Source organism: Hetaerina americana, unplaced genomic scaffold (genome assembly GCF_022747635.1).
Source record: "Hetaerina americana unplaced genomic scaffold, ioHetAmer1.1.p SCAF_2, whole genome shotgun sequence".
Taxonomy (NCBI): domain Eukaryota; kingdom Metazoa; phylum Arthropoda; class Insecta; order Odonata; family Calopterygidae; genus Hetaerina; species Hetaerina americana.
This window is the reverse complement of record NW_027286763.1, coordinates 28,233,117-28,305,205: the sequence shown is the minus strand read 5'-3', so window position 1 is coordinate 28,305,205 and position 72,089 is coordinate 28,233,117. Positions and strand designations below refer to the sequence as shown.

Genomic DNA, 72,089 nt, shown 5'->3' with positions numbered 1-72,089 from the left:
ATAATGCGAAATTCGGAAGGAATGCAGTCGCGATATAAACTACGCGAGTAGTTGGAAAAAAAGCTTTATTTTCCGGGACACACACTCGAATTACTTTTAATTGGCCATAGTTTGCTGAAGATACGTACAATGGATGCCTTGAAGGGAAATGCACGTTAAAATAACCACGTTGCATTCGCGTGTTTTGGCTACGCAAAACATAATTTATCGGGAAGTGGAGAAAGTACAACTAATGAATGTATCTTAATAATAATGTGTTTATGTGGACAATGTTTCGCGAAGGGCTGCTAAAATTATGAAAAACCTGAAAATTCAAATAAATTAGCGTTAGACAACATTAATTATTAAAAATGACAACATTCTCACATTTTTGTATTGATCTCCTTGACTTGCCCATTGACTGTTATGTCACACCAAAATAAAACTGTACGTAATCGTTTGTTTTGTAGCATACGAATTTAAACTTCATGATGTGAATTTGTGGAAATGCAATCTTAGTCAAGGCGAATGATTTTTACATTCTGAAATTGTTCCATTGCAGTCACTGCTATTCATTGATCATTGATAGAATTTAATAAAAATACCACTCTGATAACTGTCACCGTATTGCTAATCACCGGAAACATCCATAAATGGGAGACAATTTTTTTAAATCAAATATATGCAGTAATCCTGTTAAATCAAGTTTTACTGGTATCAGAAAATCACATTTCTCAGACATCATGTATTAGCTACCGCGATGCTGTATCCAAACGGAAATAAAATGTTAGCTTTCCTTTCCCAGCCATTTCCACGCTTTTGGATAAATGAAGAAGGACCAATATATCAACAAATTACATCAGAAAAGACTTGAGAACAAATTTTTAAAATAGTTTACTTAAAATCTAGGTGGAGAAAAATCAACCGAAATCAACATGTGCATGTAAACATCGGTGTTAAAATGGAAAAAAAAGATTTCAAGGCGACCAGGGGAAAAGATAATATTCCGCACATTGTACAAATTCCACAAATATAAAATTATGAATCATAAAAAGGATACTTCTACATTGTAATGCGGGAGTAAAAGAGCTCTGTTATTTTACATTAGCTAGGTGCCATCTAGAGTACGCTGAGTGTGTATGGAATCCTCAAGGGGTTGGCTTAGTTTTGGAACTAGATCGAATGCAACGTAGAGCAGCTAGGTTTGCGTAAGGTTAGTACGAACAAGGTAGCGGTATCTTGATACTATTCGAAGAACTGGGGTGGAACCACTAGTGCCCACTGGTTGAAATACAGTCTCAATTTACTGCGTACATTTGATGCAAGTCACTTATCCGAGGATGTTAACGACATATTACGGGCTCCGACTTGCTATGGTAGATAGAATCACGTACGTTAAATCAGGGAAATAGTAGCACGGGTAGATTTAAAATGCAAATTTTTCTCGTGCGATTAGAGATCAAAATAGATATAATCGCCTGCGCGAAGGGGATAATCACTCGCAGGATTACATTTTGCTTATCTTTTGTCGATATCCTGCATGTATTTCAAATAGACCGATTTTTATAACTTGGTTTTAATATATCCTTTTTTTAATTATCCTGTTATTGGATATTTTCACAGATAATTGGCTTCTTTTGCGTTAATACCTTTGTTCCAGTGCACTATTGAACTGATGTCCATGTAGTGATTGTGCATGTAAGGCTGGTCACCTAATACACACGCCCTTGCGGGTTATTAATAAATATAGATTATTAGATATCTAGGGTGGATGCTAAAAAAGAATTTCGAAAAACAGTAAGCGAATTCAAAATGAAAAATTACATGAATATTTGAACGAGAATCTAAAAGCATTTTGGCACATGTCAGAGAGGTTCAGGGAAATAAGTCCATTCAATCAAAAACGATAAAGGTGAAAGAGTAATCAGAAGTTCGGAAAAGGTTAACATTTTAATGTCTTCCGCTAAGTGTTTTCAACAAATTCTCACGCAATATCTCCGATAGCTTACAAAATCATTTCCACCAACCGATACCGGAAATTGAGATTGCATATAGTGGAAAAGATGTTTTGCTGGAAAAAATTGACACAAACAAATCCTCCAGGCACGATCAAATAACAGCTTGCGTGTCTGCATCAAGACATAATATAAGAAGTCTCTGATATGTCAAAAGTTCCCCCGTGACTGAAAAACGGCTGATGTAATGCACACGTACATGTTATGAGAAGTCATGGAACATATAATTATCAGTTCGATAATGAGGCATCTCGATAGAAGTTATAGATGAAAAACCAGGAAGGTTTCCGAAATGGTAAAACCTGCGAGATGCAAATTTCTCAGTTCGTTCATGATATTTTAGATCGGGAGAAAATACTGTTCCAGAATACTCGGCTCTTCTAGACTTTTCTTAAATTTGTAGTTGTCGACAAAATATCATAACATAGCGTGTAACTCACAAAGCAAGAAACTTACGGCAAAGCTAAAAATATATGCACCAGGCTTGATAAAAGACTTTTTGAACGCCCGCTTACCATAGATGATGTTGGCTCTAACGAGGTATAAGTCACCTCAGGTGTTCCCCAGAGAGTGTTATTGAACCCCTTTTCTTCCTTCTCTACGTAAACGACATCAACTCCGTGATTATTAATAAAATATACCGACGACGCAGTGGTTTACGGAAGTGTATGTAGTTCTGTTGGTAAATTAGGGTTAGCAGATAATCCTAATGCAATACAGCGTTAGGGCTATTCCCAACTTTTCCTCATCACCATCCCTTACCTTTCCCTCTTCTCCTTATAAAGCCCCTCTTTCCCAATATTACTAGAGGACGGCCTGAATTAATTTTTCCCCTTTCCGAAGCAACTATAGTTCCACGCGACCTCAATTCTAAGCATAACTCATAGGGTTTCGCCACTAAAAATGTTGAAGGTCGTACCCTATGCAGATTTGTTATAAACAACGACATCGATATCATCTCTCCTTCGGAGCCAACTCATGTCCTCACAAAAACACGCTATATCTTAGATATCGCATTGGAGAGTGACAAGACCAGTCTTGGAAACACACAAGTCCTTCGCGGAGGGCCGCATGATGACTTCCCTTTTCTTGACTGTGGCCCAATATATATCGAGTGTACTAGGCTGCCGTTCCTATAACAGAAAAATGTCTCCGAGATTCTCTTCACCATCTCTTCCTCCATACACCATTACTTAGACCTCAATTCTAACATAATAGAATCGGTGACAGAATTAATCAACATACTTCTAATTAACTCACAAAATGGACCGCCAGATCACTATCAATCTGATTGATTTTTCAACTCTTTTCCCAAGCATTTACCCTGTGCTACTCTCTGACAATTTATACCAGATTTCAGAGTGGCATTAGAGATGCGAATAAGAATTGAATGTCATAAGATGTACAGCACTGAAGTTTTGGAATAAAAGATTAGATAAACAAGACGTAAATTATGAAATAGAAGGGATCGAGATGAGCATCTTAGGACAACTCATATGTATTGGGGTGCACACACACACACTATAAAAATTTTCAGGACAGCCTTGAAGAAGCAAGTTTCATCAGGCGAGTTGTAGGCAGGAAAATGTTAAGAAAAAGTGCTACTTCGCCTTACTTAGGCCACATTTGGAATATTTGGCTAATGTCTGAAATCCATGGGAGAAAAGTTAATAAAGACATGGGATAAGGGCCGGGGAAAATTCGCAAAGTTCGATAAAATCCTCTATGAGAAGAGAGCGTGAAGGGTATGTTGGAGGCTTTAGGCTGAGAGACTCCTGATTCTCGAAGAGAGCAGGCAAGACAAACTTTTAAGAAAGGTAGATTGCAAATGAGTTTTCTTACGACAAGCAGGGAATCATTATGACACCAAATTACAACGGTGGAATCAACCACCGAAATAAAATATGAGAAATAGACGTCATATATAGATACAAGAATTCGTTCTGCCATTGCATGATACGCAATCATAAAGTCGAACGCAAGCGCCAAAATATATTTGGTAAAAGACTAAAAATTAAACTAAATTTAGAAATTGAGGATATGTTCCGGGAATAGAGTTGTAGTAATAAAACTGACTAGAAATTTCTCTTCGTAAAACAATTCGTCAAAGAGAAACGCTGATTTTTTTCGGTCAATCCCCATATGACTGACAAGCTACCCGAAGCAGACCTCCTGGGGCAGTTCGAAATTATGATAAGCGTGAAGAACAGTGCATTCTCAGTGAACGGTGTTGTTCGTGCATACCACACTCCCTCCCTCAACATCGGCCAGGATGTCTAATCCCCATCCCCGCCACGGGACACTCAGACATTCCCACCCACCTATCTCCAAAATGGTCATTACAATGTTTGCCCCTTGCAATTTCCTTTAACCCATTAATCCTTCCTTCAGCCCATCTGCCGCTCCTCACACCCTAACTCCCTCCTCCTACAGTATAAAGTTTGTAAAAATTCTGTTGTGCAACTAAATTTATCGCAAAGAAGCATAGACAATCGGGTCGTTTAGAATAAATGTTGTGAGCATCACAAACTTGTCTTTTATCATGAGTGACCAACAAACTGATGTCATTGATTTGGTTTTCTTAAATTCAGACCCCCTATCGGATCTGAAGGTCACGGCCAAAAGAAATGTGAAACATAAGGAAAAGATTTGTCCAAATTCTCCTTCAGCCAAGGTAACATACCATTTAAAGCAATCAAAAATTGCCTTCTAATGCCATTACATCATCTCTTGACCTTTTTCACCCTTACCTCGTGACCGCGAAAATAATCTTGCTTTCTCAACCAACAAAAATCTTACCAATCCTAAGAACTAGCGTCCCATAACATGTTTCCCCTCTTAATTATTTGGAGAAGTCATAATAACGTGCATTAAGTCCAAGTTCTCTTCCCTCCAAATCCTAGAGCAATTAGGTTCCAGTTCTAAAAAATCAACTACTCACCAGGAAGCGTACACAATAGTTGTAGAATATGAAGTATTCTGCATTGTCGGGTTTCGCCGCGTCGTTGTTTGATTCAGACAACAGTTTCGCCGAAGTTTCATTCGGCGTCTTCAGATCGAAGATGAGGGACTCGGTTTTTAGTTTTATAGGTCTTTATTTCCGTATAGAGACAGCGTACAAGAAATGCATAAAATATATGATTGAAACATAACATAACAATACGGAAACCCAGCTTTAGGATAAACTCCTCTTCGGGGGAGGGACTCGGTTCAGTTTTCAGTTTTAAAGGTTTTTATTTCCGTATTTTAAGAGTACAGAGTTCAAGATATATATAAACAATATGTAAACATAACAAAAACAACACGGAAACCCCGTTATAGGATAAAAGAGTTTTGCCACCCTTATATAGGTGGTCCCGCCTAGTGGCTGCTCGCTGATTGGTCCGTTCCCGGAGAACTCTCTTCCACGCGTAGTGGAGATGGTAGCCTTCATCTCTGTTAATGTTCTCCGGGTTTTTTACGATCTCAATTGCTTCCCTAATTAACCGTGGGTAGTATCTACTCTCCTTGGCTATTATGTTTGCTTTTTGGAATAAGATCTCGTGACCGGGTTCACTCCATTGGTGTTCTGAAATGGCCGACAGGTGAAACTGCTCTTTTATTGTTGCCCGGAGGTGTTCCTTCATCCGAACTTTCAATGAGCGGCATGTTTCCCCGATGTAGGCTTTCCCACATGAACAGGGTACTTGGTAGACCCCTTCGTATAGGTCTTTCGGAATTTGGTCCTTCGGTCCGGTCAAAAAGCAAACATAATAGCCAAGGAGAGTAGATACTACCCACGGTTAATTAGGGAAGTAATTGAGATCGTAAAAAACCCGGAGAACATTAACAGAGATGAAGGGTACCATCTCCACAACGCGTGGAAGAGAGTTGCCGAATGCAACTCCGGGAACGGACCAATCAGCGAGCAGCCACTAGACGGGACCACCTATATAAGGGTGGCAAAATTCCGAGTCCCTCATCTTCGACCTGTAGACGCCGAATGCAACTTCGGCGAAACTGTTGTCTGAATGAAACAACGACGCGGTGAAACCCGACAATGCAGAATACTTCAAACCACCGCCGCGAAAACCTACGCAGCCATAGGTGTAGAATATGTACATCCCTCATGACCCTTTAACGGTTGTCGCCACTTTGCTTGACGATACGATACGGTACGGTACGATAGTCGGATTTTCAAACTTTTCTCTATCAACAAACCACTATACATAAGAAATAATTTCTTTAATAATAACAAATAATTTCTTCTCTCAATTTAAATTTTTGAGGTGATAGAAAATCCTCGCTCCCAATCCATTCTGGTATTCCACAGGGGGCCATGTTATCGCCGACACTAAAAATCATCATATTGAACGATAGTCCCAAAACCGAGTCCACTTAAGTTATCCATTTCGCTGATGATACAACTTTAACTTCCTCTCATATCTGCCTCAAACTGGCCAGACCAAACCTACATAAATACCTTGGTCATTCGCCGAATCGGCAAGCAGGAAGAAAATTAAAAGCCTACCGCACATAATGTAAATAAATCACATTTTTGCACGTAACGCAGAAGTCACAAACTGTGAAGGTTTACCCCTAACCCTTGACAACAATCCTATTCCAGCAGTCCGGTACGTAACGTTTTCAGACGTGAACTCGGATAACGAGCTAAAATTCACCCGTCACTTCAGTATTTTAACCAGTAAATTCAAAGTGGCAAGGAGAGCTCTTGCTGCTTCGGTATGCACGAAAAGCACACAATTACTGAACTTTAAAAACAAAACTTACTCGCCCATCGTCCGTTCTACTGTATTTAGGCCATTCCAACTTCGTCTTCCTTCATTCGACCCTCTTACCGCCCCAATTTCAACCGCCAACAAATCCTAGCCCTCCGTTCCATTAAAAGTGCCATGTGGTTTAACAAAAATAACTCCATGAAACTACAAGAGTTCGTATTTCGCTCATTTTCGTTCGTCGCCTCCCGGAAGGTCTTAGTGTTTTTACTTCTATGATACAACTCAAATCCTATCATCAATGCTTAATGTACACGTCACATTGACGACAAACCTAATCCACCAAGTCACGCTCATTATTTATATATATATATATATATATATATATACATATATATACTACCTTGATCAAAAAGTTCCCGGAATAACCACTGTGTGGCGCTCCCATCGTTCCGATTTGAGTTCTGTTTTTTTTGTTAAATTGGTACATCTGTTGTTGATATTCCCTTTAAATCTTAGTGTCATAACTTGACATTTGCAAAAGTTACGTAGCCAAGAGTACATCTATCTCTGTGTGTGTTGGCGATTTTTTACAATTGCAGAAATGGATTTAAATTTGCAACAACGAACTTGTATTAAATTTTGCGTAAAAAACGGATTTAGTGGCGCACGGACGTTGGAAATGTTGGAAAAGTGTTTCGGCAACGATTCTCTAAAAAAAACGGTCGTTTACCAGTGGCACGAGCGGTTCAGAAGTGGTCGTGAGTCAATCGAAGATGATGAACGCAGTGGCAGACCATCGACATCGAAAGTCGGTGAAAAAATTGATAAAGTAAAAGAAATGTTGGTCAATAACCGCAAATTAACCATCAGAGAAATAGCGGAGGACTTGAACATTGCCTATGGATCCGCCCAAGACATTGTGTTTAATGATTTGGGTTTCCGTCGTGTAGCAGCAAAGTTGGTGCCAAAAGACCTCAATTTCATGCAAAAAAGAGACCGTGTTGACGTCGCAAAAGACATGATTTGCGAGGCTGAATCCGATCCCACATTCATCAAAAGGATCATTACTGGAGACGAGACGTGGGTTTATGAGTACGACACGCAATCCAGACATCAGGCAAGTGAATGGCGTTCACCAAATGAGCCGAGACCAAAAAAACCACGTCGTTTTCAGTCAAAAAAGAAGGCAATGCTGACGGTTTTCATGGATTACAACGGTGTAGTGCATCATGAATTTTTGCCAGAAGGCCAGACAGTAAACAAAGAGTATTATTTGGGCGTTATGAGACGTTTGCGTGAAGCAATTCGCCGAAAGAGACCAGAAATGTGGGCAGAAAACTCGTGGATTTTGCACCATGATAACGCACCGTCGCACAGTGCTATCATTATTCGTAATTTTTTGACGAAAAATGCAACAAATACCATCCAACAGCCACCGAATTCACCTGATTTGGCTCCCTGTGACTTCTTTCTGTTCAATCGAGTTAAAAAAACCATTACGGGGAACGCGTTTTAGCAGCCGAGAGGAAGTAATGGAAAAATCGCAGGAAGCACTGATGGACATACCGAAAACCGAAAATAAAAAATGTTTCGAGGATTGGATCAAGCGCTGGCATAAGTGTGTTGCAGTCGATGGGGATTACTTTGAAGGGGACAATATAGATTTAGATGAATAAACTTGTATTTTTAATTTTCTGAATAAATTCCGGGAAATTTTTGATCAAGGTAGTATATACATACATATATATATATACATATATATATATACATATATATATGTATATATATGTGTGTGTGTGTGTAGGTCGCGGTAATCCACGGGGTCGAGCGTTGGACTACTGACTGGAGGACCCCGGGCTCGATCCCAGGCAAGGCACTCTGGGCACCTGCAGCTCCACCCAAGCTATGTGATTTTTCGGGTACCAGGTCTTCCTGGGAAACCATAACCGGCACAGGGAAAGGAACTGGCTGATGTGTGAATTTCACACGACGTCAGGCTAAGTACTGGGTGAACTCTGCCATCAACTACCAAACCGACCTTCGGGTTGAATACTGTGTTTATGGTTTATATATATATATATATATATATATATATATATATATATATATATATATATATATATATATATATATATACATATATACATGGATATAGATAATAGGAAAATGGATAGGAACACCAAAGACATACGCATGGGAGCAGAGTCAAAAGATCCGTGGTTTAGGTCCGGAGCAAGGAAATATTTTTGCACTTGAGATTTGCTCGATTCCGCCTCCCCCAACTTACCTGTACGAGTGTGGGTGTGTGCATACACACTCATATGTTGGGGGAGGCGGAACACAGTCATGTTCCTTTTTCTTCGACCAACTCTACCAACAATAACTAACTCCTGCATTGTGTCCCCCAGAGCCAGATTATTATGAATAATTCATCAATGGAAAACCAATTAGACACCACTAATAGTTATTACAACCAAAATAAAAGTCAACTACATATCGCACTTAGGCCCTAAAGCATCCAACTCATTAACCAAATCCCTAAACTAGTACCCACTATTTTTGTCAAAGAAACTGCGGGAGACGCCGCAACAGTAACTTTTAACAAAGTCATCCGCTAATGTGCACTTCAATGCAACCATTTCAGAGTGTAAAAACCATTCGCCTTGACCGGGATTCGAACCCGGTCAAGGCGAATGATTTTTACACTCCGAAATAGTTGCATTGTAGTACCCACTAATTTGGTGCATAAAGCAAAATGACACCGTTATGATCCCACCAGTTAAGAAATTCTGTAAACAAGGTCAGGCAAACAGATTCCAGAAACTATTCATATTATACCAAAAACAATCCAGAAAAGTCATTTTACCTGGCAAATCAGAGCTTGGAGAAGGCCTTTGTGAACAAAAAATGGATCATATTCGAAAACTAGCAAACCAGGAATGGATAAAAATTCAAAGAAATATCCCCATCGAGTTTATCTCCAACTCAATTCGCAAACTAAGAATTGGCAAAACCATTAACTCAGTGATCAACCCCAAGGTCAGTTTGGAGGAAGATATTCCAGTTTACCCAGTACTAAGGCCAACGACATGTGAAATTTACAGATCAGGGTAGGGGGGCCAGATCCTTTCCCTTTGCAGTGTATGATATCCCAGGAATAACTGATACCATCAATATCACACAGCTTGTGGAGCTGTGCCCAGAGAGGCTTGCCCAGGAATTGACTCAGGCCCATCAGTTAGTAGTTCAACGATCTACCCGTCGACTACCGCAACACACTGTAATTGAAATATGGAATAAAAAATAAACAAATGAAAAAGAGGGCCCAAAAAAAGAAGTAAATTTACTGAAATACTAATTGGCAATAAATGAAGCAAAAAATTTAGCACTAAAGGGTGTAAAAATTACTCACGATCTGTCCTGGGGAAAGCACATACGAGAAATATGTGGTGGTCCTTAAAAAAATTGGGATTTGAAAAGTGAGTGCTAGGTAACAACGAAAAAGTGAAGGAACAATGTTTCCTTGCCCTAGTCAGGACCCACTTGGAGTATGCTGCCAGTAAATGGGATCCTCAAAGATAAATTTGATTTCGGAACGAGGTCAAGTTCAGTGGAAGGAGGCTAGATTGGTTAAACATTGTTATGATCAACGCAGTAGCATAACTACTTAGCTAGAAAATTTAGGCTGGGATTCCCTTACACAGCAGCGTTTACAATTTAGATTAAACTTATTGAAAACATTTAAAGATGAGTCCTTTTCCAATGACATCAAGAACATAATACAAACCCCAAAGTATAACGGGCGGAGGGATCACGAATATAAGTTTAGAGAGATAGACTGCAAGACTGACAGGTTTAAAATGCTATTTTTTCCAAGAACGATAAGAGACCAGAATGCTGGTACTCGAAATCCCCCATGAGTCAGTTCGACACAATAAGTATTAACCTGCAAAATTGGGACTCCACGTGGATAACCAATATATTATTTTTAGGTTCCCCCACCCATTTGAAAAACCCCAACCCTCTCCCCCTTCCTCCTAGTGCTGCACCCCCTGCCACACACCTTTTTGATGGCTCGCAGGGTATTGATGTAGCTGCAGAAAGGAATCAATGGATGAAGGAGAAACCATTACACTTAGTACTGCGGATGGCTTTACATTGATGGGACAAAATTCATAAACGCTGCAAGCATACTTGACTTCAATGAATTCAGAATTAAATATATTAAATGAATATTAGAAAAACAATACAATTCTAGAACAAGACGGGGAGAATCTGAAGTCAGATGGAGTATTATGAGGAGATAGCAGATAGGGCAATTGAGCACAGTAGAGCATTCTTAGATTAGAGTGTAGTTAAAACAGTGGCTGTCCTTAATTCCTCAATGTCAAATAATTTGGTTGGAAATGAATTCATTGCGTGTTACTTAAGTACAAAATATGTCAACTAACATGAATCATTATTCATCCGATGGAAAGTTTTTGAAGGATTCCACAATAATAGGAAACATTTACCCATTACATACACAAGCAAGGCTAATTTAAAGGAAATATTATCTGCGTAAGTAGTTTAAAATACAAAAGTTCAAAAAATAAACTCATACGATATCATCACCATATTCATAAAAAAGGCAAAGATACAACTATTGGAACTTACAGTCGGTTCTGACCCACTGTCGGCGATATTAACTGATATCACAGAGAGTAAAATTTTCCCAGAATTCTTTTCCGTTCACAGAAATGACAGAATGAATAGAATCAACAACCGTGCATTTATTGCAGTTAAGAACTCTTCCATCAGCCGGGCTGAGATAATAGATATCTGTTTAAAGAGTATTTGGTGTTCAATTAAATGTCCTAAATCAAAACAACTATGCATTCACATTTAAAGATCACCAGATGATAGAGTTAATTCAATACTAGAAAGATACCAGCAAATCAAATGGTTCTCATCCCAAAACAATGACCAAGGCATTATAATCAGTGGAGATTTCCAAGTCCCATTGATTGGAACACATGTAGGCTTAAAAAGAGGCAGTAATTACAAATATACCTGTGAGTCACTTTTGCAATCCTTTACATTGAACTCCAGGCATCAACTTGTCATTCACCAAATAGATGCAATAATATTCTTGACTTATTAGCAATACCCAAAAGATCTTCAATATAGAAATTTTTAAGAGAATAAACAACCAAATGATAGTAAACATTTTCCTAAAGGCATAAAATATAAGATGCTTAAAGAAAGATTTACTTGTTTTATAAAGGGAATTTGTTGGTTTAAAATATGTAAAAGTTCATTTCATCACTTTTAGCATCTGAGCAAACATCAAAATACAAATGTATATCAAGACATATCTTCAAGCATCACTCTCTCTGTAGTAAATAAGGTCATACCAAGTAAATTAATATGAAATAAGTAAGACACGGAAATCAGCAAGTCATTAATGCATCAAAGGCTATGTGTGTCAAGACGAAAAATAGGTACAATGATATCTTGAGCATAGGGAAATATCATAGGGAAACTCTTCATAAAATACCCAGGACAAATGCCAAGAAAATAATTTAAAAGCCTTAGGTCAATTCAAAAGAAATAAATCAGCAAAGAATTTCACTAAAATCCAAAAGTATTTTGACTATATGCCTTTCAGCTTCATGGAAATAAGTCAATACCTCACACAAAAACAATGAAGGCAAAAGAGAAACCAGCAGTTCAGAAAAGGCAACTTATTATATAAAGTCCCTCTAAGCGTTTAAACCAGTTTTCCATCCAATACCCAAATATGAAATTACACAACAGAATTTTGCTTAAGGGGGTAACCAAAATGAATCCTGCAGTCCCAATTAAATGTCAGCTGGACTATATTAGAAACTAGCTTCGGAAATATTGTCCTTCCTAGAAATCATATTTAAAAAGTCCATCATAGGTCAAAAGTCCTCGAAAGACTGGAAAACAGGTTTTGTAACACCTGCATATAAAAACATTGACAGGGAACCAATTACTTTTTGCCCTTTCTCCATCAAATGCATACCATCCAAGATCTTGAAATGTACATACATGGTTCAATATTGGTACATGGTACAATGGTTTCAACTCAAAACTAGTTGACACATTACTACGGAAAAAACAAAAAGCAATGGCCATAAAAAGCATTTTCGTATCACAGCCCGCAGTATCTAAAGATTTTAAGTGGTGCTCGATCCCGTTTCTGGGAGATCTTTCATATAGGATTTCCAACTGCCTACCCACCTCACTCAAAGCAGCCTTCTACCCACCCATAACCCTCTCCAAACTTCTAGCCAATGGAAAAGACACCCAGGATAGCCTTCTCAAATCAGGCATTTATAAAATGAAATGCAAGGATTGCAACAGCGTTTATGTCGGTCAGACCGGCAGGATATCAAGTTACGAGTCAAGGAACACGCAAGGTGTCACAAAAATCAGAATTACAACTCTCTCTTCGCCAAGCATTTACTAGAATTCAACCACAGCAGTGACTTTGTCCCAGAGATATTACACACACTCCCAAAAGGATTAAAAATGGACGCTCTCGAGCAATTAGAGATTAGAAGGCACTTGGTGAACCCCAACACGACACTTTGTAATGAGCAATTATTCCCATACCCCTCCCCACTCCTCTCCGAGAAATTAGCCTGGAAATGGTCAAAACAATCCATCAACGCACCTGCGAGCCCCCACCCCCCTCAAATCCTTCCAACCCTCCCCGCCCCCACTCTGTCCTGAGGGTATATATGCTTGCTCTGTCTGTTTTGCAAATTTGTACCTGATGATGCCGCAAGTCGGTGAAACGCGTTGTACCATATAATAAAATCTGTGGAAAAGTACGAGTCTTTCTTTCCTTTTTAGTAATGGACCTGAAAATAAAGTATCATTAAAAAAATTCCATTTTTTGCTAGTTTGGCCCCATTTAGAATATTGTACTAGGTGTACTATATGGAATTCTCATGAAGTTGGGTTGATTGTTGAAATAGATTGCAAGCAGCAGAGTTTTGCTGGATTCGTAAAACGTTCTTTTGATAAACTGAGTAGCATATCTAGATTTTTCAAGGAAGTAGTGGTAGTATTTAGGGGAGGCGACCGACAGCTGAGGTAATTTGCGCCATTAGGGATGGACAGGAAAGGATGAAGGGTGGAGAGAAATCTGGCGTCGGCATTAGCCTACTCTTAAGGAAAGGCGCCAAGGGATCCACAGCTTAACGTCCCATCCGACAGGTGACGTACTCACTCAAAGTGCCCTGCACAGAGCACCTCTAATAGAGATCAAGATACCTCTGAAAAATATTCAACACTGCCAGGATTTGAATCCGGGCCCTCTGGGTGGGAAGCCAGTACGATAGCCACCGCACCATTTCGATCCCCTTTTCAAGGAAATAGGTCTGGAAACACTCATGGAGGGAAGTTTAAATTACAGATTAAATCTCTAGCATGAATTCGAAGGAGGTTTTTCATGAAAATTGTCCAAATTTATGATTACTATTACAAATGCATTATTACTGCACCCCCATCATACTACAGTATGATAGATCATGACAATTAGATTAGATGGATTAAGAATAGAAGAGATACATTTAAGAAGTTATTATTCCCATGAACAATAAGTGATCAGCAAACGACCGTTTTAAAAATATTTTTAACACTGTCTTCATTGCTTTAACCTACCCCTATTTTACAGTTCTTCCTTTGCTATCAGCTCATCTCGAAGCGAAGGATTTCAAACTTAGATACCAGAGTGCATGTCCCTTTCTCTCCATTAAATGAAATATTTAACAAATTAACAGGTAACTAACATTTAAGCACAACTTATTTTGATGTTACACCCATGATGTGGAATCACCCCATGCTACACAACTTGGCAATGGCTTAATGGGTATCCCATGTAGATGCAGATAGGTATCTGTGTTCATATCTCTGTGTTTTCATTATCATCATGACTTGAACCATGTCCCTTCAGAATTTTCAATTTTTTAATTATCTTATGAATATTTCTTTTTTTAGAAAGTATTGAAACCCTGAGTAATCTATTATTTTGTGATATAGCAATGTCATAGAAATACATAGGAAAGAAAGTAAAACCCAAAGCCGTACACTTAAGGGCACTTATAGGTGGAATATAGAAGGGGGTGGGAAAGTTATTGTTTGGCGGGAAGCCAGAGGCCCGTGACCCGTCACTCAAACAAATGAAAATTAAAATAAATAGTTCTACCAATTACTCCCTTGATCAGGTATTTGCACACCAAATTGACCTTCACAAGTCGCAACCACACACACACGCAGGGTTTACGGGGCGGGAAGCCCGACGCCAGTGACCCGTCACTCAAACAAATGTAAAATAAAATAAATAGTTCAAACAATTACTCCCTTGATCAGGTATTTGCACAACAAATTGATCTTCACAAGTCGCAACCACACACCCACACAGGGTTTACGGGGCGGGAAGCCCGACGCCAGTGACCCGTCACTCAAACAAATGAAAAAATAAAATAAATAGTTCAAACAATTACTCCCTTGATCAGGTATTTGCACCACAAATTGACCTTCACAAGTCGCAACCACACACACACGCAGGGTTTACGGGGCGGGAAGCCCGACGCCAGTGACCCGTCACTCAAACAAATGAAAAAATAAAATAAAAATTATATAACACTTACTCCCTCGCTCAGGTATTTGCAAACAAATTGACCTTCGCAAGTCACAAACACACACACACACACAGGGTTTACGGGGTTGGAAACCCGGCGTCAGTGACCCGTCACTCAAACTCGGACGACACAAAAGTACAGTGCTGGAGGGGAAAGTGCCGAAAAACCTGACACCAGGTGTTTCGCCTGCTAAGCAGGCCTCTTCAGAGAAGAATCAATTCTTCTCATTCATTCTTCTCTGAAGAGGCCTGCTTAGCAGGCGAAACACCTGGTGTCAGGTTTTTCGGCACTTTCCCCTCCAGCACTGTACTTTTGTGTCGTCCGAGTTTGAGTGACGGGTCACTGACGCCGGGTTTCCAACCCCGTAAACCCTGTGTGTGTGTGTGTTTGTGACTTGCGAAGGTCAATTTGTTTGCAAATACCTGAGCGAGGGAGTAAGTGTTATATAATTTTTATTTTATTTTTTCATTTGTTTGAGTGACGGGTCACTGGCGTCGGGCTTCCCGCCCCGTAAACCCTGCGTGTGTGTGTGGTTGCGACTTGTGAAGGTCAATTTGTGGTGCAAATACCTGATCAAGGGAGTAATTGTTTGAACTATTTATTTTATTTTTTCATTTGTTTGAGTGACGGGTCACTGGCGTCGGGCTTCCCGCCCCGTAAACCCTGTGTGGGTGTGTGGTTGCGACTTGTGAAGGTCAATTTGTTGTGCAAATACCTGATCAAGGGAGTAATTGTTTGAACTATTTATTTTATTTTACATTTGTTTGAGTAATTAATTAAAAATAGCAATTTTCCACAAAAATAAAATTTAATGCGACCGGTTTCAATGTTACTACATCATCATCAGGTGATAGTTAAACCTCAGAGTCCAGTATATATATGATTAAAGGCAAGTAAGGGGAGGGTGGAGGAAAAGAGGGGAAGAGGGGGGAAGGTGGAAGGCAGAATGGGTGACTATGTGAGTGGGGTGGGGGGAAGAGGGTTGGGGAAGACAAGGTGCAAAGACCCTAGGAGTCCGGAGAGCGCGTCGTGGCCGAATGGAGGGGGGTGTCTCGTTGAGGGTGTCCCACGGTGCTCGCAAAGCTCTTCGGGCCGCGGGGGAAGAGGACGGGATCGGGGGTTTTTCCCTATGGTCGTGGTCTGGGAACAAGGTATCAATACACAAATAAGCACTGAGTTGAAGGGTAAAGATTGGGATCACTGTATAGTTTTAAGGGGGCGCCCTAGCGAGGTTTTAGGGAAAGGGTGTAGGAGGGAATGTTATCACTAGCACATGCCGAATAGGGGGGGGGGGTTGGATTGTCCCGCAGCGGTGAACCTTCCCTCCTCGTCCGTGAGGAAAGGGGTGGGGACTCGGGGTTTCCCACTTGTCCGGGAAAGCATGGTCTCCGTCTGCAGAGGGGGGGGGGAAAGGAAGGAAATATCCAATGAGAAGGGGCAAGGGATCACTGGTCACATGTACGTCTTGGGAAGGTGATGGAGAGGAGGGGGGAGGGTGAAGATAAAAATTGGACTTCGTTGATCAGCTCCAAGTCCTTGCGATGTAAGATTTCCAGCTGTTCCATGGCATCCAGCTTCCTTCCTTTTTCCAAATTGTGAAGCACTTTGAATTCGAAATTGCTGAAATGGTTAGAATCGAGAAGATGTTTGGCAAATAAAGAGTTGGTATGACCTGTTATGTAGCCTTTCCTATGTTCCCCGATACGTGTCGAAAAACTCCTGCCAGTCTGACCAATGTAAATGGCCCCACAATCACACATTAATCATATATATACTGGACTCTGAGGTTTAACTATCACCTGATGATGATGTAGTAACATTGAAACCGGTCGCATTAAATTTTATTTTTGTGGAAAATTGCTATTTTTAATTAATCATGATATTCCACCATATCACGCCTGAAACGTCTCTTTTTATTTGTTTGAGTGACGGGTCACTGGCGTCGGGCTTCCCGCCCCGTAAACCCTGCGTGTGTGTGTGGTTGCGACTTGTGAAGGTCAATTTGGTGTGCAAATACCTGATCAAGGGAGTAATTGGTAGAACTATTTATTTTAATTTTCATTTGTTTGAGTGACGGGTCACGGGCCTCTGGCTTCCCGCCAAACAATAACTTTCCCACCCCCTTCTATATTCCACCTATAAGTGCTCTTAAGTGTACGGCTTTGGGTTTTACTTTCTTTCCATGCACACGGCCGTAGTACGTTCTTTATCTATTTATACATAGGAAACTTGGGAGGAGGGCAAAAAACATGGAGATGAAATGGCTGCCAATGTATCTGGAAGAAAACAGTTGAAAGTGATGAAGGGTTATAATTGGGTAATGATAGACAAAGGGAGAGATGTTAGAGTACAGTTAAGGAGAATGGAATTACCGTAACAAGAAAATTACAGTTTTTCAGAAGAAATGGCTAAATTTTAACTATCTTTTGGTTTAAACACTACAGCAGATGTAAGTACAAACAGAAAATACTAAGTTACAAAAACCATTCGGCCTACATTATGGATATGCATAGATTTTGGAATAGCATGATCTACTCACAGTTACCTGGAAGCAGATGTGGATTCAATCACCATTTAGAACTTCAAGTGTAATGTTAAATTTAAGAGAATGAGAAAGGAAAGGAGCATTAGGAAAGACACTGTAGAAGACAACTTTGGCAAAAATCATGAAGTACAAGGAGGCATGATTAGGAAAATGCAGGACAGAAGGAAATAAAATATCATGAACATATAATTGGGGAAGTAAAAGTGCAATGAGATGAACAATAAACCAAAACAAGAAACTAATAGGACAAAGGAAACATGGCAGAGAGAGGTGTGAAGAAGATACGGCAGTTAACAGAGAGAGGGCAAAACGGGTCCACTAGACAGGAAGTTGAAGGAACTGTCAGGCCTTTAGAAAGGACATTAGGTTTTCACTAAGAAGGATATAGGCCACGTAGTGTGGACATAGAAAGTGAACATGTCAATAATGATAGTTTATGACCTGGAATACTTTGCTGTGATTTACGAAAAACATCAAGGGGAATTAAATCCAAGATGGCTGTGGGGATAAATAAATCTCTGCAGAAATACTCAAGAATGTATGAAAATGAGAAAGGAAGAGTTTTCAAAGCTCATCAGCAGCATTTATGAGGGAGAAATTTGGCTGGAAGACTTAAATAGATCAGTAATGACACCCCTCTTAAAAAGGGGAAAAGAAGCAGTATGTGAGTATTATAAAAGTAAGTCTGATTTCACATGTAGCAAAGGTATTACTAGGATCATTGACATAAGGATAAGAAAGAGCAAATGACCGAGTTTGGTGTTGATTTAAAGGGAGGGGTAGGCATATAAATACATGAATGTGTAATTAAGCAGACACACTAAATAATACTGTAATATTGTAAATACATTGCCTGTAGTAGTTGACCATTGCTTCCATAGTTAAATAAATGAATACTTGTACATGTGGATTCAATACAACATTAACGTGATTTCATTAGTAGCATGCAAGTCCTTATAGCTTATTAACATTATTTTTAAACATACATTATAACGTGAAGTGACTACTAGATGAGAGATGAACTGCCAGTGATGCCAAAAGTTCATTTCAGATAAATGTGTGCATAAGGAAAATCTTTATTTTCCTTATGCACACATTTATTTGAAATGAACTTTTGGCATCACTGGCAGCTCACCTCTCATCTAGAAGTCATTTCACAGGCTGGATACCCTCGGAGCAAATGCAAAACCAAGTAATGTGCAATTGAAGTTGAATGTGCCATACCAAATAAACTATTATGTGCTCAGAGCATGCCTTAGAACACACTAGAAGAAATGGTGCAATAATTACGGCACATGGGGCAAGAAAGCGATGAAAAGAGTATATGCGATGCGGCAAGAGAATAGAAAGAATTGTTGATTGAAGAATCTCAACAGGAAATCAATAACTCACCAGATAATTGGGAGCACTTAGAGGAATTAGGTTCCATGTGTGTAATCTCTGAATTACTTTGGACCACAGATGCTAAATTCTACAGCTATTTTACAATACTCCATAACTTCCAAAATACACTAAATTCTCTTCCTTGGGGCTACCCTGACACAGGGTTTATTAGAAGTCTGTGAATATATCCTGGCATAAAAACAATGCATGGATATTTTATCAGAATACAGATTTATTTGGTACTTATAAGATAGTGTATTTCTGATAATTACTGTGACTTACAGAGGCCTTGGTACATTATAAAAATACCTTGATAGTATGTAAAAATTATTAAGTTTAGTTTCAGAGTGCCCCATCTCCACCTGGATCCATGCTTGGAAGAGGCAACAGCAAGGACCACTGTACACTGCTTCGTTGAAGAAGCACCTGGAAAGAGCACTGGATGGCAACATTTATTGAAGCTAGCAAATTCTGGATGTACCAAGCATGGTTAATGCCACGTCAATCTAGCATGGGAAATTCTAATGCCTGGCATGTTGCAAAGTATGCCAAAACAGCACACTCGCTAAGATTTCATGCTTGTACTATGAACTCCCCCAGCACCCATGCATACACACACTTTCCTCACTGCCGCCCTTCTCCTCCTCCTGTTCCACAAATAGAGGAAGACATCATCTCTCAGCTTCCATGCACTTCATCAGGCACATCAGAAATACATACCTGCTTAGAAGAATAGAAATTGCAACTGAATTGCAAATTCAATCCTTTCCAGTTTGGCCAACACTACACTCCCTGGAAAGCATGTATTCCTCCTCTTGATGGGCATAATACGTATAACGGGATGAAATAATTAACACCTGAATAAATATCCCACCATCCATTGCAACAATATTTATGGTTTAATGACACCATGACCACCACAAATAAATACTTCAACAACTATAAGACATCTTTTTTCCTTTCCTCCATTCCAATACTCAGTTCTTTCAAAACAATGGCGCCAGACACAAGGAAAACCAAGGGTGGACAGAGTGAGGAAAACATTGGAATTGGCAGAAGAGGACCATATTAACTAATTTAATATCCATCCTTCTTAATCGAGAGTAAAAAAATGAACCGAGACACATATGAAAATAAAAGAGGATTTGAAAAAACTTCGAGAGATGCTTAATGTCCACTTTGTGCAGCACGCATGAGGCACCGACACACTCTCACTGGGAACGAAACTATTTTTCAAAGAATTCACACCTAGACATGCAGTCCATCACAGAATGTTCAAGTGATTCGGTCACACTGCACTGAGTCCAGCCAGGCTTGTGCACCGCTCATTTCTGGGAATGCTGCACTCAAAGAACACACACAATGCAAACACACATGCACACACACACACACACACACACACACACACAGACAAGCAAACACGCAAATGCATTTGCCCAAGCTCTCGCACAAGGAAGGAGAGCGTACAATGAGCCCAAGAGGGAAGCAGGAGGCGCCTGCCGCTCTGCTGCCACCTGAAGAGCACAACTGCACCCTCCTCCTCTTTGGAATGGACTTTGAAAGTTGAATGCTGCGAGAGAGAGAGAAAGAGAGAGAGCGCCATCTGTGTGCACACTCACCCCTCCCCCTCACACGTGCACACACAAGCGCCAATCTCCTGGAACACATTTCTCCACATCACTCAATACACTTTCACTCATTCAACACCACTTTTCAACTATAAATTATGTTAAAGTTCGCCGTGTGCCTTCTCCTCGTCCAGACTGCTTTCGGCAGCACCTGCAAAGAGAAGAGAGAGCAATTCGCATGGGAGAGAAAAGGCATGGGGGAGGGTAAGGAACAATGTGCACGAGGCATGTCCAGCAAACCAAAGATAAAAAACCCCAATAAAATTCCTGTTAACCCGGGTGAAATAATAGTCAAGCAGAACCCCCAGATCCAAAGGTGATGACACATTCCAATGCAAACTGAAACCATGGATAGCAGTGGATGAATAATACTTTCTCTCACATACATGCAATATTGGTATCTTGCAAGGGCCATGCTTTCCTAATATTCTTACAAGAGCAAATTCCAAAGAAACTGTGGGAGATGCCGCAACAGTAACTTTTAACGGAGTCATCCGCTAATATGCATTTCAATGCAACAGTTTCAGAGTGTAAAAATCATTCACCTTGACTGGGATTCGAACCCAGATCCCTCAATATCCAGTCGAGTGCTTTAGCTAGTTAAGCTATCGAGGCATCCTCTTAAACTCTGAAATTTTGGGGGTCTTAAAACTTCCAATTAATATTTGGGCCCATATTGATGATTGTTATAAAATAGAAATACTTATTAAAATTTAGAATACCTAAGTTGTGAGCACAAAAGCTTATTTCTACACAATTGCACACACTTCCTAAAGGAGCTGTTCCTTAAAAATATATGAAAACAGCAGCTACTCAAAAGCAGATTGATGAACATCCAACATCCCCCAACCATCCCACAGCTCAGTGCCACCTCTCTACACCCCACTTCAGAATGTTTTTCCAATTTTCATTTCACCTCCATTAAGTTACTCTCCTTTTTGCAGGAAAATTGCCTCAAGTTTTGATATATATTACCTAATTTTCCCATCGATAATGCACGCGTTATCTATACAAAAATGTTCAGATGATCGAAAAAATAGACAAAGCACGTTAAGTAATGAAAATTGAAAAAAATCAAACATTTACATACCTATGTACACAATTTGTTGAAGAATTTCGCAAAAATAAATTAGTCTGGAAGCATGCCTTTCTAATTGAATTCTATTTTATACAGACCTGTCACTGTTACAGTTATTTCATCTCATAAATCCATGAGAAAAAGAAAAAACATATAATTTCTATACTTCATTTATTCTAATTCATAGTACTTCTTTAATTTAATACATAGTACTTCACGAATACATAGAGTACGTTGTATTACATGCACACACGTTTAAATGTATGATAGGATAGGCATTTTTCTCGAATCCAAGAAATTTGTCACCTGCCATCAAATCCCTTCTTTGTAAATGCTATGGTATGAATATTTTCCCTTCAATTTCTCTATCATCAAACCAATTAGGATTGAAAATTAAATATATTAGGAACTACCAAACCACCAACACAAACAGTAATCATTCCGAAGGTTGCTTTGATTGGTGAGGGTAGAGCTCATGCAATACCAAGCCCAACGGCATGTGAAATTCACACACAAGGGTGGGGGGGTTCTTCCCCTGCACCACCTATGGTTTCTCAGAAAGATCTGATACCCAAAAATATCACAGCTTGCAAAGCTGAGGGTGCCCAGAAGAATCCCCGGGACTAGAGCCCACACCTTACAAGTAGCAGTCAACACCTACTACATCCTCATTTTCAATAACTATCTTCGATGTATTTATGACAACTGATATCACTCATATTCATCAGACACACTCTTTCATGATTGATACTATATGAAAACCTCCCAAAAATTAATATAATATTAGGAATCTGACATTCAGAAAGTTTTGGATGCGTGTAACCAGTTTTGTAATTTGATTTAATGATTCCTTTTCAGTGTGAATTGATTCACTGCAATTTTAAACTATTTACTTTAAATGGATCATAATTATGCTCTGAACAGTCCTACTAGTCATGAAACCAGAGAAAGCAATAATCAAGAAGGCAAGCACGATACCCATGTGGAATAACCCAAACAAGAAGGCCTTTACATTGCCATTGGCACCATTTTTAAGTTCTACTCAACCGATGAAGATGGAGAATATTCTGCGAATCATTTTAATCATACAGATAAAATAGTTCCTTAAACCATGAGTATATAAAAAAATGAATACTACTTCAAAAAATGTTCATTTCTACAGTGAAAATTCATGTTGGAATATTATTGAGCATTTTCAAATTAAGCATTTCATATGACAAAAACCATAACCACAGTTATCAATCTGAAGGTTTGTTTGATAGGTGATGTCAGAGTTCACCCAGTATTCATACATCAAAGTATGCCAAAGCCAGTCCCTTTCCCTATGCCGGCTATGGTTTCTCAGGAAGATCTGATTCCCAAAAATATCACAGCTGGCAAAGTTGAGGGTGCCCAGAAGAATCCCTGGGACTCAAACCAGGGCTTTCCGGTCAGTAGTCATAGGCTTTACCCCTGGACTACCACAACCTTTTTCATATGATATTAATTAGAAAAATAAAAACTAATACTAAATTTGTTTCCATCCAAGATTAATCAGAAATCAATTCCCAAACTTTTTAGGTCCCACTGCCTCTGAAATATTGAAAGATAACTTGTTATTTCATAATGGGCCTTTCACACCTGGCAAGCCTTTATGCCATAACATGCATGAGCTGGAGGGACCAAAGGAGAAATTGGAATGGAAATGTTCTGCATAAATTTTTAAATTATGAACAGAGCCATAGGTCTACCCTCGACACAGGAGGAAATTAGTAAATGTAAGATGCAAGTTAGCCAAGACACAATGGCATCAGGCCACTCTCCTACCTCCAGCGCCCTCCTCTTGCCCCTCCACTTCCACCCCCCCTTCCATCGCCACCCCCTCCTCCACACTCTCAGCACCCCCCTCCTCCCCCTCACTCCCTTCACCCCCTGCAGCTTCCTCCTTCTCAGCTGGTGGCGGCACCCCCTCTTCTTTTCCAACAGTATCACTACTACCACCAGGTGCTGACGTCGTCTTGTTTCCTTTGGGTGGGAGGGATGACAATGACACACGCCAGCCAGCAGAGAGAGCAGACAACAAAGAGACAATGGGCATTACATTCATCACACCAATCGGGCGGCAAATGGATACGCAAACACACACTATTTCTAAATTAGATCCAAGTGGACTCAATGACCCTCCCCTCTGCTGCAGACCACCACTGCAATTGAGGCATATCCTAAGGATCTGCAATGTCTAATTATCATTTCATTTAAATCTAAATATTGGATCAACAGGCTCCATTTGAATCCAAATCAAACATCCATTGTTATGATTTCTGTGAGAGAATTTACAGTTACTGCACGAAGTTTTTATAAGAACAATTTTTACTTTCTTATCCATATAAATAACATCCTCAGTCATCCGATGACCCACAGAAAGGTTAAGAGTACGTGGTACCAACTTGAAACATTGAATATTGAGCAATAAAAAATACAAAATTAAATCAGTAAAGGGAATTAAACACATGAAGTTACAAATTTTATTATAGTCAAAAATGTTAATCAAATAGATACTCGGGATCAAAGATTTTCGCGGCATTCAGATGAAAGACTCTCCATTCTCGGGATATCACCGCGTAGGTTGTTTTTCTGACAACAGTTTCGCCCATGTTTCAACGAGCATCTTCAGGTCGAAGTGCCGGGATGTTGTTTTGGCCGCGTTTATATTTATGATATCATATATTGGATATTATCTTGGTCTCATCAAATTTGATTTCATGGCTACGTCCGCTCCAAGCATGTTCAGCTCAGTTCCAAAAATAGAAGATATTACCCCAGGCTAATAAGAGAATTGATCGAGATATTCATAGAAAAAGACAACTTCAACAGACAAGATGGCTACCGCCTATCAGGAGCCTGGAAAAGGATTTGGTGGGAAACCCCCGACCAATCACAGAGCAGGGAGGGAGAGATGAAACATATATAAATGCAGCCAAAACAACGTCCCAGCACTTCAACCTGAAGACATTTGTTGAAACACGGGCAAAACTGTTGTCAGAAAAACAACCTACGAGGTGACATCCCGAGAATGGAGAGTCTTTCAAATAGATACCCATTTGTGAAAACAGTACATGACTTTTGGAAATCTTTTGAATACCTTTGTTTTGACATCAATTCGCCTTTTCAAGAGCAAATTATAACCACAAACCTGAAATATTAAAATGTTGCCTTTAGTGCATTGAAGGGAATTCTTCACTAAGTTAACCATAGGGAATGGGAAAGAATAGTATTGCAGGGTATGAATCTCTCGGAAATGTATGCACTGAGAAATTCTTGCCCTTGCCTTTAGGATTAGCCTCATAGGCCATCCAGCATTCCATCTGCTGGGCACACTGGGTGAAAACAGTGGTGGCAGATGACCAACCTTCGTTTCATGTTAGAAAGCGGATAGATGGGGAGGGAAGAGAGAGCAAAGGGAGGTAGGGCTTGGTCTTACCCTTGGCTGCTGCATTCAGCTCCTTGGCTTTGTTTGCCTTCCAGATCTCAAGTTTGTTTATCAAGTATTTGACCTGAAAGGATAAACATCATAATCAAAATTTACTGAAATAAAATTCAGAGTTAACATGCACCCTTCTATATATGCCCAAAAGCCTGGCTCATGTCAACGCCAATAAGAATTGAGATGATTTTTTGTGGGGTTTTAAGCCTGTATGTTGCGAGCGTCTGGGTGCATACATTTTTTCCAGTGCAAATCCATCATAAAGGTTGGCAATAAATAGGTTAACAAGCAATAAAATTGACAGTAACTAGAGATGCATCACCTTGGCCACTATAATTTCATGACCCTAAAATTGGCTGCAAGAAAAATCAGATGAAAAAAGCAACAACAGAGTAAAACTGAGCCAGTGCTAACTTCTCTGCATATGATTAAATTTAGTGGACACTGCACCACGAAACTGTTAATCTAATTCCAAAGCCCATGTGAAGCACATCAATCATTATAGTTAATTTATTGGAGAGTGCAAACTTACTATAAAAGTTAGTGCTTCAAATAGGAGGCCATTGGTAGGAGCAAATGAGAATAGAGTGGATGAAGTCAAAATTGAAATTGGAAAACAAAATTTACTCAGATAGCATATTTAAATATTTGATGCTCAATGCTTTTGGAAACAACATTATTTCAAATAGAAGCATTTAACCACCATGTGAGTGATACAACTTTGGTTTCTCTGCACATTCTTTCTTAATTATTCTTTTTTAGGCTTGCTGTAGTAACACTAATCCCATTTCCAATTACATTGACTATTTCCATTGGCACCTTGTCTTCTCAAACTGAGCATGTCAAGACACTGCAATTTAGTAGAATTGAGCCAGGAGCACTGGCACAGTGACTAGACTAGACCTACAAAATTGCCCTCTCACCTCTCGGTCCAACGCAGCCATCTTTTCTCCAATGGCCTTGATTGTGAGTTTTGGAGCCACCGACAGAGAGAGCTTGGACTGCTCTTCTTCCATCTTACTCCTCCAATCCTGCAATTGCATATGGAAAACGGCCAATCAGAAAAGGCATGAGAGCTAGAAGAGTCCCCTAGAATACTTTTATGAATTGAAAATAATTATTTTAATATCATCCCAAACAGATTGAGTTACCCTGAAACTATGCTTATTAACAGTATCACTACAAGGGTGGTGAATCTGGGGGAATGGAGAATGAGTTGAAACCACAATTCCACTAATTGTGTGGTCACAACTGCAGGCAAGTGAGCTGTTGAATTGTGGTGATGAAAAAGGACTTTTTTGCAGGCAAATTATGGAAGTTTTTTTAGCAGTTCAGTTTTCAAACAGTCTAATGGCCATATATAGCAGGCACCAGTAATAATTTGACTGTTCTCCAATAGTCGATGAAGATTATTTCTTGTGAATTCCCAAACAGTCACACCATAACCTTCCTAACTGGAATTGGGTTTTCACTCTCTTTGGTACAGACTTCTGTCAGCCCATTGCTGGGCTGTTCCAGCAATGCTCCAAGTTTCAGGTGTATAGTGATGTATCCATGTTTTGTTCAAAGTGACAAAACAATACCTTTAGCCCTTCAGATTTTACTGAAATAGCTGCAAATTGGCTCTTGCAATTTGACACTATTTCATTCTGGGTCAACTGTCAAAAATCATGGCACCTATCTTGCAGATTTTTTCTCACGTCCAAATGTTTAAGCAATATTTTATGTACACATTCACTCAAAATGCCTAACCATTAGCAATTTCATGTGCCTTCACCTGTCTATCATCCATCAGCATCTCATTGATATTTATCAATGATTTCTGGAGTGGTGGCCTCAAGAAAGTGTCCAGGGGGTGCCCATCACTTATGCTAATGAATATGGACACTACAAAAACTTTGAAACCATTCATTAACCATTCTAATTGAAGGGGGAGGTTTAGTAAGTTTCCCTTTAGTCTTCCAAGGAGATTTGCCTTTCATGCAATTATGTTGGATCGGCATTCAAAATTCCCTTCGATTCCTTTTTTGGAAATCACCTGACTTGATAAATTCAGACTGACAGACAGATCTGACAGAAATTGGTGTGTTACTTCAAGGGATACTATGAACTGAAGACAAATTCAAAATGTCCCAAGGGTGCAATTTATTGGCTTTGCATGGTCTACCCTTGTAGAGTAACAAATTAGCTCAACTAATAGCTTTCACTTTGGAATATTTTACTGATCTTAGCATTTACTTTAACTGATTTAAGCATTTACCTAAATTGCAAATGAAATTCATAATGTGAAGATGTTGCACAGCTAGGAATATAAAAAAATTCTGTCTACCATTAAGAAAATACCATTGAGGTTATACAGAATGGTATACGATGTAACTTACAAAGCGTTGTAGAGAGAGACAACCTATAGACTCCCAAAACAAGGTAGATCAGAAATGTCGGGAATAGGCATGAGAAATTAGAAATGTGGTATCCGAGTCAAAGTTTTATGTGATTGAACTCCACTGATATTTTTAATGTGCAATGAAACTTTGATTTTACTCCTTTTCATTCAATATATATCAATAGATACATTAATCGAATGAATGGACTCATGGGGACAACATTCTCATGCAATAAATGAAAAGAGTAGTATAACTTAATCAAATAAAATTTTTGTCATAATATTTTAAATGGTAATTCTCAAGGCACAGCTAAAGAAAGGCAAAATGACAACTTTTATCTTCTCTTTTGAAAAAAGAATCGACATGAAATGATATCGTTTTGATCTATTAAAATCTCAGAGAAGGATATGAAACTTAGTATTTCCTATTTGCTATTACTGGTTTAGCTATTAAGTTCTCATTTTGTGAAAATTATGCTTGAAATGCGAAATTTTAGGATAAATAACCATAAAAATTGTTATTCTGATGACTATTTACTTCTAATTACAATTACCGTATTTTCCCATCGATAAAGCGCACCTTATGCATAACGCCCATCTAGAACTTAGCAGTTATCATAAATTTGTATAGACACCGCATGCCCTTTTTCTCATGGATTTATCAGATGAAATAACTGTAACAGTAGCAGATCTGTATAAAATAGGATGCAATTAGAAATGCTTCCAGAATTATTTATTTTTGAGAACCTCTTCTTTAAATTATTGTGTACATTGGTATGTAAATGTTTGGATATTTTCAATTTTCATTGTATAATGCGCATCATTTTTCTCGATCATATGAACATTTTTGTATAGCTAACGCGCGCTTTATTGGTGGGAAAATACGGTACTTCAATCTAAATAAGTAGTCAACCTTTTTTATGATGAAAAAATATTGGAAGTTGATTGCATTCACTTTCCTTCTTTTCATATGTGATAATGAATTATTATATTCACACTTGCCTACATACTCAAATATTTCAAAGTCAATGTAGGTGGAAATGTATATGCACTATAAGCCAAAGTGCTAAATAATTTTTTTTAATTAAAACTGTTGAAAAATTCAGGAAACTTTTCAAATTCAAATGAAATATTTGATTGTCAGCTAAATAGGTAATTCCAGAAAAACAAGCCACTTTCCAATTGCTATTAAGTCAAAAATCTAAGGATGTTTCAGGTGTGACTTAGCACTCTTGTGTGACTTAGCACTCTTTTCACGGTGACCAGCCATTTGATGGTCTCTTTATCCCAGGTTATTTCAAGGTTTTCACAGATAGAAAAACCCCATGGCAAAAAGGCACTTCATATCCCTGAGTGCGATCCTGTGGACAATGTGTTAAATTCACATGCTCAAATATTTCAGTATTTTGCCCTGCAGCATAATCATTCATGAGGTGGATGATGTATTCGTAAATATATCACTTACACCTAAGAGATTACCTCGCTTGTAATTTTGAAGTCCTACATTGGAAATTTGGACTTTTCAGAGAATCTAGATGAATGTTAATTATTTTATGGCACTTGCTTGCATAACCCGAGCATTCATGAAATACAAAGTCGTTAATAAGTGAGAACGCAGGAGAATACCAGGAGGAATCCAGCGTCTGTGATAAACATAAGTCTTATAATTGATTATTTGCCTATTTTGGTACTCTCACTCAAAGAATGAGTACCTAATGACTGCTACTCAGTTGTAATGCACTAGTCTTTCAGCAGTTGTTTTGCAGGGCGACGATACATGGTAAGCTCAATTAAATGCATCAATGCTCCTTAGATGCACACACACATGATGCAAAATTCTTTACCTTCTTACATATTGCATATCCTATTAAAAGGAGCTATTTTAAAAAATCACTAAAATAATCAATCACATAAAATTCAAGTACTAATAGTAACTTTAGGGAAAGCAACTGACAGCTGAGGTCATTTGTACTATTAGGGATGGGTGGTAATGGAGGAAGAATGGAAAGAAACCCGGCATCGACATGGGGCTACTCTTCATGAAAGGCACTTCGGGGTCCACAGTTAACTTCCCATCCAAAGGACTCACCGAAAGTGATCTCCACAATCCTCCTGATTAGAGATCAGGGTATTACTGAAAAAGATCTACAGCCTCCAGGATTTGTACCCGGCCCCATTGGATAGGAAGCCAGTAAGCTAGCCACTGCATCATCACGATCCCCCATATTAAATTCAAATTCTCACTCTCCGTGCCCTCTACAAAGCAACCCAATTAGGGATTGGGACACCATTGAAAAATTCTGCAACCTTAGGGATTCGAATCCCAGCCATTGCCTTGGGTCCACACATTTGACAGAGGAAATGTTAAGAGATGGAGTTGCCCCTCTGGATTACCTTTGTATCTGCAATCAGCTTGCCCAGCGTGTCCAGCTCCACTTGTGTGATTGCCCCTGACAGCCCCTCCTCCAGCGACTGTGCACCCTTGAGGAATGTCTCCGCTGCCTCAACAAGGCCTCCAAGGGATCGCATTGCTTCTGGTCGCCCACGGTGCTCAGCCACACGCTGCAGCAGTGCCGATGACAGCTTCCTCAGTGACAAGAGGCGACTCTCATAGTCCTCAAACACTGCCCCCATGCCAGGAGCACCCTCATCCGAGATCCACTCTGACACCTATGGGAGGGATTAATGTTTTCCAGATGAAGAATTATAAAGCAGAAGGGACCATGTCTAATAAGTATGACAGTGGAGGTTTTGTGGTTTCCTATTACCACTTTGATTCTAATTTGACAATGTCATTCCATTTCCTCAAAACCAAACCTAATAGCATTCTTGCAAAGGTAAAATAATGACTTCCCTTGGCTTCCTCTCATCCTCTCTTTCCATACCACTGAAATTCCACATCTTAACAATATTCTACATATGGATTAGTTCTCTAATGAAAACTATTGCATCATGACCACTCTGCCCGATCAAAAACAGTTTTTGTACTACTTTTCAATTACCCCTCATATATAAGAATATAAGAATATGAGAAGACAGGTACCAATAAGATTTGGTTAATTAATTTATTGTTTGATTGCTAAGTCTTACTGTTTATGATTTTAAATTGACCATCCAATGTTTCAAAATTTTTGCTTCATCCGTAGTCAATTCTTTAGTACATCATGTGTAACTTACCCATCATGAGATTGGTTTCAAAAGTAAAATTTATTTTTGAAATTTAAAAATGTGGGATTGCAAGTTTTTCAGTGTAAGCACAGCTTATCTACTTTTGTTTGATTGGATTGAACAGTAAGAATTTTGCAATAGAAATGCAGTCATGGAAAAAGGTCTATTTTTTGGTGCTTTGACGTTGATGCAGTTTTGGACTTTTTTGTGTTACCCCAACATTTCAAAAGCCCACCATATTACAAAGGGGAAAACAGGTGAACTAAAGTTAAAGTTCTTATTTATGAAAAAGTCCAGATTTTTCGTCAATGCCATTAAAAATCAACACAACAAGCAGACATTTTTTTCTTTAATTTGGCCTTTCAAAATTACACTTATGACTGATATTTCGACAAAAATTGGAAACATACTACCCACAACACACTGTTTTATGTTCTTTTATGTTTGATGGAAAATGTTTTGCACTGTGCAATAGCTCAGCCATGGACTCCCCATTGTCCCTTCTCCTGGTGGATATCTATATGGACCATTTTGAAAAAGAGCTATTTTTTCAGAGAATGGAATAACCAGAAATGTATTTTGCTGGCATCAGCATGCAGGCAATGAGTTGTGAACATCGAAGGGTTCCAATAGGTAACTTAAAATATTTTAGGCCTTATAATTTAAAAGAAAAAGATAACATTCACCTCCAAAACAGGAGATAAAACACATTAAACTTCCCTAGTTTAAACATTTTCAACAATAACAACTATCTGGAGATTTCTCGAAAAATTCCAACAGATACCAAGTGACTCACTTCAGCTAGACAAATAGCTAACTGCAGAAGTCTATCCCATCATCTGGTCCCTGAAGTTATCTGCATTAAATTCCTTTATACACAATTGTAGGGCATTCTAATTTCACTAACAAATGTCAAAAAAGAATGTTACAATAAAACTTATAGCAAAAAACAATGATACAATGAGTAGCTCAGCAAAAATTTCCACCCCAAAAAAATTAAGTAAATTAGCAGTCAAAGGTATTTACAAATCCCAACTGGGACAAGAATCTACTGCTAGATGGCATTGACTCCTATATCTGGATAACACAATGAAATATCTCCAAGAAACTACCTAGAGGCAAGATTAAAACAGCCTATTATCGTAAATTAAGCCTCAGAAACCTGCTTTCCCACACAAAATCACATATTTCCAAAGAGGGAAAAGGAGTGGATTTTAATATTTACGTTACGATGAGATGAGGTATATGTGAGCCAAACAGGCCAAAAATTTCAAGATCACGGGGAGCACCAAGACAGTGGAGAAACAAAAAGTCTTGATTCAACTTCCCAAAACATTGTCAGAAAATAGCCACAAAAGTAACTTTATACTTGAAATTTAACAAGCAGAAAATGAACGACAGAGCTTGGAAGCCTAAGTACAGCTAGAAATTTTATGCAGTGCCAATACCTGTGAACACTCCTTCAGAATTGCCTCAATCTCTTCAGCTGTGGATGCAGATGAATACTCCTCCTGGTCCATCCTCATTTGGAGATCAAACACAAAGCTTTCAAGGGCATTCATCGCACCCTCAGTTCGACGCCTTGTATTGTCCTTCTCATTTAATGTTTTGATCCTGGGAAGAAGGAAGAGAATGTACAATGAGATCACCTCAACTCCCCTACATCAAACTGTTGCCCTTTCTTTCACACCTTCAGTCACAAAGGAATTACAGGGTCTGTACAATAAGTATCGTGACTGGTATGCTGTAGCCTCAACGGAGTGGTGGATGGAGATCTAACTGTTCAGCTCAGTAGAGGGGTCCTCCACTTCTCAGGAAATTTAGTTCAGTTGCCTCCGGGCATGCATTGAGAAAGGAGGTGGATTTTTGTGACGTGTGATTGTTTGTGGTGTCGTCACGCCAGCATGGAGCGAACCGTTAAAGCAATGCTACGCTGTTAAGTTTTGTATTAAACTTGGGAAATCCACATCGGAAACCCTTGAACTCATTAAACAGGCTTATGGGGATGATGCCTTAAGCTGCAACAGAGTTTTTGAGTGGTATTAAATGTTTAAGGAAGGCCAGGAGCTCGTTGAAGACGAGCACTGCGTCAGATGCCAGACGACCTCTCAAACCGATGCTCAGGTGGCCAAAGTGAAAAACGTTTTTGACTCTGACAGGCGTTGAATCACCGCCCTTATCAGTGAGGAGACCGGCCTTTCAGTCGGAACCATCCACACTATTGTAACAGAGGATCTAGCAATGAGGAAAGTGTGCGTGAAGCTGGTGCCGAAAGTCTTGAGCGAGGAACAAAAACTGTCACAGGTGGAAATTTTGGACTGCATTCAGGAAAATGAAGATTTTCTCGACAATATTATTACCTCAAAGGATAGCTCAAAAGGAGCTCAAAAGACATAGAGTCAACTCCATCAAGGCATTTAAAGTGGCCATGACAAAGGCTCTCAACAGTATTCCAGAAACAGACTTCCAGCGGGCTTTTGACGAGTGGCATGCACCGAACTAAGTGTATTGATGCAGGAGAAATGTATTTTGAAGATTATTAAGTAATTGTAATGATAACTGCAATAAATTATGATTTTTGGAACCAGTTCCGATACTTATTGTACAGACCCTGTAAATTCCCTTGACATATCATTCCATATGAAATGAGATTTACAACTAACATGACAGCATACGAGGGTTGTCTGAACAGTTCGATCTCAACAATAAAATGGCAAAACTTTTCAACAAAATATGGGGAATGTGTTTGCCCGTACATTGAAAGGAGCTTGAAAAAATTTCAGCCATTTTGAATACCCATTTGTTGTTTGCTAATTGTTTGAGCTACATGTTGTGAGAGTTTTTATGAAAATGGAAAAATTGAGAATCGAGCTGTCATTAAATATTTGATTTTGATAGGCAATACGCCCAAGCAAATCGAAGATGAGTTGGATGCAGTGTATGGGGCCTCTGCAGCATGATTTACAATCATGAAATTTTGGGCAGCTGAATTTAAACATGGCAGTACCAGCTAGACTGATGATGAGCATTCAGGAGAACCAAAAACTGCAACAACCATCAATAACATCGAAAAAGTTCACCAAATGATACTGGACAACCACTGATGGATGGAAATTAAAATTTTTAATAAAGTCTATTTCAAACATTGATAGTTTGTAGCCCAAATGTTTGGCCCTCTCAATCTTGAAATGACCAGCTGCCATGGTATCATTCTTCAAATTTATATTTTATATTAAGGCCCGTTCAACATTGAGAGAACCAAGAACCACCCTCTCAACTCCACCAGTGGGCACCATCAATCTCCAGCCCCACTTTGACATTTGAAATGTACACGCCTAAAAAAGAATACTCGCGAGACTTTCCATCTGATGCCCAGCACACACAAATACTTAATTTTTTACCAGAAGCTATTATCTGAGGCATCCCCTAAATCTGAAATCAGAACCCTCAGATCAATTAAACCTTTTATCCAATCGGTTCACACTGCACATCAGAATGGATTCAAATATCCATCTTCAACAACTGTCAAATAGCTGCCCTAAGGGATCTTTCTCCAGGAACTTTTTCTCCCATAGCCAAATCACCTGCATTCTTTCCATTTGCAGAGTTCACTGGGGGCAATCTAGTGACCACACCCATGCAGCATTATTGGTTGAGCGTCATCTCAGAGCTGCATGCACACATTAGTGGGGTGGGGTCCAGAAAAAGGGGTGCACTCACTTGGTAATTGACTCCTCAAGCTTCTTGCCCTCCAAGTCGGTGACATCCAGTCGACGCTCTCCCACCTCTAGTGTCTCACGCACCACCACCACCTTGGGTGCCAGGGCCTTCTTCTTGTCCACTGGAGTCTCTGATCCTTTAGTGCCATTGCTGCCACCACTGGTCTTCTCGGGTGCCGACCCCTCTGCCCCAGCCTCCTCCGGCCCTTGGCCCTCGCTACTCCCTCCCTCAGCTGCTGGAAGGGACTCATTCTCTAGCTTCTTGCTCTCCTCACCTGCACCTACCAAAACACACACAATCCCCACAATAACTCTCACCACTTCCATGGCACATGCTACTGCACTGCCAACTATCGAGTGGGCACAATGGAATTGTAACAAATGAGGTACCTTTCACTGGCACAGCAATGAAAACCTTGATGAGAGTGACAGGGGACATCTTCTATTTGTTATAACACTTGTAACAGATTTTTCCAATGAACTTTACGACGAACTGCTGCCAAGGTCATAAGTTTTGTATTGCATGAGGATTTTTTTGCTAATAACGTAAAATGTTTATATTGGTTTTAACACAACTAGTGAACCCCCATAGAATATAATGATTAGATTCTTTGAAACCACAAGTCTTGTGAAATCATGTCACTTGAAATGCAAATTAAATGAAGAATATAGAGTTACTATCTTGAATTGCAAACCCTTTAATTTAATTCAGCACTATATATATTTTATTGTCAAGCAATAATCTACCTACTGAAACAATTTTGTGGTCCAACTTCAGCAGATGTACCCATTAATGTTTCATCTATTTGTAAAATGGATATTGCATTTGAGTTCTTGTCTTCATTCTTCAGTATATTATGGTGCCCAAGAACATTATCAAGTAATAATGGAACCTGAAAACACATGCTTCTCTGTTAAGAGGCATAGAGCAAAATTTGAGGCAGTCTATGAAAAATTATCTGAAATTATCCAAGCCCATCGGTTTAATCTTCAGTAGACAAGTAGGCACGCATTATTTTGACTATTGAACAAAGGCCAGGGATTATCTTCTCTGATGGAATTAATTCATGGCCTCTGCTCAATACATAGTCACTCATTATATGTCTTTCTCAAGAAATTTTTGAAAGGCCTATTAATTATGACATTCAAACTTGCAATTGTGCCGTAATTTCTCGGAGAATAATAACTAGGTTCATATGAATTTCAATGATTTTCCACATTTTCTATCAGATGAGCCTTGAACACATCAAATACGTTCATTATTCTCTGATGTAGTAATCTGGCACTCTTATCTGTTTCTAAAGGTGGAGTTCCTGTAGGCTCAGAGTTTATAGGAAGAGAAACATTGTATCAGAACAAGGGTGATATCACTGTTTGCTCATAGCATACAAGTTCCATAGCAGCACCAGTTGTAGATGAAACACACTACACTGTATACAATTAAGAACTATTTGGGAATTTCTTTAAAATTACTTTCAAGGAAACATTAAAATGAAAATTCTATGGTTTACTACTGGCTCAGCCCAGTGAAATTTTCAAAATTTGTAATAAATGCAACGATTTTCTGTACCTTATGCAGGAAAAAAACACAATAGTAAATATTTTTTCCAGCAATTCAGCTAGCACCCTATAGATCATAGTTATACCCCTATTTCCTCAGCCCATAAGATGCAGGCTGATTTTAGAGCACATTTTTGAATTTAAATAAGTTTAAAGTAAAGTTCCTTATGGGCTGGGAAATATGGTACTTAATCATGTCATTTTTTGAAGAAAATATTTCTTATTTTACCAAGGAGATAATTTTAATCAGTTTAAGAGAGGTTCAATAGTACATTCTCAATTAATTACATATTTATGCTTCATAATTTAAGCATTAAAATATCAAAGTAACCCTTAAAGTTTTTATGAAGTGCTTGGGAAGAATGGGGAAATTCAATCAGCTGTCTGTCCGCCTGGGAATAAAGGAAGTCACAGTAGGACATTTATCAATGGTGCAACCACAAGTTCTCTTTCAACAAGTTGGCTATCCTGGATAATAATGTATTCATGCAGATATGACAGAGATGGAAATAATGAAGGGAATAGTGATGCATTGTGAAGACGTACAAGTAAGCAACTCTAGCAATCAAGCAACTCTACCAAAAAAGGGTCTGCCACTTTCCTCTCTAGTATCAGCACTCTTTCTCAACACTCAGTTCTCCTATATATTGTCTTCCCTGCTCAACATTGGTAGCATGTAGCCATGCACTGCTCCCGCCTGGAGCACCTTTGAGCACCTGGATTTCCAAGACAATATTACGGGGGAATGCTCAACTAATTTGCACTTAAGGATCAGTCCCACCACCATGCTATCAATATTTCAAAGCCAGTGCCATCAAGATAGAACCTAATTCCTATGCCCCAATGTGACCTATAGTGTCAGAGTAGAGGGGTGTGCCACCAACCTGAGAAGAGCTTGCTTATTGTGCTGCCCAGCTTGGAGAGTGGTGACTGATCATCACTACCCTGCCCCTTGCGCCTCTGCTCCTCCTCTTCAAGTGCCACCTGCTGCTCCTCTGCAGACAGAGTCCTCTCTGCCAGCAGCTCTGTGTGCACCAATGACAGGATACCAGAGTCATCCATCGAGAAGTGTGCCTTCACACCTTTTGACTCCGAGCCAGGTGCGCTCAGGGCCTTCTTCAGCGCTGCACCCACACCCGAAATTCGTACTTCCGTCAGGTTTGTCCACCCTTCTGCCCTGTGGTGAAGGTAAGGGATCTAGTAACTCCCAACAACCTAGCACTAATCAGAATCATGAGAAAGGGTATGCATTTTCTGCACTGCAGTAAGGAAGGGTATGGAGAATTACAAACATGATGTTTCCTACAGCATGTAAAATAAAAAAAGATCATGAAGTGCACTCCAATGCTACTATCTTTTGTATAAAGCTCTGCATAGGATTTCTAATGTGCAGTGTTTATACCCTACAGACTGCCCTCAAATGTGCAGGAACTGGAAATGCCAAAACCATTGTAGGGTGGACTTATTTTCAATCAGTGGTACACCCAGCATTGAGGAATGATTCACTAGTAGTACTAAATCAAATTCCAAATATCTGGGGGAAAAAGTCGAGAAAAAACTGCACATTCATAAGAAAATTTCGGAAAACATCTGAGATAGGAATCAAGAAAATGAGTGATTGTTGATTCTAGTCTTCTGGAGCAAAGGAGCATCACTGGATATTATTTTGGCATCAAAGACCCTTTACAAGAGTACAAATGGGTAGTTTCAGCCGGAGGGCTTCCTGTAATGGATGCAAGGATATTTGCTCACTCCAGGGTGACATTAAAATAACTTTAAAGTACATTAATGAGAATGAGGGCAGCATCAAAGTGGTTTGACTTCAAGGTGGACTACACCTCTGATGTCTAAACTACATTTAAATTTAGGAGATCAGAAAAATTAGCAGGTAATTTATTTTCAATCTTGGTATTTTGTGAAGTTTATCATAAAAACTACAATTAAATTATAAACAATACAGCATATTCAGAGAATCTCTATAAAACAAGCAATGCAAAAGGTACACTTCACTGCCTGGTAATTAACATGCAAAGTCAATCAGTAAAGCTTGTGAGCATTTTAAGATGTAGGTATTAGTATATCAACCAGAAAGCTAGTAATAATAATTTTTTGTACATTTATGTGACACTAGTTTCATACCACAAAAACAGGGTCAGAGATGGCATGGATTACATCTTGGGATGGTTGAGAATGTAATCCATCAATGCAAAAACTTTGAAAGGTTTAATTTCTTTCCTTTTTGAACATTAACTATTAACTTATAAATAATAATTTGAAAATTTATTAATGGACAAGACACATCATCGACTCATAGTTGCAGTCACATTTCCAGTCCAAAATCACTTACCGTACCGTAAAAAATGTACCGTTAATAAAAGTAGGCATGGAAAATTTTTATGAAAATGCAAACAAACTGCAGAACTAATGAGCTCACAAAAGAATATTAAACAAAACATATCAAATGCTCAAACCATTGTTTGCGCTTTATATTTTCATCACAACTGCTAACAGGCAGAAAACTGAAGAACTAATTTAATGTTATCGGCTGGCTGATATTGAACAAAAATTACTGACACCTACTTCAAAATTAACTATTTTATCTGACTTGCTGACAGTTCTTTTAAGTAGAAATGTATGGCAGACCTTTATTTTGTTTGAAAGGCACAATATTTCTCCATGTCCTCCAGATTTTGGCAACACTATATCTAATGTTTTGTGAGGAAAATAGAACACTGGCATTTAATCTCCTTAATATGCAAAATACTAACGTCATTTATTTAAATATCCTCTTTGGATACGGGTCAAACCACGGCAATGAAATCACAATTTCATCTGACTCAAGGGAGAACCATCAGAATATTTAGTCTATTAAGAGGTCCATTTTGTTGATGATATAGCTGATATTAAATACCTATTACAGCTGCTGATCTCGGCTGGTAAAATTCATTGAAAAGACATCCAGATTTATTATTGGAATCTGATTAAGGATAAAGATGGTGCTGACAGGCTGAAATATTGCCCTGTAGCAGGCAGACAAGCCACCAAACATATGCATTCGCCCATAAATTACAAACGGCACCCAGAGAGAGACAAAAATTTGTGCCATTAGCCATAATATGTAACTTTACGATTCCCATGTTTATGTAGATTCTGATTGCTTATATATCACATTTAATATAGAAACACCAATCTGGGTGCCATGCATAAGCCTCACTATTACTCAAACTTTTTTGCATATAACTCATAGGGTAATAAACTGTACCCTGGACAGAACTCTTAATATCAGGATTCTCATTATATTCTGCACTTACAACATCAGTGTTCTACTGTAGTCTTAACTTGGGAAAGGAGAAGCATAAGAGCACTAAACAAGCCCACGTCCAGGAGGCGTATAAAGGGGAGGGACTCACTCATGGTCGGCCGTGTCTCCAGTGGGCAGGTGGTCTGTCTCCGGGACTGCCTCACTCACACGGAAGACAAAATCATCCGTGTGCTTGTTGAAGGTGAGGATCTTTTTCTGTGGATATGGATTCATTGATCCAAACAATGTCCTTCGCACCATTTTGATGCCCTTACGCTCGGCGCCCTCCTCTCCCTCCACTTCACGCTCAAACACCACCTGGAAATGTCCAAAATCCATAATAAAGCACCCACTCATCAAATGTATCATTCACATATCCTATGGACTTGCACCTGAACTCAAATTTTACTCTAGTATCGAAGGATGTTGATAAATACAGTTTGCTCATCAATGCAGATAACACATTATTGATAAGGTGCTAGAAGGAGAGGGAATTACACCAACTTCTACTTGATATTAAGAATTTTGTAGAAGCATTGCTCTTGGCCAATCTTTTCTCCCCTTTTTTTCAACGGGTAAATATGTTATTCATAAAAAGAGTAACAACCAAATTACATTTTTGCATAAGCAGTTGAAGAGCAAGTGAGGGGGATTAGGGTAACACATTATCATTTGCACTCACAATACAACAAGGTATGACTGAAACAACTTATCAAAATGATGGAAACAATATGTTAAAATACATGAGCCCAAGTTGGAAAGGGAGAGGGTTCATGCATTTATAACATCAATATCTCTGGACTGTGATAAGAAAATGTACTGTCAGTGAACAATTGGTGTGGTAAGCATCTTGTAAATACTCTCAACACGGCAAGGAAGAGCAACATTTTCAAGATCTTTTGTGAGTACAAAGCTATAATGCTAGATAAGGAGATATTCTTCCTCCAGGATAAAAGTACATAAAATGTTTTCCATTTTAGGGATTACTATATCAATCATAGAAAAAGACCCAATGGAGATGGTGCATGTGGCTTCAAGTAAAAGTGTAACACGTGCACCATTAGGGCAGGACACACTGGAGCAATTGGAAATCAAAACAGCAAGTCCTTGAATAAGGCCCATCCCCAAAACATGATGCAGTTTAACTTAACCCCGTTAAAGTACCTAGTTTCAATTTTCCCAGGGCAACCTCATCCCTGACCACCACTTCCCTCTCCCTCATATTGCATCCATCCCAAAAAGAGGAGAGAGAGTGAAGACATTGGACGACCCTTTAAGGGTTATGCAGCACCAGATGGCACACCAGGCACAGAGCCAAGAGAGAAAACAACAAACAAGTTGATTTCACAATCATTATGTCAACCATGAAACCAATATACTCCTTACATTCCCCTTCCCCCCACCACCCAATCTACTGCCCAACCCATAGCAAAAATACAGGTAGAGCGAAACACCAGAGCTCTGATAAAGAAATCCCTCATTCCGATGAAAGAATAACGTGGACTATTTTCTTCGGCCCCAAAACCACCAAGATTATACGGACTGCCGAAAATACATAAGGAGGGGATACCACTCTGACCTATTGTCAGCCAGATCGATGCCCCAACATACGGACTGGCGAAATACCAGGCCCAATCTCTACAGTTCTACGTAGGAAAAACATTGTCATTCGTGAAAAACTCCTGACATTTCATCGCCATCCTGAAAAAGATCACAATTGACAGCGATGAATTATTGGTGAGCTTCGATGTTGTCTCAATTTTCACCAACATCCCGACAAAGGATTCATTGGAGATCATCAGACGCCTTACCTCAAACGGCATCCCGGAAGGCTTCCCCACACTGGTGGAGCATTGCCTCAAGAATGCTTATTTTTTTTGGAACGGAGAATTCTACGAGCAGGCAGAGGGAGCAGCCATGGGTTCGTCGCTGTCTCCGGTAGTAGCTAACCTGTTCATGGAGTATTTTGAAGAGAAGGCTCTTAACCAGTACGATAAAAAACCTAGAAGGTGGTTAAGATATGTGGATGATACTTTCGTCATGTGGCAGCACGGCACAGCAGAACTTCAGAAATTGCTTGAGTTCCTCAACTCACAACATCACTCCATCAAATTTACGATGGAAGTAGAAAAGGACAACCAACTACCTTTCCTGGACATGTTAGTCACGAGGAGTAATGGGAAGCTGGGACATGCTGTCTACAGGAAGAAGACGCAAACTGACCAATATCTTAACGCAGCCTCTCACCACCACCCGCTCCAGAAGACTTCTTTGGTGGACACACTAGTTCACCGAGCCTATGAAATTTCTGACGCCGATTCTTTGCCAACAGAAAAGAAACATCTCCTGAAAGCATTGCAGCAAAATGGCTATCGGAATGATATGGTCCTTAAAAGGACCGCCAGGGAAGAAAGGCAAAGACGGGATTGGGACAAGTCCATCAAGCAGACGGAACCGGACCCAAACACATACGCTACTATTTCCTACGTATCCGGAACATCCGAGAAGATAGCCAGAGTCCTAAATAAACATGACGTGGTGACAAGATTTAACTGCACCAAGAAAATAGTGGACGCTCTCCCTGGACCGAAGGACCAAATTCCGAAAGACCTATATGAAGGGGTCTACCAAGTACCCTGTTAACGTGGGAAAGCCTACATCGGGGAAACATGTCGCTCAATGAAAGTTCGGATGAAGGAACACCTCCGGGCAACAACAAATAAGCAGTTTCACCAGTCAGCCATTTCAGAACTCCAATGGAGTGAACCCGGTCACGAGATCTTATTCCAAAAAGCAAACATAATAGCCAAGGAGAGTAGATACTACCCACGATTAATTAGAGAAGCATTGAGATCGCAAAAAAACCCGGAGAACATTAACTGAGATGAAGGCTACCATCTCCACAACACGTGGAAGAGAGTTCTCCGGGAACGGAACAATCAGCGAGCAGCCACTACACGGGACCACCTATATAAGGGTGGCAAAATTCTGAGTCCCTAATCTTCGACCTGAAGACGCCAAAGGCAACTTCGGCGAAACTGTTGTCTGAATCAAACAATGATGCGGTGAAACCCGACAATGCAGAATACTTCAAACCACAGCCGCGAAAACCTACGCAGCCAAGAGAAGTAGAGGTAATACAACAAGCTCCCTAGCCTACTATTTCTCTAAATTCCAAAATCATTAAATGCTCATCAAAAACACAATTGACAAGGATATATATTTATATTGCAATATTAATACGTGAATTTTAAGTACAACTGTGCAACTCATTAAACATACTTTATAACATTAAATCAATGCAGTAACAAATTTTGTAATTTTTTTCAATTGGTCATCACATTTAAAGGGAGTGATTACTCCCTTTGATCACCCTTTGAGTCCACCCATGCAAATCACCTGGATTGGGAAGAGGACAGCATCCTTGGTGATGAACTTCTTCACCTTGAAGCCAGCGCTGAGGTCAGCTGCTCGGTAGACAGCGCCCATGGCCGCTGCCTCATCTGTGTTCAGCGACTTGCCCAAATCCATGCCCACGGCCTTGGAGAGCACCTCCTGTACACGAGGCACCCTCGTCCCCGCACCCACCAAGATCACCTGAGGGAGTGGAGGGGCAGCACAGAGGAATTAATTAGCTACCATGCAAATGGACCACCATTTCCTGTCACCATTCACACTAGCACAAGGGGCCAAGGATGGATGACCATTCGGAGGTTCACCCCGCTGAAGAGGGCCAACATTATTGTCAGCACCACAGAATGAGGATTGACTACATATTTTATTTACCGCTGCATTGTATTCTCACTATAAATGCTTTAGGTCACTCGACCTCTTGGATCCAACGATTCAAGAGGCCGAATGCAAAGATTGCATTTTCTTTGAAATGATTGGGATTTTGCTTCAAACACCAAAGGTTTCAATGGTGCACTCACTTAGATGATAATTGAAAATTATGACAATTATCATGGGTTAAAAGTGAACCTTGAACAAGTAAATAAGCTTGTTGGTTTACAAATAAAGCAACTGTACCTAGGATATTACTCATTATAATGATATGCTTATATTATATGCCATAATTGTTATATCAGGATTCCACCAAGCATGAACAGCACCCTTCTACAGGTCATCCAAAAGAGATATTTGTAATTTGAGGCTTCTTTTTTGAACTGTCCCCCCGTGACAACATTGATCGATGATGAACTTCTAACACAGAAACTCAAATTGTGACAATTCACCTCAAAATAGAAAAAACTGCCCAATTCTCATACCATATTTGCCATTTTAATAATTTACATTTAATTTCTGGATGCTAACACCATCTTTCAAGTTTACCAACTCAAAAAAGTTTTCACCTCTCTCACACTCCCTATTTCCTTCCCCCAAATCCACCTCAACGGATGTTTTAAGGACATAATTCATAGTTAAATCAAAAAATAAGAACAAACATTGGAAATTACACAAACTTGCCGGAACTTGCTTTGACTGCCTGAGAAACACCACACAACAAAGGGACTTTCCCCATGTAATAATTGAGTTTTCAATAATTCAAAAATTCCAGGTAAGGTAATCAGCAGCTGCTGATTACCTTAGCCGACTTTTTATGGATTCCCTACTAGAGGCACTCTAATTACCTCCGCCATTAAATTCTTCGCTAAAACCATTCACATTACTGCTCTAAATAGTCTTTTTTAAGAGTATATCTATGAAATGAAGTCTAAAGAGTTATTTACATTAGTTGATGAACATGAGTAACTGTTTTAGATAGTAAATTTTTTTTAAATCCAGTATTTGGTAATGGAAATAGCAGTTAAACTGAAAATGAAATTGCTTAAACATGGGGTTTTACATATATTGTAAAAATAGGATGTACTGTAGGTGGTAAAAAGATTGTAAATTGCTGAAAAACATAAACTCCTATAGCATTAACATTGCACCGGGTTTGACTGTAGGCATATCATTACAATGAGGACAATATTACAATCGCCATTGATAATGATGAGAACTGAATAAGAGTTAGAAAGGCATTATAAACCTTTAAAATGCAACAATTTGAAAGGGTAAAAATTATTCACCTTCACCAGGATGCCAGTCAAGGCAAATGATTTTTACACTTTGAAATTGTTGCATTTTAAAGCATGCTAGTGGATGACTCTATTTAAATTTCTGTCATGGCATCTCCCACAGTTCTTTGAATTATATTCTCCCTTTGAATTGAAATTCCACCGTTTGTCTACAGCAAGTCAGGAGCCACGAAATGATATTAGGTGAAGCTAAAATCAATGAGGCAACAAGAGAATCTTTTTTGCCACATTGACAGGTAAAGACTTATGCAGAAGTAAAACTGCAACATATGAATCCACATAAGCTTCTGCAACAAAAAAATATTCAAAACAATCATGATTTTGACACCATCAGAGAATATACTTCTCTTTCCAGGCCCAACACTCAATACCCAGTCTTCCCCAGCTTATAATAACCCTGGATTGGGATTAATAATGCAAACCTGGTTAATGACATCCATAGTTAGCCCAGATGACTCCAGTGCCCTATCCACAGGGCCTTTGACACGATCAAAGAGGTCAGCACAGAGTTCCTGGAACTGGTCACGCGTCACCTGCAGCTTGAAGTCCACATCGTCCAGGAGGCCCTCAACCTGAAATGGCCAAAGAGAGCACATATAGACAAACCAAGCAAAAGCACAACCGCTGCACCATTATCCTCGTCGAACATGCATAGACATGCAAGGCAAAGTAAAAATTACTCTGGAACCAAATCAGTGCAAATATATTACTCCAAGTAAAATAAAAGCTAAGAAGGGGTGTATGCCAATTTAAGTTATTTTTTCATGCTCCATTTTTATGGCTAAGAACTTAATCACTTGGTTCCTTTTGAAAAACTGTTAAATAAGTTCTTTTTCCATATAATGACCTATTATATTTAGCAGAATGGCTAAAAAGTAGAAGGAAGGCCAGTAGGCAGCTGTGCCAACCTGAGCATAATGATCCTGATTAGCACTGAGCACGTTCTTGAGGCGGCCAGCCTCCTTGAACAGCTTGGCAAGTGCTCTTGGACTAGTGAACACATCCGTCTTGGTCTTCCCCATTGAGTTGAATTTGTGTGCCAGGAAGTCTCTCAGTCGAAGCTGCATCTCGAGCCCACCCAGAGTGCGGTCATACCTGCAATGGAGGACCAAAACACACCAGAGCATGAGAATTTACAGAAGGGGCTTGTCTTGGAAAAAAATCTTGCAGGCGTTACATTGTGTAATAGAAGAGGAATCATTTTCTGCATATTGTTGGAAACATCCATGGCTTTCATTCTCCGATATATCAGATGACTGAGCACAGGCATACTTGTATCACTACCTTAACCATCTTCCTGTACATACCCCAGGCCAATGATGGACACTTGAGGGTTGGTCTCGAGGAAACCCCTTTCCTTGGTCTTCACCAACTGGTAGCTGGCAATGGTCGCCGTGGTGCTTGATGCTCCCATGTCGTAGAACATTATGTACTGCCCAGTCTCATTGAAGTCCTTTCGGCGGAATATCCCATAGTTGAGGGCAACTGCCACAACACACAAAAACATTCACAACATAAATAATGCTAATTATCCTCACCAGAGCATGAGAATTTACAGAAGGGGCTTGTCTTGGAAAAAAATCTTGCAGGCGTTACTTTGTGTAATAGAAGTACCTGGACAATAGCACCATCATTGCCAGCCCCCCCCTCAGTAGGCAACTTATTGAGAGACAACAGGTGGACACACATCAAATCTATTCCTTGCAGATGAATTCCAATCCCATAAAATTACCTTTAAAAAAAACCATAACCCCAGCTTCAAAATTAATCATCTGTAGATATTGAAAATATAATCACTGTCACATAAAAGACGCTAAACAACCATCACAAAAATTCTTTAAAAGTGAGAATTTTGAAACTAAAGACATACATAAGCACATGGGTGTACACACAGACATAAAGGCTGCTTTAATCACTTTCAATTCACAACAGTTAAGGGTCACCAGAAGAAAACCAAACATAATGAAGAGGTGCTACCAGCCTACATGTATGAGGTCCGTTCAAAAAGTATGGCGAATTTGGAATTTTCACGGGTTATGTATATTTGATTTTTGATTTTTTTGTGGTGTAATGTTGGTACTTTTGTCTCTCACTCATGCCAAAAAGTTCGGCCATTTTAAATGTTCAGTTAACTGTTGACAGCTGTTTTGCTTGCACATGTTTTGGCTTGTCTTCGGTTTTTGCCTGTTCCGAAAAATGGATCAAAGAATCTGTATCAAATTTTGCAAGAAAAACAAAATTAAGTGCGCAGATGAATTCCAAATGTTGACTGTGGCATATGGAGAAGCTACCTTGGACCGAAGCAATGATTATTAGAGGTACAAAATGTTCTGCGAGGGCTGAGAAAATGTGAACAATGAAGAGCGTGCCGGACGCCCAAGCACATCAACGACATACGAAAACATTGATGAAGCGAAGAAAATAGTATTGGCCAACCATCGAATCACCGTTAGAGAAGTTGCTGAGGACCTTAACATATCAATTCGCTCGTGCCATTCGATTTTTACCAATGATTTGGGAATGACAAGGGCCGCCGCAAAATTCGTACCAAAATTACTCAATTTCGACCAAAAACAGCAACGCATTAACATTGCTAATGGCTCTGTCCGCGACGACCCAAATTTGCTCCGGAGGGTCATAACTGTTGACGAATCATGGTTTTATGGTTTTGACATGGAAATTAAAGCTCAATCATCCCAATGGAAGCTGCAGCACGAGCCAAGAACAAAAAAAGCATGCCAAGTTCGGTCGAATGAGAAAGTTTAGCTTACAGTTTTCTTCAATTGAAGGGGCGTGGTGCACCATGAGTTCTTGCCACAGGGTAGAACAGTAAATAAGGAATATTACCTGCACATTACGTGTAATTTACGTGAAGCAATCTGCCACAAACTGCCAGATTTGTGTAAGAACGAAAATTGGCTTTTGCATCATGACAATGCCCCTGCTCACACATCCTTACTTGTGTGCAAATGTTTCGCCGAAAACAACACACTAATGATTCCCGCAGCCACCGTATTCGCCAGATCTGGCCCCCAGAGACTTTTTCCTGTTCTCGAAACTGAAGAGGCCCATGAATGGACGACACTACGCAACGATTGACGACATAAAGACTGCATCAAAGGAGGAGCTTAACAAGATCACAAAAAATAATTTTTTTGAGGTGCTTTGAGGATTGGAAAAATGTTGTTACTAGTGTTTTTTATCTGATGGGGATTACTTTGAAGGGGACAAAATAGATATTTATGAATAAATGAATAATTTAAAAAAAAAAACAAAGTCGCAATACATTTTAAACAAACCTCATACATGCATATTTCATTGGACACCTCAAAATTAATTTCAATGTTGCATTTTGCAAAAGCATACAGTTGTGTGCTTTTGCAATATGCAGCATACAGCTGTTTATCATCTTGATCGCCTCTGTCAACAGTATCAATTAAAAGGGGAAAATTTTGCAGTATTTTTAGGATTGAAATCCAAGCAAGAGCCTATGACCATAGCTGAACTTCGTAAGTCTCATGAAAAGCAAACCGCTACAAAAAGTACATCCACCCAGGACCTCTGTACAGGCAGTACGAGAAACTTTAGAATGTGCGTTTGCCAATAATTGGATGCCATTTTTAAAATTTCCATTTTGAAGCAATGTTAGACATCACTCGTAACATCAAGAGGTCACTATGGGCATATTAAGTCGGCCTCAATATCAACGATTCACTTTACATGAAAAACCATGTATCAATAACATAAACCTAGGGCATAATTCAATATGTCATGTTTCTGACTATATTCCCTACATGCTACATTAGGATTTAACTGAATAAATGCAGCTTCTCTGCTTTCTTACAAGAATTATTTTCAATAAGAATGCTAATTTTTAGAAGGTGAGACCATAGATATCAAATTGTATTATTTCTATTGAAATTATGATTCAGTTTTTATGGGATGCATGATAAAGCTTGAAAAAGTTTTTTTATGAACAACCAATTCTTTGATGGACTATAAAGAAAATATGCCACTTTAACAATGAGAAAATTTGATAAGTACATCAAGTAAAATAAGATATTTTTGTTCATCTTAAGACTTCCACAACGTCTATCTGATGACGGCTCCATGCTGCTTCTGGGAATTACCGTCTAGTAGGTTGGCTTGTTGGACAATATTTTTGCCCCCCAGTCCTGGAGGCATCTTCAGGTCGAAGTGACCCTCGTTGAAATTTGGCCGCTATATATAGGAGATGCTGGCTTTGATCAGCTGTTTCTTGGCAGTAAGTTGGAGTCACCCTTACTTTACCACCACCAATCAGGGCGCTCCAGGCCAGCCAGCATCTCCTATACATAGCGACCAAATTGCAATGAAGATCAGTTTGACCTGAAGATGCCTCAAGGAATGGTGGCAAAACTTGTCCACCAAGCAGACCTATGCAACAGTAATTCCTGGAAGCAGCATGGAACCTTCATAAGATTTTGTTGGTTAGCAAAAAATTAGACAAAACTTACAAGGAAAAATTAAATCAGATTAATGATGACATCGACATGGAATAACATCAGCACCTGTGAGTGAACTTAAGAGAGTAGAAGGGGAAAATGATATTGCTATTACTGTTCCAACCCTGTTATCCAGTTGTTACAAACTGTTGGCGATTTGGGCAGAGTCCATCCCCAACAGAGCTACTGACCAGCCATGTGATCATTGATGAGCTGCAGCACCTTGATTCCTGAGAGCTGTGCCGCCACCAGGAGCGAACGGCGTTCTGCCTGCCCCCAGTGCCCTGGCACTGTTATCACCGCCTCCCGAACCACATGTTTATCTCCGGCCGCCGACTGGGCCGTGCCTCGTGCCACCTCCAACAGCATCCCCACCAGCTCCTCCACTGAATACTGCGTACCACTGCCAAAGGACAACCAAAAACATGGCTTGGCATGAACTACCTCATCGAGAGAAGGTCCCACTCAAACTTATGTCCAAGATTACCACCAAGATTCCAAGTCAAACTTCCATCTCCCTCAAAAGAGTAGACCCTCCTCTTAAATTGCCACTGTGTTGGACAGGACCCGTTTTCAAATAAGTAAATGATGGATCAAACCAAATCACTTCCTTCAGTATCATTACAGAACTGCAAATTGAATAAGTCATATTTCTCAACATAATAATTTATTCATGGTTTGAGAAAGGGGCATTATTAACTAATTCAACGAAAGATACATGTGCTTCGTCCTCTACATGTACTGAATTCAGATAATTTGTTCTTTAAGAATCTGTGTAAATGCCACACCAAAACAGTTTGTTCATAACTCTACATACTTCCTTCCACCCTTCCCTTCATTCAAACTGTCTATCCTTTTCTTCTAATACTTCACTTGCTTCATGTCTTCCCCACCCCCCCCCCCCCCCCCAATATCAGGGTCTTCAGCATTTTATCAACAATTAAAAATCCTATTAATCCATCTTTACTCCCTTCTTTGGATTTCACGCATCAACCACTTCTCTTACCCCACCATATCTAGTTTTTCTTCATTTGATTTAGCCATCCATTTCAACTTTACCATCCTCCTTCTCCGGCCATGCCTTAGCCCTCTTCCTGACCCTGCCTGTGCATCTACCATTTTCACTTCAGCAGTCAGGGATGTTAAGGTTGCTGTTAAGTCTCCCATCTTTCCACTCTACTCCTATTTCTTAAATGCTTCCATTAATTCTACCAAATCCACTCTATTGAATGATTTACCAGGATCTACAAAACAAACAAATTTAGCCAGTAAGAATTCTATGCTCCTTTCTATTAGTGATCTCATTCCTGCTATGGCATCACTCGTGCCTCACCTCTTTCTGAACCCAAACTGATCCTCCTCTGAGTAATTACGAGGGTCATCCGGAAAGTAGTACCCGTTCGTGCCGCATGAAGTGCTGACGACGCGAGTAGCCGCTGGACGAGGTCAGATAGCTTCAGTGGCTTGTCTGCCTTCTCTGAGCCAAGTTGCGTGACGCTAGCATTGCCTGTGTTGTTTCTGTGATTGTTTACAATGTTTAAAAAAATTGAGAACGCCGCCAGTTGTGAAGTGAGGGCAGTGATTAAATTCCTCAATGCAAGAAACGTTCGCCCATGTGATATTCATCGCCAATTAAAGGAGGTGTATGGAGACAATGTAATGGACGAGTCGTCTGTTCGGCGGTGGTGTCGCAACTTCAACATGGGGAGGGGGAACACACACGACGATGAGCGTTCGGAGAGACCGTCTGTCATTACAGACCAACTGGTGAGCTCAGTTGACGAATTCGTGAGGAACGATCGGCGCGTCACAATTGATGACATCTGTGAGCATTTTCCCAATGTTTCTCGACCAATTGTTCATGAAATTGTTAAACACCATCTGCATTATGCAAAAATTTGTGCAAGATGGGTCCCTCGCGTATCTCAATGAGCTGGCGGCGAAGGACTATGCAGCAGGAATACAGAAACTTGTCACACGTTATGACAAATGCCTTAATTTGCTTGGAGATTATGTTGAGAAGTAGTTTAAAGTATCCTCTTTCAAATAAAATTTTTTATGTTTGTTAATATTTACTTTTGTGTCTTTATTTCACGAACGGGTACTACTTTCCGGATGACCCTCGTATTTGCCCTCCTCTACATTCTCTTATTGATGATCCTAAATACCACTTTGGCTGCGTGGGAAATAATACTTATAGTCCTATAGCCATCACATACATCTGCCTTTACCTTTTCTGAAATAGGAACCAACAATGATCTGACAAAATATTCCGGCCAAATTCTTCTCTTATGAATACTAATAATCAGCCCATAAAACTCCTGTATACATATTTATTAAAAACCCTCAAGTAATTCCACAGAAATGTTATCTACACCCACAGCCTTATTATATTTCCAATAGTAGCAGCAGTTGATAGGGGAGGCGACCAACAGCTGAGGTCATTTGCACCATTAGGGATGGGCAGAAAAGGATGACGGGTGGAGAGAAACCAGACGTCAGCATTAGCCTACTCTTAATAAAAGGTACCATGGCATCCGCGGCTTTACGCCCCATCTGACGGATGGCATATTCAATCAAAGTATCCTCCACCAAGCACCTCAAGTAGAGATCACGATGCCAGAAAAATATCTGCCACCTCTGGAATTCAAACCCAGGCCGTCTCTGGGTGGGAAGCCAGTACATTAACCACCACAATATCCTGATCCCTTTTTCCATTCCATTAATGTCTTTTTCTATCTATACTCCTTCCCCATTATTCTGAGTTTACATTCTTTCGTTTCCTTCTCATATCTAACTTCTTTATCTCTTCCCTGAAAATCATGGTTTCCACATTCTTTTCATATAAACTGTTCTTGTAGTTATCATATGGTCTAACTGATATCTCTCTCAATTCATAGGCAATTTTCTAAGAAAATATATGTCTACTTTGCTGCTTAAATGGGATATTTTTTATGATTATACCCTGTCTACTGTAGAACTATATTGTTTTCTCCCAGCAGTCATGCTATGTTGATATGCTGTAGTGCCCTACCTCACCTTGACCTGACCCTAGACCCTATTTCTTCCTCCCAGTGTACTTGGTATGAGACCTAAAGTTTGACTAGTTCGTTGGCACACATTTTACCTCGACTAATAATATTCAATCATTCACTAGCTCTATGTTAACAATGCGTCCTCTTACATTTTTGTTCAATACTCTGCCACTCCCAGCTGGCCCTCTTCCCTTCACTATATATTACTCTATAACAATAGCTCCTGCTCTATTTCTATCTCGTCATCCACAGCCCTAAAATGTATACATATATTTCCTCTCCCCATCTCTCGCTTTGAATTTTCTAAATTTTCTGCCTTCAACATGGCCCTAACATTTAAAGTCCCTATTCAAACTGGTTCAGTCTCCTTTTCTGACTTCTTCCCTGCTGCTGCTGGCATTTCCACTTCATGAAGACTACATACAATGACAACAGCAGAAGCCTTCCCTAACCCACTGCCAAGCCCAGCAGGCTGGGTTCCAAATTTGCCAAGACTAATATACATATTTGTGTGCCTTATAAAAGGTGGTACATATAATCTAAGAGGTTTCCTGTCACTGTCCTCACTGATGAAGGCAATTTTATACATCATTTAAATAATAATTTAGCCGAGTCTATTCAATATAGAATCATAGACCAAATCGTGTTACATGATTCATGAGGGCAATGCATACCTGTCATGCTGGAACACCACAGTGCCACGATCAGGATCAGCAACAATTTTGTGGTATGGGAACCTCTTCCTGTAGAGGCGGACAGCAGATGAGTTGACCTTTTGCCCCAGGAGAAGTGGCAGATAGGCATATGCATTCGCTGGGAATCTGACCTGGACAAGGAGCATAAGGTTCTTTCATTGTCTATCCAAATTTGTGTAACACACACCAGCATATAAAACTGTCATCCTGTGGTGGTTTGTTGACAATTCTTTTTACCCTTAGTGATTCTACAACTCTCTAGATAATGTTTATTGAGAACAACCAATGGAAATTTAACATTGAGTGTCTTGGTTACTCTATGACTCAATCAATAATTCAACAAACCATGTGTTGTGCAAGGTTCATTGGCAGTTTAGGAGTAGCCCAATGAAGGCTTACTTAATTCAGGTTCAGCAGGGGCCACAAAGATTAGGGTCAAACAGTTGAAAATCACACCTGAAACCCCACAAAATTTGTAAGTATGACAAGAAGAAATGTAAGAATTTGTATGTATGACAAGCAAGAATGACAAGTAGGATGATTTATGCCACAGTATGGATACATTTTCATTTATTTTGAATGACTATACACAATCCTTGACCTGAGTAATCAATATTTACTTAAGTTCTCAGATATTGCTTTTGGCGTTAATCAATAATTTCTTCTTTAATTGAAGTTATAGATTAAAAAGAAGTTTCAAGTCTGGACAGCTGTTCCATGAGCCAAGAGCCAAATTTAGACTTTTTTAAATTCCTAATCAACTTTTGATTCAACTGAATAGGAGAATGAAATTTTGATTTTCTGTTCCAGAGTGACTGGAGCAAGTTTCAATTCTGGAGGATATCTGTTTGTATGTCCTAAATATATAAGTCCTCACCCTTGGGGGCCACCTTTAATAGAGTTGTTCATTTAGGGCATTGATTTTTCACAACCTTATGGCTATCTGTCAGACAAAATACTGAATGGCAATCTATATAGGGGTTAAAAGGCCATGAGTGCCTGCATAGTATCTTTATAGAGTTAATATCATTAATGAAAACCAGGGGACCTTTTTCTGTTTATTTGTAACTTTCTCTATTGCCAAACATGTTTTTCAGCAATATCAATGATCCTTGGCAACAAGTAAACATGTCCACAGATGCTCACTGTCCGACCACAAAGGTTAAGTGACTCCAATGGTCCCATTTCCTCAATTTCTCTCAAGTAAATGTTTCATGTCTAACATTTCGCTCCTAAAACAATGGCACCTAAAGTGATATCTATGGCAAAATTGATGGTTCACAGGGTGGGGATGAACACACTACTATGAATTTGTAAACACTGGAAATTTCCTCTTGGGGAATAAATACGTCATTTTTGCAACAGAAAAAATCTAACCCAACCCACGATCTTAACATTCAGAGGGCAGGTACCAAAGTGGCACCAACACACATCAAGAGTCATGGTGAATTAATAAATATAAATAGTTTGTGACAGGCATTGGACAAATTATCATTGAAAAAATGATTAAAACGATGTGTACCAGATGGGCACTACAGCATTTTTTTTCCCTTCCTCCTATATGATGCAGTTTACAATGAAAGCGCTGTTTATTATGTTTGCAACAGCTTACTCATAACTAAAGAAGCAGAAAATTATATTTCTATAAGAGCTGCTTCTCAACTTCTCCTTTTGAATGTAAAGGTACTCAAGATAACTAATTTTTAACTTATGTTTTTAAAATATACAATTTCTATCAATTTTTAACAGAATAAAACAAAAGTGATGATTTGAAGAGATTCAAAATAATTATGAAGCAGTAAACTCTTCAATGTATTACAGAAAAATTAATTAGATCAAATATTGCAAAAGCATTACACGCTTTTTTTAGAAGCGCCTATTTTACATTTAGAGTCACTAGTAATTCAAGTTAAGTTATTTTATTGGCATGTATCAACATATAAGTGCTCCAACAGATAGATTAAACTAACCATATGACACAACTACAGGTTAATTAAGTAACAATATCACTATTATTGTGGCAATAAATAGATACACGCATTTATGTAAAAAAATTCTAAATGTATTAGCAAACTGAGTAAACACTGGGAGAACCTGTTCATATAATAATATTGAGTCATTATTATTAAAGCCCAGCGTACAAGCCAGACAGCTGTTCGACGAATATTCCTTCGCACACCATTCAATCTTAATGCCACAATGAATAACTGACGTAAAAATGAATGATAATGGTCATACCATATCACACCGATTCTTCCATAGGCATCTATATAATACAAACCCCGAGGGCTGCAGCATCTTCTCCGAAGGACCGTTCACCGTCTCTGAACGCTACGGCGACAGGGGTTTTCCGTTTAGATTCCTTGTTCAGTGCTATCTCCATAGGCACACCCGGCTGTTCAGTGAAAAATACAAGATAAGTCTGTTAACTGCCAACACACTCCATAATCCAAGTAGATTATTTGACAAGACAGGGAACAATACAATGTAGGCGGGTTTTAAGAGAGGGGTGAGTTTATCTCTAACTAATGACAAGCAAACTTACTGAAACAATAGCTATCTTCATCCATTCGCTTCCTAGGTCTACGCTCATTACGGCGATTCCTTGGCTCATACTCCAAAGTTGGAAACATAAGAACGTGCATATTACACAGTAATTTCTCCAACTAGTACTCATTTCAAACGCCCTATGAGTAAATATAAATGCGCTGCATAAGTAACCAATAAAATTCAAAAGAAGACAGAAGTACTATCATTTAAAATGCATAACCCATGTTAATTATTATTGCACCAACAAATAAAACTACGTATCTTTATGTTTTACCTCTGAATAGAATTGCTTGTAATCGGATTCCAAAGAAGAAAAACAGAGAATGTCCGCAACGTCAGCCAAATGTACTTTTTATTTAGTCTTTAGTAGACTAATACCCAGTATATTCATTCCCGTAAGCAACACGAAGTCATAAGTCGTGTGCCGTCGTGTGGCCGAACGTTATTGGGTAACGTGGACAAGACGCATTCGCATTCCGTGATTTCTACTAGTGCCATCTGTGAGAACAACACGCCAAACAAAGTGATGAGGTGACTATCGAGTCCGCTCTCGTAAGTACGACCCGTCCCACTTAACTGAACTTGGCCCACGACGAGCTAGCCCACGGCTATCCACCGGCCGTTGGAGCTCTGGATTTTTCAGTCATACCAACGTAAATATTTTTGCACGACGTAACTAAGTAAATCCCCTAAACCATTGCAATAATCCGACTACAACGGACACACTAAACCCAGTGAGACTCCCTGTAACCACTTGCAATTGTAAGACCGGGATGAATTATGTAGTAAACGATATAGGGCCCTAGAATGAACTCTACACTGAAGGTAGCCCAAGCGGGAAGTCGTCTTTCATATCAAAAACTATGAGGTCCTAACGAAAACGTTTTCGACAATATCTGCTGAACTACAGAAGTACCTTTCTTGAAAATCACCAAAAACACTCGGCAATCCCTGCTCTATCACGGCATAGGCATAAAAACCACATCCATAGGCTAATGTAGCATCCAGGGCCCAGTGCAGTCCAAAGGGTCGTCATCTCACACGAAAAAACACAAAGTACTTCACAATATCTCCTAAACTAGAACATTTTTTTCTCTAATTTTCACCATACACCCTGAGCTACACATGTACTTCAAGCAGTCTTTCGCTTACCCCATGCTCCTGGCCTAGTTTAGTAACCAGGGCCCAATTACCTCACCTCAGTCGTCATCTCACACGAAAAAACACAAAGTACTTCACAATATCTCCTAAACTAGAACATTTTTTTCTCTAATTTTCACAATACACCCTGAGCTACACATGTACTTCAAGCAGTCTTTCGCTTACCCCATGCTCCTGGCCTAGTTTAGTAACCAGGGCCCTATTACCTCTCCTCAGTCGTCATCTCACACGAGAAAACACAAAGTACTTCACAATATCTCCTAAACTAGAACATTTTTTTCTCTAATTTTCACCATACACCCTGAGCTACACATGTACTTCAAGCAGTCTTTCGCTTACCCCATGCTCCTGGCCTAGTTTAGTAACCAGGGCCCAATTATCTCACCTCGATCGTCATCTCACACGAGAAAACACAAAGTACTTCACAATATCTCCTAAACTAGAACATTTTTTTCTCTAATTTTCACCATACACCCTGAGCTACACATGTACTTCAAGCAGTCTTTCGCTTACCCCCTGCTCCTGGCCTAGTTTAGTAACCAGGGCCCAATTATCTCACCTCAGTCGTCATCTCACACGAAAAAACACAAAGTACTTCACAATATCTCCTAAACTAGAACATTTTTTTCTCTAATTTTCACAATACACCCTAGGCTATACATGTACTTTCAGCAGTCTTTCGCTTACCCCATGCTCCTGGCCTAGTTTAGTAGCCAGGGCCGATTAAAAGTGACTACGACACGACACTGAACTTGGCCCACGGCAAAGGGTTATCTCAGCTGATTTTCTAAGAATTTCAAAATATCTCCTAAACTAGAACATTTTTTTCTCTAATTTTCACAATACACCATACGCTACACATGTACTTTCAGCAGTATTTCGCTTACCCCATGCTCCTGGCCTAGTTTAGTAACCAGGGCCCAATTATCTCACCTCGGTCGTCATCTCACACGAAAAAAACCACAAAGTACTTCAGAATATCTCCTAAACTAGAACATTTTTTTCTCTAATTTTCACAATACACCCTAGGCTATACATGTACTTTCAGCAGTCTTTCGCTTACCCCATGCTCCTGGCCTAGTTTAGTAGCCAGGGCCGATTAAAAGTGACTACGACACGACACTGAACTTGGCCCACGGCAAAGGGTTATCTCAGCTGATTTTCTAAGAATTTCAAAATATCTCCTAAACTAGAACATTTTTTTCTCTAATTTTCACAATACACCATACGCTACACATGTACTTTCAGCAGTATTTCGCTTACCCCATGCTCCTGGCCTAGTTTAGTAACCAGGGCCCAATTACCTCACCTCAGTCGTCATCTCACAAGAGAAAACACAAAGTACTTCACAATATCTCCTAAACTAGAACATTTTTTTCTCTAATTTTCACCATACACCCTGAGCTACACATGTACTTCAAGCAGTCTTTCGCTTACCCCATGCTCCTGGCCTAGTTTAGTAACCAGGGCCCTATTACCTCACCTCAGTCGTCATCTCACACGAAAAAACACAAAGTACTTCAGAATATCTCCTAAGCTAGAACATTTTTTTCTCTAATTTTCACAATACACCCTAGGCTATACATGTACTTTCAGGAGTCTTTCGCTTACCCCATGCTCCTGGCCTAGTTTAGTAGCCAGGGCCGATTAAAAGTGACTACGACACGACACTGAACTTGGCCCACGGCAAAGGGTTATCTCAGCTGATTTTCTAAGAATTTCAAAATATCTCCTAAACTAGAACATTTTTTTCTCTAATTTTCACAATACACCATACGCTACACATGTACTTTCAGCAGTATTTCGCTTACCCCATGCTCCTGGCCTAGTTTAGTAACCAGGGCCCAATTACCTCACCTCAGTCGTCATCTCACACGAGAAAACACAAAGTACTTCACAATATCTCCTAAACTAGAACATTTTTTTCTCTAATTTTCACCTTACACATTAGGCTACACATGTACTTTCAGCAGTCTTTCGCTTACCCCATGCTCCTGGCCTAGTTTAGTAACCAGGGCCCAATTACCTCACTTCAGTCGTCATCTCAAACGAAAAAACACAAAGTACTTCACAATATCTCCTAAACTAGAACATTTTTTTCTCTAATTTTCACCATACACCCTAGGCTATACATGTACTTTAAGCAGTCTTTCGCTTACCCCATGCTCCTGGCCTAGTTTAGTAGCCAGGGCCGATTAAAAGTGACTACGACACGACACTGAACTTGGCCCACGGTAAAGGGTTATCTCAGCTGATTTTCTAAGAATTTCAAAATATCTCCTAAACTAGAACATATTTTTCTCTAATTTTCACAATACACATTAGGCTACACATGTACTTTCAGCAGTATTTCGCTTACCCCTTGCTCCTGGCATAGTTTAGTAACCAGGGCCCAATTACCTCACCTCAGTCGTCATCTCACACGAAAAAACACAAAGTACTTCACAATATCTCCTAAACCAGAACATTTTTTTCTCTAAATTTCACCATACACCCTGACCTACACATCTACTTCAAGAAGTCTTTCGCTTACCCCATGCTCCTGGCCTAGTTTAGTAACCAGGGCCCAATTACCTCACCTCAGTCGTCATCTCACAAGAGAAAACACAAAGTACTTCACAATATCTTCTAAACTAGAACATTTTTTTCTCTAATTTTCACCATACACCCTGAGCTACACATGTACTTCAAGCAGTCTTTCGCGTACCCCATGCTCCTGGCCTAGTTTAGTAACCAGGGCCCTATTACCTCACCTCAGTCGTCATCTCACACGAAAAAACACAAAGTACTTCAGAATATCTCCTAAACTAGAACATTTTTTTCTCTAATTTTCACAATACACCCTAGGCTATACATGTACTTTCAGGAGTCTTTCGCTTACCCCATGCTCCTGGCCTAGTTTAGTAGCCAGGGCCGATTAAAAGTGACTACGACACGACACTGAACTTGGCCCACGGCAAAGGGTTATCTCAGCTGATTTTCTAAGAATTTCAAAATATCTCCTAAACTAGAACATTTTTTTCTCTAATTTTCACAATACACCATACGCTACACATGTACTTTCAGCAGTATTTCGCTTACCCCATGCTCCTGGCCTAGTTTAGTAACCAGGGCCCAATTACCTCACCTCAGTCGTCATCTCACACGAAAAAACACAAAGTACTTCACAATATCTCCTAAACTAGAACATTTTTTTCTCTAAATTTCACCATACACCCTGACCTACACATCTACTTCAAGCAGTCTTTCGCTTACCCCATGCTCCTGGCCTAGTTTAGTAACCAGGGCCCAATTATCTCACCTCAGTCGTAATCTCACACGAAAAAACACAAAGTACTTCACAATATCTCCTAAACTAGAACATTTTTTTCTCTAAATTTCACCATACACCCTGACCTACACATCTACTTCAAGCAGTCTTTCGCTTACCCCATGCTCCTGGCCTAGTTTAGTAACCAGGGCCCAATTACCTCACCTCAGTCGTCATCTCACAAGAGAAAACACAAAGTACTTCACAATATCTTCTAAACTAGAACATTTTTTTCTCTAATTTTCACCATACACCCTGAGCTACACATGTACTTCAAGCAGTCTTTCGCTTACCCCATGCTCCTGGCCTAGTTTAGTAACCAGGGCCCAATTATCTCACCTCGGTCGTCATCTCACACGAAAAAACACAAAGTACTTCAGAATATCTCCTAAACTAGAACATTTTTTTCTCTAATTTTCACAATACACCCTAGGCTATACATGTACTTTCAGCAGTCTTTCGCTTACCCCATGCTCCTGGCCTAGTTTAGTAGCCAGGGCCGATTAAAAGTGACTACGACACGACACTGAACTTGGCCCACGGCAATGGGTTATCTCAGCTGATTTTCTAAGAATTTCAAAATATCTCCTAAACTAGAACATTTTTTTCTCTAATTTTCACAATACACCATACGCTACACATGTACTTTCAGCAGTATTTCGCTTACCCCATGCTCCTGGCCTAGTTTAGTAACCAGGGCCCAATTACCTCACCTCAGTCGTCATCTCACAAGAGAAAACACAAAGTACTTCACAATATCTCCTAAACTAGAACATTTTTTTCTCTAATTTTCACCATACACCCTGAGCTACACATGTACTTCAAGCAGTCTTTCGCTTACCCCATGCTCCTGGCCTAGTTTAGTAACCAGGGCCCAATTATCTCACCTCGGTCGTCATCTCACACGAAAAAAACACAAAGTACTTCAGAATATCTCCTAAACTAGAACATTTTTTTCTCTAATTTTCACAATACACCATACGCTACACATGTACTTTCAGCAGTATTTCGCTTACCCCATGCTCCTGGCCTAGTTTAGTAACCAGGGCCCAATTACCTCACCTCAGTCGTCATCTCACACGAGAAAACACAAAGTACTTCACAATATCTCCTAAACTAGAACATTTTTTTCTCTAATTTTCACCTTACACATTAGGCTACACATGTACTTTCAGCAGTCTTTCGCTTACCCCATGCTCCTGGCCTAGTTTAGTAACCAGGGCCCAATTACCTCACTTCAGTCGTCATCTCAAACGAAAAAACACAAAGTACTTCACAATATCTCCTAAACTAGAACATTTTTTTCTCTAATTTTCACCATACACCCTAGGCTATACATGTACTTTAAGCAGTCTTTCGCTTACCCCATGCTCCTGGCCTAGTTTAGTAGCCAGGGCCGATTAAAAGTGACTACGACACGACACTGAACTTGGCCCACGGTAAAGGGTTATCTCAGCTGATTTTCTAAGAATTTCAAAATATCTCCTAAACTAGAACATATTTTTCTCTAATTTTCACAATACACATTAGGCTACACATGTACTTTCAGCAGTATTTCGCTTACCCCTTGCTCCTTGCATAGTTTAGTAACCAGGGCCCAATTACCTCACCTCAGTCGTCATCTCACACGAAAAAACACAAAGTACTTCAGAATATCTCCTAAACTAGAACATTTTTTTCTCTAATTTTCACAATACACCCTAGGCTATACATGTACTTTCAGCAGTCTTTCGCTTACCCCATGCTCCTGGCCTAGTTTAGTAACCAGGGCCCAATTACCTCACCTCAGTCGTCATCTCAAACGAAAAAAACAAAGTACTTCACAATATCTCCTAAACTAGAACATTTTTTTCTCTAATTTTCACCATACACCCTAGGCTATACATGTACTTTCAGCAGTCTTTCGCTTACCCCATGCTCCTGGCCTAGTTTAGTAGCCAGGGCCGATTAAAAGTGACTACGACACGACACTGAACTTGGCCCACGGTAAAGGGTTATCTCAGCTGATTTTCTAAGAATTTCAAAATATCTCCTAAACTAGAACATATTTTTCTCTAATTTTCACCATACACATTAGGCTACACATGTACTTTCAGCAGTATTTCGCTTACCCCTTGCTCCTGGCATAGTTTAGTAACCAGGGCCCAATTACCTCACCTCAGTCGTCATCTCACACGAAAAAACACAAAGTACTTCACAATATCTCCTAAACTAGAACATTTTTTTCTCTAAATTTCACCATACACCCTGACCTACACATCTACTTCAAGCAGTATTTCGCTTACCCCATGCTCCTGGCCTAGTTTAGTAACCAGGGCCCAATTATCTCACCTCAGTCGTAATCTCACACGAAAAAACACAAAGTACTTCACAATATCTCCTAAACTAGAACATTTTTTTCTCTAATTTTCACAATACACCCTAGGCTATACATGTACTTTCAGGAGTCTTTCGCTTACCCCATGCTCCTGGCCTAGTTTAGTAGCCAGGGCCGATTAAAAGTGACTACGACACGACACTGAACTTGGCCCACGGCAAAGGGTTATCTCAGCTGATTTTCTAAGAATTTCAAAATATCTCCTAAACTAGAACATTTTTTTCTCTAATTTTCACAATACACCATACGCTACACATGTACTTTCAGCAGTATTTCGCTTACCCCATGCTCCTGGCCTAGTTTAGTAACCAGGGCCCAATTACCTCACCTCAGTCGTCATCTCACACGAAAAAACACAAAGTACTTCACAATATCTCCTAAACTAGAACATTTTTTTCTCTAAATTTCACCATACACCCTGACCTACACATCTACTTCAAGCAGTCTTTCGCTTACCCCATGCTCCTGGCCTAGTTTAGTAACCAGGGCCCAATTATCTCACCTCAGTCGTAATCTCACACGAAAAAACACAAAGTACTTCACAATATCTCCTAAACTAGAACATTTTTTTCTCTAATTTTCACAATACACCCTAGGCTATACATGTACTTTCAGCAGTCTTTCGCTTACACCATGCTCCTGGCCTAGTTTAGTAACCAGGGCCCAATTATCTCACCTCAGTCGTCATCTCACACGAAAAAACACAAAGTACTTCATAATATCTCCTAAACTAGAACATTTTTTTCTCTAATTTTCACCATACACCTTGAGCTACACATGTACTTTAAGTAGTCTTTCGCTTACCCCATGCTCCTGGCCTAGTTTAGTAACCAGGGCCCAATTACCTCACCTCAGTTGTCATCTCACACGAAAAAACACAAAGTACTTCAGAATATCTCCTAAACTAGAACATTTTTTTCTCTAATTTTCACCATACACATTAGGCTACACATTTAATTTCAGCATTCTTTCGCTTACCCCATGCTGCTGGCCTAGTTTAGTAACCAGGGCCCAATTACCTCACCTCAGTCGTCATCTCACACGAGAAAACACAAAGTACTTCACAATATCTCTTAAACAAGAACATTTTTTTCTCTAATATTCACAATACCCCCTAGGCTACACATGTACTTTCGGTAGTCTTTCATTTACCCCATGCTCCTGGCTTCGTATAATAACCAGGGCCCAACATAAGTGACAACGACACGACACTGAACTTGGCCCATGGAGATAGGTTTTTTTATGGTTTGTTCTTTTATGCACTCAATATTATCTGAAATACGACCGTTTTTTTCTTCTTTTCAGTGTCACATAGTAGACCAATGTTGTAATGGAAACACACCAAGTCAGCAATCTGTTTTCTAATTCATTACTTACAGGTTTTTTTTCAATTTAGCACCATATTCCGGTCACAGATTCCTCACTTTCACACTTCATCCTGATTCTTCACTCCTCTCCATTTTCTTTCTCTGATGTCTTGAGCTGCGAAGATGGGATTGAATGAAAAGGTCTTAGAAGGTATGTATGGATAACCTTTTTTTTATATTATTGGTAGTGTTCATTTATACATCACGGTTTTAGTTTATCTGCAAGTTATTCCACATCACCCGAAGAGGTTACTCGCTAGATGCGTTTCTCTTTGTGCTTGGAGAAGAAACGAGCGAAAAAGAGATCCCCGGGAGGCATATGAGAAACCGCTCGCTCTTTCCCTTAATTAAAAAGGGAGCATCTCCCGCTCTGATTTAAGGGATTAACTTTTGTTTAATTTTTTTCAACAATATATTCATACCTTTGATGTTCAAATGAATTCCGTCTAACCGCTTCCTATTTGGGTGCCCTATCCACCTGAAAGAAATATTGTGAGTGTTGAACTTCTTATTCAAATTTTACGGAAGAATATTTAAGAATATCGATTACCTCTCAAAATATTGTGTTTTTATCGTTCCGTTGGCATTGACGAATAAGCTTGCCGCGTCAATCACCCTTATCCCCCCTAATAATGAAAGTAGCAGAAGATATATTTTTTATCTGTGTGAAAAAGGAATAAAAAACACATAAACACAGTAATCAACCCGAAGGTCGGTTTGGTAGGTGATGGTAGTCACCCATTACTAAGCTTGACGGCGTGTGAAATCCCCACATTGGGGTAGGAGGGCCAGTTCCTTTCCTTGTGCTGGCCGGTTATGTTTTCCCAGGAAGACCTGCTACCCGAAAAATTACTCTAGCTTGGGTGGAGCTGCTGGTGTCCATAGACTCGCCCGAGAATGGAACCCGGGCCTTCTACTCTGTAGTGAAACGCTCAACCCCTAGGACTACCGCGACCGTCGAAAAAGAAATATGTAAGGACATTTTGTGAACTTACTTTTTCGCCAATTCAAAATTGCTTTGTTTAATGCCTCCAGAAGTGCCCTATATTTGGAACAATGCCAAAACCTTGGTGCTGGTATCACGGTTAACAGTGTTATTCTGCATCCCCTGTTCCATAAAGTTCTCACTAAGGAGCAGTAGCTACCCCTTAATGAGTGAAACTTAGTCCCCTGTAATTAAATCAGTCAGCAATGGTGGGCATATTAATTAATGTTATCGTCTCTCAAGTTTAAATGGGTGAACATAATACCTTAGTGAAGTCATTGCAACCAATCAATACAATGACTTCTTCGTTTATCGCGTTAACAATTTGGGTCCTCCTCTTCAACTCCTCGGTTGTCTGTCCTGAGACACACATTCCAATACGGGCAGGATGAACTATAAAACCACGAAGTAAATGATATTAGAAATAAGCAAAACTACCGTATGAAAGAGTAATCCTCATAAAATCCAACGGACCATCTTGCAGCCTATACCCAATGTTTGAGGCGACCCTAACAAAGAAGGAGTCACCCAACATCTCCGCCCCGAACACTTTTGGTCTCTCATTCTGAAACGAAGGAAACAACATAGAAAGTACCTTAAATGTAGAAAGTGGAAAATTTGATGACACAAAAAAATGTAATTCGTATAACGGGGACACATTTTTACGATTGCATAAAGTACGTGAGAAGATGAAATGTGCAGGTCACTAACCACGGGAATCATTGTTGTAACTGAAGAAAAATGTTCACATCTCTTTGAAAGTTGACGGACGCGCCTAGATAAAAAATGTCACGTGTTTCTTTATTCGTGGAGAGGATTCATGGGTGGACAATCCCTATTGGCTTGAACGACGGACGAAAACGAATTGGGAGGCGAAGGGTGTTGGTCGACCATCGGTTAAGGGTAAATCCTGGTTAAACCCAAATAGGAGAGGTCCCACTGCGTCAATAATCAAGTGAAAGGGGAAATACTGCCGAGGACATCAACAATAGTCATCGCTCTCGAGGCGAACCCCGTCTCAGCGGGGAGCATGCCTTTGGGTTCAAGGTTGGTGCGTACTCGGGCACGAATTCTTCCATCGCGTATCGGTTTTCCCGGAGGTGATTCCAGTGCCATTCTTCAATTAATTGGAAAAGACAAAGCTTTTGCAGCAGTCGTCATGCCAACGTTGTTCCTTTAATGACACCAATCTTCCGATTTCCTGAAAATTTCGTTATCATCTAAACACAAGTGTACGCATGCAAAGCATTCCCCGCTAGCCACCGCGAGGACGTACGGTGGCGGGTGTGACGTCATCAGCCGCATAAGAACATTCCCGATGGTCACACCTGAACACAAAGATTTGTTTTATCGTGCACTGGAACAAGTTCATCACGCGAAAGAAGGGACTTACATGGATAAATATTCAATTACAGGATACGTATAATAAAATCATGCGGGAGAATATTAATGAAGATGGGTCTATTAAATACAAAAACATTCAGGTAGTCAGGGAAATATATGCACAGCCAATGGTATTTGTCTACGCGCTTGCGATCATATCTATTTTTATCTTCATTGGTCCAAGGAAAAAAAGACACTTTAAATCCATCCATCTACATTCCATCTACAATCTTTTTCCCTGATTTTACGTGATCTACCATTGCACCTGTAATTCAACCAACGGTGAAGTAGTGGCTCTCATGCTAATTATTCTAATAGTGTGTCGACGTTGCTACCTTGTTCGTTGCGGGTTTTCACTAACCTAGCTGCTCTACGTTGCACTGGAGCTTGTTCCAAAATTAAGGCAATGTCGTGAGGATGCCATACACCTGCGGTATTTTTTAGGTTGGGCCAAAATAATGTGGAATGAGAAAGCTCTTTAACCCTGTCATTATAATGCCCAAGCATCCTTTAGATGAATCCTAACTTTTATTTTGCAACTTTAACGATTGTCTTTCACCCAGGACGTATCCTTAGTTATCGTTACAACGAAGTTTTTACCGTTTCTAAGCTTGCTACGTCGTTTCCCTGTTTAGTGAGTTTTCGGGAGAAATTCTTTCGCTCCAAGAATTTATCGAAACACATTTATTCATTTGTTATCCTGGCACCACTTTTGAATGGAATGATTCCCAGGTTCCCTTTGATTCCCCATAGTTCCTAATGATTGAATAATTCTTAATTATTCCCTATCTTCATTACTGGATATTTCCCTATGCTAGTGGCACTCGTATATCACTGCATCGTCAGCAAATGTGGATCTCAAGTTTATAATAAACTTCGTTTGTAAACATCGCAGCAACGTGAGTGTTATTATTGCCAGACATTAAAACGTGTTGGGCGAAAAGAGGTAGTTGTGTCTCACAAGATCTGCCTCTTCGTGATCCATGATGGATTGTAATCAATAAAAAAACGTTTTAGAAATGTAACCCCTGGATGAGAGTTGTAGAGGAAGGAAGACATTAAGCATGCTGGAAAGCATGAAGGGAGATGAAAAGGACGCGCAGTTATTTCAGGACCCTACAAGCCACCGCTGGGGTGTTTGGCAGAGGGTGAATGCACACCAGACTAATTTTGAGAAGAATATGGCCCCTACTGCGGCGCGACAATGTTATTCTGATCCCCTATCGGTCGTGAAAAAATAGCATCTTGAATCCATCTATTCTACACTTATTCATTCTAACTTTATTGACAAGATGCCTCCTACCGTAGTATGATGGGGGTGATAATAAATGTTCAACCTCACTGATACAGAGACATCCTTCCAATTTATCCAAGAGATTGAATATGTAATTTAATTTTCGCTATGTGAGTGATTCCCAGCCTGGTTCCTCTAATATTTTGGATACGCTACTAAGTTGTTGTTTTGCGGTATATGTGTTTGCATGAGTGTTGGATGAAGGGATTTTTGCATGATTGTGTGCGCTGCTGTGGGTGTAATTTTCCACGTTGTTGTTTTGCATGTGGTATTGTTCCTTTTTACGGTTGGTGAACTAACACCCCCCGCCACACGCCCTTGCGGCGGCTTGCGGGGTATTATGTAGATGTAGATGTAGAAGTTTATCATTGTACAAATCTAGCTCCTCAGCGATGAACGCGATCTATTTTCGCAATCAATCCAACTTCGTCAGGATTCCTTTTTGATGATTCATTAACGCCTTTCATGGGGAGCACATATCGGGACAATATGCGGATCGGCTTTAAAGAAATTGGCTTCATAACACGGGTGGTGGGGAAATGTAATTAAAAAATAAAAAAGTTAAAGGGAGGTGTTATTTGGCTCTGGTTAGACCCTCATTAGGAATATGCTGAAAGGGTTTGGGATCCTTGGGAGAAAATTTGGCAAAAAGAATTAGATGAAGTCCAGAGAAAATCCGCTAGATTCGTTCAAAATTGTTATGATAAGAACAAGCGTGACAGGTCTCTTAGGGGAATTAGGCTGGGAACCACTTGAGTTACGAAGAGAACAAGCGAGGCTTAGACTTTTATAAAGGTTCAGAACAAACGAGTTTAACTATGACACTGAAGGAATCATAATGGCCCCACACTACTTAGGTAGATCAGAACACAAAGATAAAATAAGGGAGATAGATTCCAAGACAGATAGGTACAAATACTCATTCTTTCCCCGAAAAATCAGAAATCATAATAGTAAGAAACCGAAGACAATTTAGAAATATTAAAAACATTGAATTTACAAGTCGGAACAAAATTAAACATTGCAAAGATGTTAGGTATACTTTCAGGTGCATGCGTATGTTAGTTTGTAGTTTGAGTGTTTGCAGGTGTGTGGGGTGTAAGTGTTCTTGCATGAATGTATGCCATTTTTGTGGATGTATGATTTTGTGGTTTTTGCATGCGGTTTTTTTTTCTTTTCTAAATTACGGGTGGTGTCCTAACACCCCCGCCACACGCCCTTGCGGCGGCTTGCGGGGTATTAAGTACATGTAGATTCCATATACTAGCAGCATATTCTAAACGAGGCCTAACCAGCGAAAGATAACATTTCTCTTTCACCTTTTCATCACATATACCCAGTACTCTTCGGATAAATCCTAACTTTTTGTTAGCTTATCCACAAATTTCCCGTATGTGCCACGAGAGGTCGTGAGTCAGGGTAACGCCTAGGCATTTAATTCAATTTACTCATCCCATGTCGGTGTTTCCAATGCAGTAGTCGTTCGTGTGGGAATTGGAATTTTTCTAAAAATTTATCATGACGCATATTTTGAAGTTTAATTTTAATTTCCAAGGGTCGCACCAGCATTGTATAGCATTATGGTAATCTGAAAATGCTGCTGTGTCCTCAGGATCGCGGATATCACGGTAAACCACTACATCGTCGGCAAATAAACGTATCTTACTGAGTAGGAATAAAAGAGGTCCCGTAACATTTCCCCGGAGGATAAGCTGAAGTGAATTCAACTGCATCAGATGCAACAGCATATGTGACCTCCCTTCGTACGCCGAGAATCAGAAAAGATAACCTCCATTCAATGCGTACATTTCAGATAATACATTTTTTATTTATTAATATATACCCAGCAAGCCACGGCCAGAGTGCTTGGCAGGGGGTGAAAACACACCAGGATAATGTTGACCCGGATATTTTTACCCTTACCGCGGTCGAACAATGTCATTATGATCCCCTATCGTTCGTGGAAAAAATGTCAACTTAAATCTATCTGTTCTACACTTAATCTCTGTAATTTTATTTGCATGATATCTCCTACCGTAGTGCGATTTGGCGAATAAAACATTTTCAACATCATTCCTTGAAGAGACGTCGTTTCAATCCTGCGAAAGGTTTAATCTTTTATTTCACCTTCGCTCCGCGAGTGATTCCGAGCCTAGCTGCTCTAATATTTTGGATACAGTATCAAAACAACGTTTTACAAATCTAACTAAATAAGGAGAATACAAATTTATCTGGAAACACATTAAGCGCAATATATTCCCTGGACCCGATGAAATATTTTCAATCATGTATTATTAGAACAATGATGTATGATTAATAATGACATTAATTATGTGCTATTAAAATAATATTATTACAAAATGTATAATAACCCCATCTTCCAACGGTAGGCGAAATCATGTCCACCAAAAAAGACGGATTATGTATTGGGAAGAAAAAATTTCGTGTGTCAGTTTTTCCAGGTGCGATAAGGGATCACAATTGCCTTGCCCGACCGCGGGAGTAGGAGAAAAAATCTGGTCAAAATAGATCTGCTGTGTATTAACCTCCAGCCGCACACCCTAGCGGTGGCTTGCAGGGCACTAATATTGTTTTTTAACTTTATATGTAACCATCCTCCACTTTCCACATGCTCAAACTGGATTTAGCCATGCCAACGCACTTCCAATCAAACAGAGAACAGCAGACTTATGTTCCGTATGTCGCCGTCATGCAAGGTCAAGGTATGGGAAATGTCTTAGTATGAAATAACTCATCCCGATAGTAAGGAGTTATTCATGAAGAATCCGCTCGGTCTCCTCCTGGGTCAATCTGGCGTCACAAAGTTGCAATCTTTGTTCACAATATTTATCGTTCCATCGAGAGAATATAGTGTTCCAAATAAGATTTTTACATCACTTTGAAAGAGCTAGTGAAAATTTTGGATAGATATTTTTTTACATATTTTAGTACCATACTCGTCATCGCTAGGCCGCGTGCCGGGGGGGGGGGGGGCAGATACTCTTTTAGGTGAAAGTATAGCAATTGAGACGGCACGGTAGCAGGCAACGAGTAATCGGACATGAGGTTAGTTGATATGTGAAAACCTATGGTTTATCGAAGTCTTTTCATTCTGTATTTGCTCTTTACGTTGCGTTCTTACTTGGGTTTTTTCCGACCAGCTTGGGATTTCCACTTTCCCCTCGCTTTCCCCATTTCCCTTGTCCCTGCATGACGGTGGCCCTCCCTTTTTCCCACCTTTGTGGACATTTAATGGTGTTCATTGTAAACATAAGCTTTCCTTGAAATGAAATGATGTTCTGTATCCTTTTTAAGCACGTAGGGCCGGGAGAGGGAAACAAAGGAATCCCCAAAGGTTCCCAATGCCTCCAAAGGTCCTCCTTGGCACACACCCCCTCCATAAAACTCCTAAGGCGAGAACGAAGGGAAAGATTCCTAATCTCGTCGTTTAAGGCCGACGAAATATGCTTTCCCGGGAAAAACCGGTGTCGTCTGTTTGCGCATTTCCTTTCATGGTGCCGACTGCCAACCCCACTTGTACTTCAACACCGTAGATAGGAGCAAGAAAGCACCCCCTTAAACGGGGTTTCCGTATTGTTTTTATTATATTTCAATGTATATTTTATCAATTCTTGTAAAACTGTGCTTTACGGAAATAAAAACCTTTAAACTGGAACTGAAAAACAACGCTGTCGCACTTATATTTTTAACTGGAGAAGTCATTAAGCTTTAGTGGGAAAAAATTGATACTATGTTGCCTTATGAATACCTTTATGTGACGCATACACTTGATTACTGAGAAAAACTGAGAAAATATTGTAACTTTTTTATTCATATGTAACAATTACTTGACGTGTTTTTCTTGATAATCAGTCAGACGCCGCCAAGACACGGAAATTGTCTTCCTTTAAATAAGAAAGAAACGGATCTTATCCGGATTCCATCATAAGTACTTCAAGCTCACGGGGCATATGAGTTTCCTTGCAGCAAAGTGAATGATGACGGCATCAAATGGTATTGTTAGATTCAACCACTGCAATAAAATAACAGAGGTATATGCACCGTCGCACTCAAGACTCAAGCAGTCGTTCGTCGTATACGTGGTCACAATAACCCTTCAAGTGCGTGTGGCTGGGGCTTCTAGTTCACAGGGCATTCCACTTATACTGTTATGACAATGGCAACAAATGGTGTCCAACGCAAAACTATTCATTACCGGTAAAGTGTCCTCATTAGTCACCACGGTAAGTTCTTACCAAAATACAATCAAAGCTTGCGTGTTGCTGGGTGGCTTTCGTGCTGCATCCTGGGGCGCAGTTTTTTTTTGGTTTGTGGTATATGTGTTTGCATGAGTGTTGGATGAAGGGATTTTTGCATGATTGTGCGATTGTGCATGATGCGGCGGCTTGCGGGGTATTATGTAAATGTAGAAAGTTATTCCATGGCAAAAGCAGCTTTTCGTAAAGTGCTCGCTGATTTCAGCAGAAAATGTTAAGGCTATTTCTAGGAAAACTTAGTCAACATTAATTTTTATCAAATATTTGGAGCCAAGTTACACAAAGATTGTGAAGTAGGTAACACAACGCCGGATTTAGTCGATAGAGGAAAGTACGCAGCAATTACAGGACAATCTACGTGACATCAATTTCAGGCAAGGATATAGAACACATAATCACCACGACTATTAGGGGGCAGAACGACAGTATTGTTTGATGAAGACTCGGAATGGCCCTACAGTGGACAGATTCCACTGCTTAAAATAAGGCC

At 39.7% G+C, this 72,089-nt stretch overlaps 1 protein-coding gene across 1 annotated transcript; it reads right to left on the bottom strand.

Moving 5' to 3' along the window:
- Positions 1-23,867: 23,867 nt before the first annotated feature.
- Grp170 (Grp170 co-chaperone) lies at positions 23,868-55,871 on the bottom strand (the record flags this gene model as incomplete). The annotated part of the gene is made up of 17 exons (XM_071584890.1): positions 55,720-55,871; positions 55,441-55,582; positions 55,177-55,290; positions 52,875-53,026; positions 49,357-49,568; positions 45,989-46,166; positions 45,590-45,776; positions 45,104-45,253; positions 43,000-43,197; positions 39,710-39,918; positions 37,184-37,476; positions 34,741-35,020; positions 32,469-32,634; positions 30,247-30,522; positions 26,393-26,500; positions 25,467-25,539; positions 23,868-24,010 (listed from the first exon to the last, which is right to left on the bottom strand). Coding segments are annotated over exons 2-17 (2,871 nt in total), but the record flags the coding sequence as incomplete, so codon positions are not given.
- Positions 55,872-72,089: the final 16,218 nt, after the last annotated feature.